A 53,919-nucleotide genomic window follows, 5' to 3' on the forward strand; every position below is an offset into this window, starting at 1 on the left:
TCCCCCCCCTCTTTCCCTCCCCTCCCCCCCCCTTTCCCTCCCCTCCCCCCCCCCTTTCCCTCCCCTCCCCCCCCCCCCTTTCCCTCCCCTCCCCTCCCCTCCCCCCCCTTTCCCGCGGTGCTAACCACTGCGCCACCATGCCGCCCTGATCAAACACCTCCGCATCCGGCACTATCACCACCTTTGGTTCTCCAACTACAGATGGGGAGAGCACCACGTTTAACAAAAGCCACACATTCATGGGCAACTGCCTACCCTTTAAAAATCCCATCTAATCCTCCCCAATCACCTGCAGAAGGCATTCTTCCAACCTCAACGCCAACACCTTGGCAAGTATCCACATTTAGCAGAGATATTGGCTGAAATGGCCCATATTCTGCTGGGTCCTTATCATTTTTTAGCAACAGTGAAATAGATGCCTGTCCCATCGTCTCTGGGAACACCCCCCAGCTACCAAATCCTCAAACATCTCCACCAGCAATCTCTGGGGCTGTTTAGCACAGGGCTAAATCGCTGGCTTTGAAAGCAGGCCAAGCAGGCCAGCAGCACGGTTCGATTCCTGTAACAGCCTCCCTGAACAGGTGCTGGAATGTGGCGACTAGGGGCTTTTCACAGTAACTTCATTTGAAGCGTACTCATGACAATAAGCGATTTTCATTTCAATGGCGTCAACCTATCCAGAAACATTTTATAAAATTCAACCAGGAACCCATTCAGCCCTGGTGCTTTATCTGTTGCACCTATCGCCATCTGAACCTCCTCAATTCTCGTTTACTTTTTAATGCAGATTTTGCAGCATTTTTGTTTGCAGACCAAACCAGTGATGATAATTTGATGACTTTATATGTAGGTACATGGAGAGCGGGTTGATTGCAGACATTGTACCTTTGATCTGATACTGATGCCCTAAATCTGCCACATCAGGGACAAAACTTGAATAAAGCAGGTTTGAGTTTACTATACTTCCTCTTATCCAAATAAATAATTTGGATCAAGCAAATTCCTCTCAGTGATTAAATGAACCAGAAATTACCAATACTAAACTAAATTATCAAGAAAAATCAATAAATTAATTCTGTGACTGTATTATAACCCTCATGTTTTAAAAATCCAAATGTCATATCATTTTTGTTTATAACCAATAACTGTCTTTATATATGAGGTTACCTGGAGACTGGGATAATTGAATTGCAGATGAAATAACTTTGACCTGACACAGATGCCCTAAAACCTATGACATCAGGGAGAATATTATCAGGAATCATTTTAATATAGCTAATTTGAGACTACATTGGTAATAAGGGTAAGTGTCACAGAGTTAGTGTGGGATGTGAATAGATTTGTAGATGAAGACAAAGATTTGTATTGGACATAGGGAGCCAATATAGATCATTGAAGATTGGTGGGATAAGCAAGTGGAAAATGAGAGGTTCACGTGGAAGGAGCTGGAGTAGTCGAGTGCCAAAAGTTCACGTGGTGTCAACCTCGACTTAGAGATCCTTATTTTATTTCTGAATCAGAAGGTTGTGGTTTATGTCCTGCTCCAGGGACTTAAGTAGAAAACCAGAGTAACATCTCAGTACAGTAGTTAGGGAGTGCCACTCTGTTGGATTTATTGTCTTTCAGATCAGATGTTAAACCAAATCTGTCTTTGATCTCAGGCGGGTGTTAAAAAGAGTCTATGACACAATTGGATGAAATATGGAGGGAAGCACTCTTAACATTATGGACCATATTTATCCATCAACTATTATCGTAAAACATACTGGGGGTGAAATTGGTCTTGGTCAGCAGTGTAAAACTGCTCTTTTCATGAACTTGGAAAGTCTTGGCAAGATTTTATTTTCCAACCAAGTAAAAGTGACAGTGTGATGAAGAAATGAGTCTCCAAAAACAGTTTTGCAATGATATCATGGTTGTTTGTAATTCATCGACTGACCACTAGGAGTCTTATTAATATATAAGTGAATGTTAGAGTCAGGTGACCCCTTCAGACTGGCTGGAGGAAGCTGGAGAGAGGTTGCTTGTGCTTGATGTTACTGTTGTTTTGTATATAGTTTATCCATGGTTAATGTTAATAAATCATTTATAGCTTTAGCTATAAGTGTTCTTGTAATATAAATCAGAACATCCGACAAGAACATTACATGGTACCAGAGTTCGATGGTATTAAAACATTGAGGATTTGAAGATTTTACAGACTGCAAGAATGGAGTCCTTGAAGCCACCAATGAGTCTCAGATATCTTATATTGTGGGCAGCAACTGCCATGTGTTTAAACAACAATTTAATACTGCAGTAAATTTAGAAGATCAATCAGATTTGCGTAAGGAAGCAATGTTCCTAACAGCGGCAGGGCTCAAAGCAATTTCTGTGTTTAATACGTTTAAATTTGCAAACAATGACAATAGTAAAAATGTTAACAAAATAATTTGAAGATTTGAGGCACATTGCAGTCCCAAAAAGAATGAAATTTATGAACGCTATGTGTTTAGATCATGTTTACAGAAGACATGGGAGTCTATTGATCATTTCATCACTGAATTAAAGTTAAAAACTAAAACCTGTAATTTGTCTGTGGTGGAATCTTCCATGATTCAGGACCAGACTGTGTTTTTGGCTCAACCATAGAAGAGCACATTACGAGGTTGCTAAAAGTTCTAATGAGCATCAAGAGAAATGGGCTGAAGCTTAACAAGGCAAAGTGCCAATTTGGAGTAACTGAGGTCATATTTTTAGGTGACAAGCTCTCATCGCATGGCATTGAACCTGACAGGAACAAAATCCAAGTCAACATGCCAAAACTACACAACAAGAAAGCCATCTTATGAGTGATAGGTGAGTGATAGGTAGGGAAATTCATTTCAAACCTGTCAGCAAAATCAACACATTTATATGATCTCCTGCACAAGACAACACATTTCACTTGGACTGAGCAACATGAGCAAGATTGGAAGAAGCTCAAAACTTCACTGACCACACCAGTTCCCACATTTTTTGATCCATCTAAACAGATTAAAAGTTCTACAGACAGGTCCAAAGATGGTCTGGGGGCAGTTCTTCTGCAACTCCAGCATGACGATTGGAAACCAGTCATGTGTGCATCATGATGACATCAGAACAGAGGTACGCTAAAATTAAAAAAGAATACCTGGGTTTAGTTGTAGGCTTGGAGAAATTCCATGACTTTCATAGTTGAGACAGATTATTGTCTTTTGGTTAACATCATCAAAAAATATCTCAACCAGATTTAATAATAATAAGCTTTTTATTGTCACAAGTAGGCTTACATTAACACTGCAATGAAGTTACTTTTCTCCTAGTCGCCACATTCTGGCGCCTGTTCGGGTACACAGAGGGAGAACTCAGAATTCCTAGCTGGTACGGGAATTGAACCCATGCTGCTGGCCTTCTCAGCACATTCAGAGGTTGATGATGAAGTTACAATGCTATGACTTCAATCTCATCTATATGCCAGGCAAATATTTGTTCTTAGCAGATACATCATCGAGAGCGCAGATACAAAGTATTAGTAGTAGAAATGCTGAAAATGTAGATCTGCATGTCAATCTTATTTCCACACTACTATCAGTATCAGATACAACACTACTTGAGATCTAAGAAGAGACCAGGAAGGATAAAACTCTTTAAGAGATGATGATGAACATCAACTTACACTAGCCCAGAGGTCAATGTATGGAGTCTATAATATAAGATCTGAATGTGGTATCGTTAACTGAGTGGTACTTCGTTTGAACACTATCGTCATTCCTCAATCTCTTAGCAAGGATGTACTAAAGAGGATACACGAAGGACATCTCGGGATTGAAAAATGCAAATGGAGAGCTCGTGTTTCTGTTTACTGGCCAGGTATAAACCAAGATATTTACAGGATGGTCAGTTGTGTCACATGCCAGATGCATCGTTGCAAGCAAATAAGAGATCTGATGCAAATATCTGATTTACCTACACCACCATGGCAGAAAGTAGCTATTGATCTCTTTCACCTACAAGGGAACAATTATTTAATGATCACAGACTATTTTTCAAACGATCCCGACATGGCTCAACTGTCAAGCATAACGGCAAACAGTATAATTCTGCATACCAGGTCAATTTTTGCGAGACACTGAATTCCACAAGTCATCATGAGTGACAAGGTCCTGGTTTTAGCTGTAAATAGTGGCAACACTTCACAGTACATATGATTTCAATCACGTCATGTTGAGTTTGTTGTATTCTCAAGCCAATGGAAAAGTAAAAAAAGGTGTACATATTGTCAAGCAATTGTTGAAGAAAGCAATGGACAGCCAATCGGATCCATATCTCGTACTATTAAGATACAGAGCATCACCATCGTCACATGGTAGATCACCAGCAGTCACTCATGAATAGAAAGTTACGTACCGCACTTCCATACTTGGCAAAGAAGGAGGAGAATGCAGTGATACTGCAGGAAATGCAAAACATTAAAGTAAAACAAAAGCAGCTATATGATAGTGTCTAGAACTTTACCTCCTCTGAACAGTGATGACATTGTGAAAATAGAAGATTCAGGCAATTGGTCGAAAAAAGCCATTGTACTTGAAGAAGTGGCACCTCATTCCTACAATGAATGTACAGACAGAGGATGGGTTGGTTTTAAGAAGAAATCGTTGCGCACTCTTGAAAACCAGTGAAGACTTTCACAACCACGTAATGGATGATGAAACTACATCATAATCAACGCAAACTGCAGTGTCAGATAGTTCCGCAGTTCCTGAGCATGAGAATGTCATGGAGAACATTGAATTTATAAGTTCTGAGCAGCAAGGTCAAACTTTGAGAAGATCAATCAGAGTCAGAAGAAAACATGACTGACTCAATTTGTAGATTTGGACTATCTGCATATTCTATGCTTGCTGTTCATGTGTATATATTTTTAAAAACTGGTCGAACAAATATATATATGAAACCAGTTAAAAAATTAAAAGAAAATAATACTCTTAGACTCACAGGCTCATGATATCACATGTAAATATACTGATGATAATGTATTAATTTATTCCTTCAAAGGAAAAGGGATGTAGTGATATCATGGTTGTGTTGTAATTCACCAACTGACCACTACCAGTCTCATTCATACATAAGTGTATGTTAGAGTCAGGTGACCCTTCAGACTAGCTGGGGGAAGCTGGAGAGAAGCAGCTTGTGCTTGATCTTACTGTTAATCATCTGTTGTTTTGTATATAGTTTACCCACAGTTAATTTGGGTTTGGATTTGTTTATTGTCACATGTACCGAGGTACAGTGAAATGTATTTTTCTGCGAGCAGCTTAACAGATCATTAAGTACATGAAAAGAAAAGGAAATAAAAGAAAATACATAATAGGGCAACACAGGGTACACAATGTAACTCCATAAACACCGGCCTCGGGTGAAGCATACAGGGGTGTAGTGTTAATGAGGTCAGTCCATAAGAGGGTCGTTTAGGAATCTGGTAACAGCGGGAAGAAGCTGTTTTTGAGTCTGTTTGTGCGTGTTCCCAGACTTTTGTATCTCCTGCCCGATTGAAGATGCTACTAAATTGTTTATAACTTTAGCTACAAGTATTCTTGTAATGTAAATCAAGCCATCCAACTAGAATATTACAAGTTCGAGCTGTGGTCCAGTGAACCCCAGTGGAAAAAAGCCTGGGTTTTTTCAACGCAAACTGCAGTGTCAGATGGTCCAGCTGTTCCTGAGCATGAGAATGTCATGGAGAACATTGAATCTATAAGTTCTGAGAAGCAAGGTCAAACTTTGATACACAACCATGATATCACTACATCCCCTTTCCTTTGAAGGAATAAATTAATACATTGTCATCAGTATATTTACATGTGATATCATGAGCTTGTGAGTCTAAGTATTATTTTCTTTTAATTTCTAAACTGATTTCATATGTATACATATTTGTTCAATCAGTTAAAAAATATATATACACATGAACAGCAAGCATAAAATATGCAGATAGTCCAAATCTACAAATTGAGTCAGTCAAGTTTTCTTCTGACTCTGATTGATCTTCTCAAAGTTTGACCTTGCTGCTCAGAACTTATAGATTCAATGTTCTCCAGGACATTCTCCTGCTCAGGAACTGCTGAACTATCTGACACTGCAGTTTGCCGTGAAAAAACAGTTGCTGATTTACTATGAGGCCATTTTGTGCTGCTGCTGTTAACCAATTTTACCCCCATTGTCTGATCTTTTGGCTCATTTCTGTTTGTTGGACACTGCTACTTTAGTTGTTGTGTTTCCACACATTAGAATAGTGATATTTTAAAAGCAACTAACTGGCTGTGATGTGTTTTGGAACACCATGAAGCTGCTGTAGTTGCAACATAATTCTTTATTTGGTTTTGGCTGTAGTGGGAGTGAGGTGAAGCAGTAGACAATCTGGAGCAATGGCAGGAACATTGTATTAATATGCAGATCAACTGTGATCTAACTGAGCAAGCCTGAGGAATTGAATGGTCTACTCCTCTTCCACCGTTCCTATATTACTGAGATGAAAGTAAGCAGGCATTCATAGTGGTGACCTAGCATCCGAGGGTTGAAACTCACTGAGTTGAGTCCTGGGCTTGAACAGGCCAATGACATTGTAAATTGTTTCTGACAGTCTGTGAGTCGTTAAAAGTGGAATCAATGTTAAAGTTACAGATTTTTTGTAGTGAAGCTAAAAATGATAGCATCTGTTTTTACAGTGTTCAATTTGGGAAAAGTGCCCGATCTATGACTTCCTGTTAGACAGGCAGCCTGGTAATATTGTGGTAGTTGTGAGAGTTGAAGAAATTATGAGACTTATAGCTGGATGCCATCAGCACACATGGCAAGGGGCAACATTCAAATGTGGGAAAGGCAGGCCAAGGATGACAGCTTGCAGTAAACCAGAAATATATGTAATGGGGTAGGATAGGAAGAAGCTATTTCTGAAGGCGTGCTGGATACACTTATATCGCAAGGAGTGAAATCGTGCAAGAGGAGCCTCATGGAAGTAATCCTCGTGGATGGTGTCATTAAGAACGCTGATGTTATTTGTGAGGGTATCCCCACTTGGAACACCGGCTTGTGAGGGTGTATAGTTCTATTTTGTTTTGGTATGAGGAGACATGTGAAACCTCAGTAAGAGTAAATAATCCAGTCGTTGTGTAACAATTATTAAAGACTATTTATTAAAGTAAAGACAAATATACATATAATATACACAGACCAGACTACTCAACTCTCAAGCAGTTAAGATGTATGTATTATTAAACATACTGTTTCTATAGAAGTTATCCCTTGTTACAAAATATATCTACAATACCTGAACTCTAAAACTTCCCCTGTTCTCCAAACACCATCCACATTGAATAACCAGCTATAGTTACCACACAATACAGGGTGATACTCAAATCTGGGAACCGTCTTCCTAATCCCGCAAAGATAAGGGGCGGGATTCTCCGGTGGCATGATTCTTCGTTTTGCCAACACCCGGGGGTTTCCTGGCAGTGTGGGGCTGTCCCACAATGGGAAACACCATTGTCCTGCCAGCGTAAAGGAGAATCCCGCCAGTGGGTCAGGGCTGACATGTGGTGCGGCGGGGCAGAGAATCCAGCCCAAGGTTTTCTGCACTGTCTTGGCTCTAAGATTTAGAAGCTTGTTTGCTGTAAACTTGGCCATCAGACTTGGTGGGTAGAAATGAGCCTGTCCCTTTCCGGGACTGCTCGATGGTAACTGCCTCGCCTTACTTCTCAGGGACTAGTCAATTATACCATTGTTGCTCTTTGATTACGCCTTCTGTGTATTTGACTGTCTGCCCCTAAGGTGACTTCCAGATGACATTGGAAACATCTGCAACTCAGTCGACTGGATTGAGGCGATCATCAAGAATCAGAAAGACTCAAAGACTTAATTTGTAAAACATTTTAACAAATGTTGACTCATTTGTTAACTTTTGGTATACATATCAATGTATCATGTAATATCGTTACTTATATTTTCCTGTTTGTACTGTACAAATGTCTAAAAAATGTGGGATGTAATGATATGTATAATGTAAGGAGTGTAAAGGGTTAACAAGATGATGTTCATGTATCTCAACACTAGATGGCATCACTGAGTAGTTTTATAAAAGGCTGCGTCTCTAAGCGTTCTGGGGGAAGGTTAAGGAGAAGGATAGTGAGAGGTTGAGATAGAGTGTTAGTTGTATTAGAAAGACATTATAGATTACTGTAGCATAGATGTAATACTGTTGTTTTATTAGCTATTACTTAGTATAGTGTGTGAACCATTTAGAGTAGTGTAAAATTGTTTTAACCTGCCTGCTTACCAATGGCTGGGGATGAATGGCAATCCCACAATCCTTTGGGAGTATGAGCTTCCCCAATGAGTGGGACGGAGAAATCATTAGCAGATTCCCTACATGAATAAAGCTGGCCAGTTTGGTACCGGCTAGAGAGAGGAGTGAGCAGCAAGGGAGTTGCTGCTGCTGTTGTACATACATGTTATTGTAAATAAATCTATCCTTCAACTCGTGCTGGATTCTTCGTGGCCCTCACAAAACTGGCGACGAGGGTTAAAGTAGATTGCTGTCTACGCTGCTGAAGCCGCCTCCTTGGATTTTTGTTGGATACAGGTTGGAAGTTGTTTTTCTGTTACACCATGCCTCTGTATGGACGTTTGGATGATTTTGATGCTGCGCTGGAAAGTTGGAACCAGTACGCACAATGGATGCGTTACTATTTCCGGGCAAACAACATCACCGAAAATGAGCGGCAGATGGTCATTTTGCTCACTGCCTGCAGCCTGCATACTTTTGGGGTGATTAGGAGCCTTACATACCCAGATGCGTCGGACACCAAGGCGTTTGATGAACTTGTGAACTTAGTGGGGCAACATTTTAACCCAACCTGGTCCACGATAGTCCAGCATTACCAGTTTAATACCGCTCAGAGGACCCCAGGAGAACCCCTTGCAGAGTTTCTATCCAGGCTATGCAGGATTACGGAGTACTGTGACTATGGTGAGACCTTGACAGAAATGTTACGCGACCGTTTGGTTTGCGGTATTAACAATGCGGCCACCCGTATTGGAGGATCCGGGAATGCAGGAGTTGAAAGAGGCCGGAGTTCTGGCCTTTGCCTCCTTGGTAGCCCGGAGAAGGCTCTTGCTATTGTGGAGAGATGCGAAGCCCCCAAGTGTGGAGGCTTGGATCAATGACATGGCGGGGTTTCTTAGGTTGGAGAAGATAAAGTTTGCCTTGCGAGGGTCCTTGCAGGGGTTCTCCGGCGGTGGCAACCGTTTCTTGACTTTCTCGCGGAACGTTAGGTGGAGGTCAACAGCAGCAGCAACCCGGGGGGGGGGGGGGGGGGAGGCGGGGAGTGCGCTGATTTCTTTTCCTTTTTGAAAGGGGCGTTCGCCCTATTTTGTTTTGAGCTGGGTGTTAATTTGTTAAACTGTTTATCGTTTAGAGGGTTAAGTTGTTCAGTTTGGTTCACATGTTGACCTTTTCTCTTTGTATTATTTTCCTTTTTGGAGTGTTCTATAAAACTTTTTGAAAAACTTTGAATAAATACATTTTTTAAAAAAATGCGGCCACCCAGAGAAAGTTGTTAGTCGAGGCAACATTGACTTTTCAACAGGCCATTCAAATAGTATTGTCCCGAGAGAGCGCAGAACGGGGTGTCCAGGAGCTACAGGGAATGGAGGTGCACGCCTTGGGCGAGGCAACGTCTGGGATCGACGCCAGTGGCCGTCGGACGTTCCTCCCCGAAGGGAGCCTTCTCCAGAACCAATGGATGAGGAGCCATGTCCGTGTCGGACTTGTGGGTGCCGACCCCGTCGTGGACGCCGGTCCTGGGGATGCCAGAGGCACCGTCGTTCCGATCGAAACTGGGGCCAGCCCAGGGGCCGTACCTTCCATTTGGATTAACCTGCGGTGAGTACCACCGAGGACATGGAGATGGAGGACTGCCTGCAGCTGCATTGTGTGGCAGCTCCCCGTGTGGCCCCCATTAAGATGACAGTACGGGTCAATGGTCACCCGCTTGAGATGGAGTTGGACACTGGCGCAGCGGAGTCAGTGATCGCCCAGAGGACATTCGACCGCATCAAGCAGGGTATACAGACCCTTATTAACCAACACACAGGCCAGGTTGGCCACCTACACGGGGAAACCATTGGACATTGCAGGAACTACGATGACCCCTGTAGTTTATGGATGGCAGGAGGGGCGTTTCCCACTTATCGTGGTGCGCGGCCACGGGCCCAGCCTAAGTTGGGTCGGGACTGGGTGCGCCATTTGCGGCTGCAGTGGCAGCACATCCTCCAAACAGGTTCTGGATGGTTGACTGAGGTGCTAGGAACGGTACCCAGATGTATTCCAGCCCAGTTTGGGCAAAATAAAAGGGGCCATAGCCCGTATCCACGTCGAACCAGGAGCCACGCCGCGCTATTTCCGGGCGCGCCCGGTGCCTTGTGCCTTGCTCGAGAAGGTAGAAGGGAAGCTCACTCATTTGGAGACCTTGGGTATTATGAAGCTCATCCGTTTCGCTGACTGGGCAGCACCACCAATTGTACCTGTAATGAAGCCAGATGCCACAGTTCGCTTGTGCGGCAACTATAAACTTACAGTGATTACACCTTCCCTGCTCGACCGATATCCAATGCCTCACATAGAGGATCTGTATGCGAAGCGTGCAGGCGGATACTTGTTCACGAAATTAGATATGAGTCACGCCTACCTACAGTTGGAGCTGGACCCTGCCTCCCGGCCATATGTAACTATTAACATACACCGGGGCCTGTATGAATATACACAGTTGCCATTTGGGGTGTCCTCTGTCTGCGCTATTTTTCATCGCATCATGGAGGGCATCTTGAGAGGTTTACTGCGTGTCGCTTTCTACTTAGACGACATTTTATTACAGGGACGTCGGAGCAGGAACATTTGGAGAATTTGGAGGCTGTCCTTAGATGCTTTCCAGAGGCTGGAGTCCATTTACATCGCACAAAGTGCATCTTTCAGGCGAAGGAAGTAGTCTACCTGGGTTATCGGGTGGACCGTGAAGGTTTTCACCCCGTCGCAGAGAAGGTGCGCGCGATTCAACAGGCCCCCGCCCCGAATGACACTTCGCATCTTCGTTCTTTTCTTGGCCTCATAAACTATTACGGGAAGTTCCTCCCCAATCTGGCAACTACGCTGGCCCCATTGCACCTTCTGCCAAACAAGAATCACACCTGGGTTTGAGGGTCAGCCGCAAGAAACCGCTTTCCGGCGGGTAAAACACAATTGTCGTCGTCTGGGTTACTAACCCACTGTGATCCTGGAAAGCCTTTGCTCATCACGTGTGATGCATTCCCGTATGGTATTGGGGCCGTCTGTCCCACAAGATTGAGAATGGGGCTGAGCGGCCGATAGCTTTCGCCTCCCGCACATTGACTACGGCGGAAAAGAAGTGCGCGCAGATCGAGAAGGAGGGCCTGGCGGTGGCCGCCACTTCACTATTGTGACTGATCATAAGCCTCTGCTGGGACTTTTCCGAGAGGATAAGCCAATACCGCCCATTGCTTCCGCATGGATCCAGCGCTGGCCTTTGTTGCTCGCTGCCTACGAGTATTCTCTGGAGCACAAACCAGGAACCCAGATAGGGAATGCCGACACACTGAGCCGATTGCCTTTATCAACCTGCCCCATGTCGACCCCCACGACCGGTGAGGTGGTTGCAACCCTAAATTTTATGGACTCCTTGCTTGTCACGGCATTACAGATCTGTGAGTGGACCCAGACGGAGCCAGTCCTGTCAAAGGTTCGGCACATAGTCCTGTATGGCGGGCAGCATAAACAGCTCCCAGGCGAGTTGCGGGCATTTTCCTCCAAGCTGTCAGAATTTAGCGTGGAAGACGGTAAATGTGGGGGATGCATGTGATTGTCCCGGAAAAAGGACAGGAGCTGATACTAAGGGACTTGCACAATGGGCATCCGGGTGTGACCAAAATGAAAATGTTGGTCCGGAGTTATGACTGGTGGCCAGGCCTCGACACCAACATTGAGAAGGTGGCCCAAAACTGCTCCATTTGCCAGGAGCATCAGAAGCTTCCGCCGGCCGCACTCCTACATCACTGGGAATGGCCACGGCGACCTTGGGCGCATTTGCATGTGGATTTCGCCGGCCCTTTTCAAGGATCCATGTTCCTTCTATTAATCGATGCCCAGTCTAAATGGTTAGAGGTGCATAAGATGGTAGGCACACGTCCTGCGCAACAATCAAGAAGATGCGTTTGTCTTTCAGTACGCATGGTCTCCCCAAGGTGCTGGTCACAGACAACGGCACTTCGTTCACAAGTGAGGAGTTTGCGAGGTTCATGAAGGTGAACGGCATACGCCATATCTGAACCGCTCCATACCACCCGGCTTCCAATGGGTTGGCCGAGCGCGCAGTGCAGACATTCAAACGAGGCCGAAAGAAGCAGTCTTCCGGGTCTGTGGACACGAGACTGGCTTGTTTTTTCTTTTCATATGGGACCACTCCACATGCGGTGATTGGGGTAGCTCCCGCAGAATTCCTAATGGGCTGGAGACTTTGCACCCGCCTTAGCATGGTTTTCCCGGACATTGGCGCAAAAGTACGCCGCACACAAGAACGGCAGGGACATGTTTTTTCTCGACATTGGCCGATTTGGCAGTTTGCGCCCGGTGACCCAGTGTTCGTTCGAAATTTTGCTGGTGGTGCCCAGTGGGTCCCTGGCGTTATCCTTCGCCGAACGGGCCCTATCTCTTACCAGGTGCAAGCCCAGGGTCTTCTCCAGCGCAAGCATGTAGACCACATTCAGTCCAGAAGACTATCCCTTCCAAAGATTCACCGCCCCCGGAGCTCATTTCTACAGCCACAGAGACCAGACACAGTGGAGAGTATGCCTCACAATCTTCCTCTGGTGCCGCACTCAAAGCCTGCGCAGGTTGTTGCAAAACTGCGTGGAGATAGAAACGCCGAGATGACGGATGCAGTGGACTCCGACTCCGAGATGGAGACACAGGGTGCCTCAGATGGGGAGTCCTCAGGCCCCCGGGCTGTGGATGTACAACCACTACGCCGTTCATCATGGAAGCGCCGTTCTCCGTCTTGTTACACGCCGCCTGATCCAGTGCCTCGTACAAATGATGTCCGGCCTGCGTCAAAACGAGTCCGACGCCCTCCTTCGCCAGGGTCTTCGGTGGATTGCTTGGACTTGGGGGGGGGGGGGGGGGGGGAGGGATGTTATAACCTGCCTGCTTACCATTGGCTGGGGACTACTGTCAATCCCACGATCCTTTGGGAGTATGAGCTTCCCCAATGAGGAGGCGGAGAAATCATTAGCAGATTCCCTGCATAAATAAAGCTGGCCAGTTTGGAACCGGCTAGAGAGGAGTGAGCAGCAAGGGAGTTGCTGCTGCTGCTGTTGTGTGTATATATGTTATTGTAAATAGATGTTATTTCTTTCTGTCCTTCAACTCGTGCTGGATTCTTTGTGGTCCTCACAAAAAAACAAACTAGCTTTGTTTCAAATACATAGCTTGATGTTGTTTGTTAACACTACAACTTTTAGCTATCTTGGAGAACTATACAAGGAACATCACAGTGAAGATTGTAGGGTTGAATCTGGGCCTCTTCCTGGAGAAATTATGAAAAGTGTGGAGAGAAATTATAGAGAAATAAAGGAACAAAATGTAATGAAAGAGGGTGTGGGAGTCTTTTGTGGCTGAGTGAAATGGGAGTACAGATTAAATAGCTGCACAAATAATCTTCATTTGAAGGCAGAACAGTTTGTGCTTTGTCTTACAGGTAAGGATAAGGGATCTGGACAGAGTAGATAGGGAGAAATTGTTCCCACTGGAGGAAAGATCGAGAACTAGAGGGGACAGATTTAAGGTGGGTGGGAAAAGAAGCATTCCAACTCCATCTACAAGTTTGCTGACGATACGACCATAGTGGGCCGGATCTCGAATAATGACGAGTCCGAGTACAGGAGGGAGATAGAGAACCTAGTGGAGTGGTGTAACAACAACAATCTCTCCCTCAATGCCAGCAAAACTAAAGAGCTGGTCATCGACTTCAGGAAGCAAAGTACTGTACACACCCCTGTCAGCATCAACGGGGCCGAGGTGGAGATGGTTAGCAGTTTCAAATTCCTAGGGGTGCACATCACCAAAAATCTGTCCTGGTCCACTCACGTCGACGCCATCACCAAGAAAGCACAACAGCGCCTATACTTCCTCAGGAAACTAAGGAAATTCGGCATGTCCACATTAACCCTTACCAACTTTTACAGATGCACTATAGAAAGCATCCTATCGGGCTGCATCACAGCCTGGTTTGGCAACTGCTCGGCCCAGGACTGCAAGGAACTTCAGAGAGTCGTGAATACCGCCCAGTCCATCACACGAACCTGCCTTCCATCCATGGACTCCATCTACACCTCCCGCTGCTGGGGGAAAGCGGGCAGCATAATCAAGGATCCCTCCCACCCGGCTTACTCACTTTTCCAACTTCTTCCATCGGGCAGGAGATACAGAAGTCTGAGAACACGCACGAACAGACTCAAAAACAGCTTCTTCCCCACTGTCACCAGACTCCTAAATGACCCTCTTATGGACTGACCTCATTAACACTACACCCTGTATGGTTCAACCGATGCCAATGCTTATGTAGTTACATTGTATATCTTGTGTTGCCCTATTATGTATTCTCATGTATTTTCTTGAATTTTGTTTAATTCCCTTTTCTTCCATGTACTGAATGATCTGTTGAGCTGCTTGCAGAAAAATACTTTTCACTGTACCTGGGTACACGTGACAATAAACAAATCCAATCCAATCCATTAATGACATGAGGAAAAACTTTCTTACACAAAGAGTGGTTAGGACCTGGAAGGCACTGCCTGAGATTGTAGTGGAGATTCAATGACGACATTCGTAAGCGAATTGGATCATTAAATAAAAAGGAAAAAATTGCAGGGATTTGGAGCAAAGGTTGGGGAGCTAGGTGAGCTGCTCTTGCAAAGAACCAGTACGGACACAATGGAGTGAATGGCTTTCTTTTGTGTTTTAACAATTCTTATGATTTAATGAGTAGAAAAGTAAGAAGAAGCAGTTTGTCATTGGGAGGAAGGTTTTGGAATTATCCGAAATTTCCAAAATGATCCTGGGATAGTAGAACGTTAGCCTTGGCGAGGGAGTCTTGCTCTTGGAATTTATGATGGGTACTCAGCTTCCCATTTAATTTTCTGTAATAACAATATTCATCATTATTGTTACAAGTAGCCTTACAGTAACACTGCAATGAAGTTACTGTGAAAAGCCTCTGGTCACCACATTCCGGCACCTGTTCAGGTACACTGAGGGAGAATTCAGTATGTCCAATTCACCTAACAAGAACGTCTTTTGGGACTTCTGGGAGGGAACCGGTGCACCTGGAGGAAACCCACGCAGAGACGGGGAGAACGTGAAGACTCTGCACAGACAGCGACCCAAACCGGGAATCGAACCTGGGTCCCCGGCGCTGTGAAGCAACAGTACTAACCACTGTGCTCCTGCCACACTATTTGCTACACTAACCCAAGCAACTTCTAGTAAACATATGACAATGGCATATTCAGCTACGAAGGAAAGCCTGCGATACGGCAGCGATGTGATTACATCACTCTTCCTTTTGCTTCAGTATTCCAGCAATTTTTACCTTGCCTTCAGCTTCTCCTATAGACAGTGTTTCACTGTTGAATGGCTTTTATAGGCTCTGGGAACTCTTTCATACTCTAACAAGAAGCCAAACTTCATGAAAGAGCCCAGAGAGAGTGTATCAGGCTATTTAATCTGTGTCGCATCACAACCAAACTCACTCCACATCTACACACGTGCCGTGCCTATAGTGTAGCTGAGGAGCATAAAACATCATTGATTTCTTTCTCCCTTACCCATAGCTCTGAGAGCAATTTTGTCCACCTTCTATCACCTGGCCAAGATTGGCTAACCATGCACAGAAGAGAGATTCAAATTTGGATCTCTCTGATCTGCAGATCAGTTCAAGATATTGAATAATAATTATAATCACTTATTGTCACAAGTAGGCTTCAATGAAGTTACTGTGAAAGGCCCCTAGTCGGCACATTCCGGCATCTGTTCGGAGAGGCCGGTGCGGGAATTGAACCCGCGCTGCTGGCCTTGTTCTGCATTACAAGCCAGCTGTTTAGCCCACTGCTAAATCTGCCCCTAAACAAGCTGAACCTGGATCGGAACCCTGCATTTTCTGTTTTATTCCATTCCGAGAGGGACTTCGCTTGTGATGGTATGGTAAATTGGAGAATGCTTGGTTTTATAAAGACTGATACATCACATTATATAGCATACAGTATATTATTCTGCTGCTCAGATGGAGTAGGGTAAACTTGGGCCTATTCCTTTAACGTGCAGGGTTGGGCGTGGGTTTCATACATGTAAATAGTCACATAATAAAGTCAATTGGAGGGCAACGTTAGTGGAAGATAAATGGTTATTTGTCGACTGGCCGCTGTGTGTAAAGCCACAGTTGATGCAAAAGTACAGGATGACTGGCACTAAATCATTGGTTTCTTTCTTTTATTCAATGTATTTGACACACTGAAGTGGAATACCTGAAGAGTGATGGATGCACGTTAAATGCAAGACTTTTATATCTACTTGATGATCATCTTTGGCGACAACTAGGGTAGGTCAGATCATTGTAGGATCGTCTATTGCATACAGTACAATATGAGAGCCATTCTTTAAAAAAAAAAAATTTAGATTACCCAATTCATTTTTTCCAATTAAGGGGCAATTTAGCGTGGCCAATCCACCTATCCTGCACATCTTTGGCTTGTGGGGGCGAAACCCACGCAAACACGGAGAGAATGTGCAAACTCCACACGGACAGTGTCCCAGAGCCGGGATCAAACCTGGGACCTCGGCGCCGTGAGGCAGCAGGGCTAACCCAGTGCGCCACCATGCTGCCCTGAGAGCCATTCTTTATGGTAACTGAATAAGTATCATCATTATGTATTGTGAAAATCTGAGTGACAGTTTTAAGGCTTGAATTCCATTATTGTGTTTATACTTATGCATAATATATTGTTTAATGAGAAGATTATATGGGATAATGGAGAATGTTTTTATTATAAAACAGAACAAAGAAGAACAGAGAAGGTACTCTACTACAGGAGCCAGCTTACAGTTCATGGCCCTCCGGTTTTATACAGGATGTAGAAGGGGCAGTGTGTATTCTCCTTTGGGAATATCAATCCCCCAGTCTCATGAGTGTCCCATAACGTACTTAAGGTTTCATTAGTGTCCCATGACCTGCTTAACCCCAAGTTATAACATTCCTCCCCCATGAAGTCTGTGGCAATGCTGTCGCACGCACAACTGGGCCGAGATGGGGAGGCACGAGGCGAGCGTGGACATCAGGGTCTCTTAAGAAACAGTTGGCCTTCAGCAGCAACAGAAGGAGCAGGGTCCGTCCACGCGTAGCAGAGTGGGGTGCGCCTCTTCCGTGCAAGAATGCTGAGAAATCTTGGCTCATGAATGAGGGCCCATTATCAGACAGGAGGACCTGGGTGGTGAAGGAGAGGCAAAGTTTCTCGATCATCATTGCCATGGTGATTGACGGCATTCGGTAGACCTCCACTCACTTGGAGTGCATGTTGATTAACAGAAGACACATTGAGCCCAGAAAGGGACCGGCAAATTCGACATGGACATAGGCCCAAGGATGGCCAGGCCATTCACACGGGTGCAGGGGTACAGACCGACCTCACATCGGCGGGCCACAGTCTCGATGTTTGCATCCATACCAGGCCACCAGACGTAGCTCCAAGCTCACATCTTCATCCGTGAGGTCTCAGGGTGGCCACCATGAAGGTCACTTAAAACTAATGACCATTTCTTCTCAGGGACCACCACCCAGGCTCCCCAAAGTAAGACCCCACCTTCAACACTTAACTCGGTCAACCTTGTGGCGAAGGCCTTCAGCTCCCCAGATAACTGATCTGCATTGCCTCCAATGAGAACAATATTTCGCAGCTTTGCCAAAACTGGATCCTTTTGCATCAATTTGCGAGTATGTGAGGCTGTGACAGAAAGAATATCCATAAAATTGAATATGGTCGACAATCCGTTGGCAGAATGATGGAGAGGCACAGATCCAAGGGCAACGGCAGGTGACTCAGTGCGTCGAGGTTGAAAATCTGGGTCCAAGGCCAGTGGCGAACGTGTATTCACAAGCCAGTGTTAGATTCAGGCCGAGGCTATGGGTGGAATGGCCTTATCTTCTTCAAAAAGGCCCAACGAGGTTTGTGGTCGGTGATCAATAATGAATGCTGTCCGTACACATATTGATGGAATTTCTAGATGGCGTAGATCACTACCAAGCCTTTTGTCTCGATGTGGCAAAGCAGCACTCGGTCACGGACAGGATCCTGGAAGCAAAGCCAATAGGCCGCTTTGTGCCATCTGGCATTTGATGCACCAACACCCTTTGATCCTGTACGGGGAGGCGTCACAGGTGACGATCAGAGGATTTTGAGGGTCATAATGCAACAGCAAACGCAAGGTCGTCAGGCGCCTCTTTATACACTGGAAGGCGGCTTCCTGGTCAGGGCCCTGATACCATTTGGAGTTTTCCTCAAAAGAGAATGTAGAGGGGCCAGAATAACAGCCAGATGTGGAACAAATTTTTTATAATAATTAACGTGGCCTAAGAACGATCTCAGAGTCATGGTATTGGTGGGAGCAGGAGTCATTTGGATGGCCTTCATCTTGTCCGCCAGGGGATGGAGGCCAGCGCTATCCACTCGGTACCCCAGGTAGACCACTTCACGCGCCTGAAAAAATGCATTTCTCTTGAATCAGTCGAATGTCAAAGTCTGAGAACCTGTGGAGCACTGCCTCCAGATTTTTCAGGTGCTCCTCTTCCAAGACATTGGTGACCAAAACATCATCCAGATAAATGGTCACCTGTGGTAATCCACGTATCACGCTTACCATGGTGCGTTGAAAAATGGTGCATGTGGAAGACACCTCAAAAGGCAAACACGTGTCTTCAAATGGGCCCCGTTGGGTGTTGATGGTGATATAACGCCACGAGGACACATCCAATGACAGCTGCAGATACGTGTCGCTCATGTTTAATTTTGTGAATGAAACGCCGCCAGCCAGTTTGCGTAAACATCTTCTATTTGCGGAAGAGGATATTTGTCCAGGCGGGAAGTGGTATTCACAGTTAATTTATATTCCCTCAAATGCAGACGGAGCTGTCTGGCTTGAGGACGGGAACAACCGGAATGGCCCAATCGGCAAAACGAACAAGCTGGATTACGTCCAATGCTTCCAGACGATCTAACTCCGAATTAACTTTGTCAACTAAGGCGTATGGAACAGGGCGGGCCTGGAAAAGTCGAGGTCCAAAGGTAGCAACCCTTGCTACTGGTCCTGGGTGGGATACTTCGGGAAACTTCCCCAAAACAGCACATAAACCCCCCCGAACCGACTTGTAGAATTCGGCTCCAATCTATATGTAAATGGAGGAGCCAATCGCAGCCCAATAAACTAGGCCCGTCCCCATTAACCATTATTAAAGGCAATTGGGCTTCCTGGTGGCTAAACACTGTGGGGACCTTCGTAAGTCTGACAATGCATAGTTGTTCTTCAGTGTAGGTGGCGAGAAGCACCCTAGTCTTAGATAGGTCCAGCACCCGGGTCCCCTTTCGAATATCTTTAAAAGTTTAAAAACCTACCACCAACACAGCCGCTCCGGTGTCAAGTTCCATTTGCAAAATAAGACCATTTACCCGGATGGGAACAATGATGGGGGCTACTCGAGGCGCTTCAGTGTAAAAGGTGCACTTCTTCCTATGGGGGGGAAGGGGCTGGGGATGCATGGAATAGATAGTGGTGGGGGTGTGCAAGGCATGTTACCACTGAGTCAAGGTTGATATGTAGACAATAAGAGTGCAAAATAAAAGGAACAAATAATCTGTGATCACTCTAGTCATTTCTTCTCATCCTCTATCTCTTTCACACAACCATTCCTTAAAAAGCACTGTAAACTTTATCTCAGTGAAGGTTTTCATAATTGTCCTCTTCTCTTTCAAAATTATTCAATGGGAAACAGTGAGCTAAAAATATCAAGAGGCTAAAAAATCCTTATTGGTATAGCTGACTGAATGGTCCCACGTGTCATTGGAAACTGGGTACATTGGATAGATTTAGAATATACAATCAAAAGACAGCTCACAGTTGCACAGTTGGGCAAAAATAGCACGTCCAAGACCAGGCTTTGGTAAGAGGCTGTGGCCTTAAGTAAAAACTTTAATGAGAGTAAGGAAATGCACTTTTTAATCAAGTTGTCGTGAGATCTGTCATTTTTCAATTGGATGTAGGAAGCTTTGGTTAATAAGAAAGAAATAACAGATGAAAGTATTCGGAAAGCGTTTTGATTTTTAAGAACTCGGAAGTTAGGTTGTACAATCTCAAATATGTTCTGACCACAGAATAGCAGCTATTTTGTAACACACAGCATTCCTTTAACATCGGGAATATCTGTTGCAAAACCACAACGGTGTCAACGATAATGAGTTCTGAATAAAATGCACACTCAATTAAATATATAAAATGTACTCATTGGTTGCCTGTGCTGTTGCACATGGGGAATAATATCATAGTCGGGGGCATGTAGCGCAGAAACAGGTAATTCGGTCCAATTAGTCCATTAATACTCAAACCTCTTCATATACTTCCTCAGCTAACTACCAACACAACCCTTTATTATTTTTTCTCCCATACACTTATCTAGCTCCCTCTTAAATGCTTCTGCACAATTGGCTCAACTACTCCCTATGGTACCGAGTTCCATATTCTCACCACTCCCTGAATAAATAAATTGCTCAATTGGCTTCCTTGGTGACTATCTTATATTGATGGCCTCTAATTCTGCTCTTCCCCATATGGGAACACACCCGTTGTGTCTTGTCTAAGAAAACATTTATATAATTTTAAAGACTTCTATTAGGTTACCCCTCAACCTTCTCTTTTCAAGAGAAGAAATCCAGCCTGCTCACCCCTTCCTGAGAGTTTTCTCACAGTTATGGTATCATCCTCGTCATTTATTTTCAGCATTCTGTCCAGTGTCTCTACATCATTTTTTAGAACATGGTGACCAGAACTACAAACAGTACACCAAACTTGTTCCAACCAGGTTTGATACAGTTTTGTTTTTCAAATCTATCTTACTAGAATTAAACCCCAGTCCTTAGTTTGTTTTAGTTATGGTCTTATTGGCCTCTGTCACAACTCGAAGCAATTTATGTACTTTTATTCTCCAAACACTTTGCACCATTTTGAATCTTAATCTTGAGCTAAGATGTGACCTCCTTATTTTTTATTACTGAAGTGTAACGCCTCACACTCATCTATGGTGAAATTTATTCACACCAAGCCTATTCTCAAGGTGAATCTAGCTTAGAAGATGGGCATACAAGTGTAATTCAGGCCCCATTTTAAAGTCACACTTTATTCCATTATTTTTAGGTTGATGTTCAAAATTCTTCTGTCCACGTTTATGATAGAAATTGCCTATGTAAACTTGGCACACTGTAAACACACCTCCCAGCAGCAGCGGTGTTGCAGTTTAATTGCAGTTTGACAAAATTACTCAGGCATCTTTAACATAGGAAATATAATGACATTTTTGCAAGAATATCACGCAATATAACAACTTTTACTGAGCACCTTTTACATAGTAAAAAGTCCCAAAACACTTCACAGGAAAATTATAAAACAATATTTGACGCGAGCCATATAAAGTGATATTAGGCCAGGTAACAGAAAGCTTAATTGCTAAAGAACATAACATGGTCTCACCAATGTACCACGCTTCAGGACATCCTATCCTGCAGCGTATGAGGTAGACAACGTTGGCCGAGTCGCACGAGTATGTACCGCGTACCTGGTGGGTGGTGTTCTCACGTGTAATGGTTGTATCCATGTCGATAATCTGGCACGTCTTGCAGAGATTGCCATGGCAGGGTTGTGTGGTGTCGTGGTCGCTGTTCTGAAGGCTGGGTAGTTTGCTGCAAACAATGGTTTGTTTGAGGTTGCACGGTTGTTTGAAGGCAAGTAGTGGGGGTGTGGGGATGACCTTGGCAAGATGTTCATCTTCATCAATGACGTGTTGAAGGCTGCAAAGAAGATGTCGTAGTTTCTCCGCTCCTGGAAAGTACTGGACGGTGAAGGGTACTCTATCGGTTGTGTCCCGTGTTTGTCTTCTGAGGAGGTCGGTGCGGTTTTTTGCTGTGGCGCGTTGGAACTGTCGATCGATGAGTCGAGAGCCATATCCCGTTCGTACGAGGGCATCTTTCAGCGTCCGTAGATGTCTGTTAGGCTCCTCCTTGTCTGAGCAGATCCATGGAGGGCTTGTCCATAGGGGATGGCTTCTTTAATGTGTTTAGGGTGGAAGCTGGAGAAGTGGAGCATTGTGAGGTTATCTGTGGGCTTGCGGTAAAGCAAAGTGCTGAGGTGACCGTCCTTGATGGAGACAAGTGTGTCCAAGAATGCAACTGATTTTGGAGAGTAGTCCATGGTGAGTCTGATGGTGGGATGGAACTTATTGATGTCATTGTGTAGTCGTTTCAGTGATCCTTCGCCATGGGTCCAAAGGAAAAAAATGTCATCGATGTGTCTGGTGTATAACGTCGGTTGAAGGTCCTGTGTGGTGAGGAGGTCTTGTTCGAATTTGTGCATGAAGATGTTGGCGCATTGAGGTGCGAATCTGGTCCCCATGGCTGTTCTGTGCGACTGGATGAAGAACTTGTTGTCGAAGGTGAAGACGTTGTGATCCAGAATGAAGCGGATGAGTTGCAATATTGCGTCTGGAGATTGGCAGTTGTCGGTGTTGAGTACTGAGGCTGTTGCAGCAATTCTGTCGTCATGGGGAATGCTGGTGTAGAGTGCCGAGGCGTCCATTGTGACGAGGAATGTTCCTGGTTCAACTGGTCCATGGGTGCTGAGTTTTCGCTTTACCACTAATGTTTGAAACAAACATGTTGGACTTTAACCTGGTGTTGTTAAACTTCTTACTGTGCTCACCCCAGTCCAACGCCAGCATCTCCACATCGTTAGAAATTGGGCACTGTATCTTTCAAATTAAGTGCTATCAATTTTGACGGCATTCTGGAATCCTTTAGATAGCACTCCCACTGGAGTATGTAGCTGGTATGTGTCATTAATGTTCCATGAAACACGACTGGGGGCCGCTGCCTGCTGCAATTTAGCAGGTGCCGCTAGGAACCGCTGCCGGTGGAGTCTGCAGCCGGTGTCGCTCAGCTTCAGTCAAGTGCCTCTAGGAGCCGCTGTCGGTGGGGTCTGCACCGGGCGTCTCTCAGGGTCAGTCAGGTGCCACTCAGGTTCAGTCAGGTGCCTCTAAGAGCCGCTGTCGGTGGAGTCGGGAGCTGGCGGCGCTCAGGTTCAGCCAGGTGCCGCTAGGAGTCGCTGCCGCGGGCGTCCGTCAGCCCCTGCCCCTCAGTCTCTTCTCGCTGACAGACCGGGCTTGTGACCGGTTTCTCAGGGTTGGGTCCGCACCCGGCGGAATATTTTCTCCCGCTGCGGGCCTCGCTCCGGGAAGGCTGGCTCGGTTTCCCTGATTTAGGCCCGTTCCGCTGCCTGACCCTCCCTTCCCCAAGTCCCCACCCCTTCGCCCCTCTGGGGTACCTGCTCTTGTTGCCCCGGTTTTGCCCACCCCCTCCCTCCCCGGGGCCCCGGTCTGGTTGCCTGGGCCTTTCCAACCTTCCTCCCTCCTCGGGGGAAGCTCTCGCTGGCTCCACGGGCTCTGTTGCTGAAGTTATCCTTGTTGGTGCTGCGTGGGTTGAGGCCGGGCCTGACTCCTGGTAGTCGGTGTGTCCAGTGGCGGTGCGACCTCTCTGCCCCCTCCGCGGCCTCCCGCTGGGGATTTCGCCCCCTTGTCCCAGTGCTGAGCCCTGGCTCTGCCATGCCGGGTCCGGCTACCGGGAGCAGGGCCCGCGTGTATGCCGAGGTAAACAGCCTGAAACCCCGCGAGTACTGGGACTACGAGTCGCACGTTCCTGAGTGGGGGTAAGGCACAATATGTTGTAGCCATGAAGTTAATATATGACTTGAATGTATAGGCATCTATCTATGTGGAGGCGGGAATAGGTAAATATTTGTTGGATGCATTAATGGCAACGCATAAGGCACAATAATAGAAATGTAGAAACATATTATACATAGAAGCATGTATAGGCTAGATAGGAATGTAAAAATAGGCACTAGAAATAATCCGTGTTTCCTACAGAAATGGGCTGTAACTGGCTTGATTATAAAAAATGTCTAATTGTTCGAGACTCTTGTTAGAGTACTGTTTGTAAGGTAATTTCTTAAACCTGTTGTTATGATTTTTCAATGCTTTTGTTTAGGATGGCACAGTGGTTAGCAGCTGCCTCAGCTCCAGGATTCCATGTTAATTCCGGCATCGGGTGACTGTGGAGTTTGCAGACTGTGGAGTTTGCACTTTCTCCCTGTTGGTTTTCTCCCACAGTCCAAAGATGTGCAGGGTAGGTGGATTGGCCATGATAAATTGCCCCTTATTGTCCAAAAATTAGGTGAATTTGTGGGTTACGGGGATAGGATGGAGGTGTGCTCTTTCCAAGGGCTGCTGCAGACTTGATGGGCCGAATGGCCTCCTGCACCACAAATTCTCTGCCCCACATCCAACTCTTGTTTTTGTAGAAATGAAAATTAGTTGAACCATTAATGCCTTATGAACTTTATCATCTAAAAGGAGACCACACTTTGGGTTGCAAACTTTTGCTGAAGCTATTTGGAATGCTATTTGATTTCTTGGAATATTTTCTTAAATGCTGCCAGTGTAAGATTAGCACCAATCTTGGCTGTCTCACTAATCTGAAACCTGAGCTAGCATTTGACTACTATTGATGATTGACCTGCTAGCTCAGTTCACTGATGAGACCTTGGAGATTAGAATTGTTATTAGGACTGGGATTCTTCCCATTGCTGCCATATGAACCTGTAAGCTAATGATGCAACAAACAGGATATCCCTAACTAGATAAATGGGAGACAGCGTGCTCGTGTCGCGAGTGAGCAAGACCGTAAGTCTCTGCTCAAATACTTGCCCTGAGATAAGCTACTGGGAGATCCCTACTGGGAGAGGTTGTGAACTCCATATTGGGTAAATCAAAATTGCTTTGTGGATTTCTGAAAAACTTGGTTTGGATATTAAGCATGATGATTCGTTTGCATGTATGCTTAGACATTTATTTGAAGAAAAATAAAGAAAATTTCTAATGTCATGGTAAAGTTTTATTTTCATTAACGCCCACTCTTGTGTGAGATCACACTTATTTTTTATTTTTGTGTCGAACATTTGATTTAGTGTCAGAGGTTTTATAAGAACAAGCTGTTCTTGTCATGTGAATGAAAAATGTGTGGTGTTACTTGCTGCTGCAACATAGACAGTGAAGGGAAATAAAAAGCAGGGCTTGGGTGAGAGAGGCGTTCCAAACGAGGTTAAATACATAGCCTGGCCCCACAATCCAAAAGTATCCAAGACATTCCAGTGAGGAGTTAATTATTAGTGACATTTGTTTCCCTCTCGATCTGAGTTTACGATCCAGAGACATTCATTTCCACAGTGAATCAAAAATTGGTAATCCTTCCATGGTCAAAAGGTGTGTCCATTTTCTATGGTGCTCTTCATTCTAGTTAGCCATAACATCATTATGTTGCCTTTGGAATCACAAGCACCTTGGATACAGTAACTAGACATACATAGAATATCCTTCCCTTATTCAGATTGTCTTGTGTCAAGGTATAAGCAAATTATTGCAGACACTGGAATCTGAAACAAAAACAGAAAATGTTGGACAACCACAACAGTTCTGACAGCATCTGTGGAGAAAGAAAGGAGTTAATGTTTTGAGTCAAACTGGAGAGAACGGGAAATAAAGTCAGTTTTATACTGTTTGGGCTGTGTATATATATATATATATATATATATGTGGAGATTGGTTAAGGCTAAGAAGGGTGCAGATAGTGGCACATAGTGAGGCACAAAAATCCTTTCATATGCCACTACCAACATCCTTCGTAGTCTTAATCACCCCCATTTACATTTCCTTTGTCTTTCTGTCCCCCACATTTTAGTCAATCTCCACCTATCGCTGGCCCCCTATCCAGCCCCAGCACTACCCACCTCCTCCCTCCACAACAGTATACATGTTATCCTGTTTCCAGTTCTGTCTAGCTTTGGCAAAGAGTCACCCAGACTTGAAACGTTTAGCTCCCTTGTCGCTCCACAGATGCTGTCAGACCTGCTGTGATTGTCCAGCATTTTCTGTTTTTAATGTCAAGGTATGTTGTGTTATGCAAAAATTCGACTGACGCAGTGACTTGAGGGCTGATTGTATCGGTGAACTTAACCTGTCTGTCCACAAGTATCTTCTCTGTGAGAAGATCGATTAATATTTTGGCAAAATTTGCTCTCTGAATGTAGACAAATGCTGTATGCGTGTAAATGTCTGAAATTTGTGTCCATATTCATTTAAAATGTCCAGAATAGAGAAGGGAATCTAGAGTCTCGGGAAGTGGCAAGTTGGGGTGATAGGAAAGAAAATTGAGAAAATATTTTTTAAAATCTAAAAATGGATACTGTTTGGGGAGAGGAAACATGGATAGAATGAGGTTCCACAAGCTAATGACAGCAGATCTATTTTTCTTTGGTCTGTTGCTCTCTCATCCGCCATGGGTGAGTTGTAGTTTGCTCCAGTTAAACATTTAGTAGACCTAAATCATCATCTCTGACTCCCCACGCAAATACTATATCCTCCCCACTAACTCTTTGTCCCAACCTTGATGCTCTGATTTACACCAAGCTGGTTTTCAGAACCCTTATCCTCCCTCGGTGTACCTACTTTCACCTCCATAATATTGTTCAACTCTGTACCGACATTTGCTTATCTCCTGTTGGGTTCCTATTTATTAGTCAGCTCCTGACTAATATGGTTAACACTGCTGCTTCACAGCGCCAGGCATCCGGGTTTGCTTCTGGCCTTGGGTGACTGTGGAGTTTGTATGTTCTCCCTGTGTCTGTGTGGGTTTCATAGAATTTACTGTGCAGAAGGAGGCCATTTGGCCCATCGAGCCCTACACCGGAAAGAGCATCCTACTTAAACCCACTCCTCCACCCCATCCCAGTAACCCCACCTAACCTTTTGCACACTAAGGGGCAATTTATCATAGCCAGTCCACCTAATCTGCATATCTTTTGACTGGGAGGAAACCCATGCAGACATGCAGAAAGGGCAAACTCCCCACAGTCACCCGAGGCTCCAATTGAACCCGAAACCCTGGGTTTGAGTAGGGTGATCATGGCTCGGCACAACATCGAGGGCCGAAGGGCCTGTTCTGTGCTGTACTGTTCTATGTTCTATGCTGTGAGATAGCAGTGCTAACCACTGTGTCACCATTTCCTCCAGGTGCTCTGGTTTCCTCCCATAGTCCAAAGATATGAAGATTGGGTGAATTAGCTATGATCAGTGCACAGGATTTTGGGGATAGGGTGGGGGAGTGGGTTTAGGTAGAATGCTTTTTCAGATAGTTGCTGCAGACCCGGTGACTTGAGTGGCCTCCTTTTGCACTGTAGGGATTCTATGGACGTGATTGCGTAAATGCCTCTCAACTGCCTGGCCGTCAATCCTCAGTAAACCAAAACTGTACTAGTTCTTATACCTTATCCTGTACCCTGTACCAAGTCCCATTCACCTGTCAGTCCTGACTTTGGTTCCTCATATTTTAAATTTATTTCTTGATCCTCATGGTTAAATTTCTCCGCGATCCTTGTTTATTCTAGCCGTGCTTCCTCCCTTTCCCTCTACATTCTTTTGGCCTCCAATGTTCATCCACTTTCTTTTCACTCATAGCTGACCATGCTTTCAACCATCTAGACCCTATGCTCTGAAATTCCCTTCCTCAATCTCTGTTTCTCCAGATGCCTCTCAACTGTTGACAATCCTTAAAACGTAAGAAAGCGTCTGGTAATTTTTTTCTTGCACCTTCTGTGAAGCACCACAGATTATTTTTCTGAATTGAAGGTTTTGTGTAAATTCAAATTTTAAAAACTTTAAAAAATTTCCTCCCCCAATTAAGGAGCAATTTAGTGTGGCCAATCCACCTACCCTGTGCATCTTTGGGTTGTGTGAGGTGAGACCCATGCAGAGACGGGGAGAATGTGCATACTCCAAACGCACAGTGACCCAGGGCCAGGATCGAACCCGGTCCTCAGCACTGTGAGGCAGCAGTGCTAACGATTGCATCACCGTGTCGCCCCTGTGTAAATTCAAATTGTTTTAGGTTAGGACTGTTTGTGATCAAGCAACATAATGTGTGTGTGATATTCTTCACTTCTCACCCTTACTACCATGCAGGGGCAGTTATTTCTCCACTGGTGACCATTTGGTAACCAGATAGCAAACAATGCAGGTGTAGGTCCGTGTTTTATCAATTTGTACCATGTGGGTATGTCCAAGGTTTATTGTATTCCACCCTGGTGGGAGAAAAATATAATAGGAGACAAATTTACTGAATGAACGCTGTTGAACGTGCTAAGGGTGAATCTTAAAGAGACCTTGGAGTAGTAGAAGACTCAACACCATATTTAGTCATGCGGAATAGCAAGCAGAATCCTCTGCTGTATGTATGACCTGATCAGAATAGAAATCTTTGATCTACCTAATTATACAATAAAGTGATTGGGCCAGTCTGCAAATGGCTTAGTCATCAGTTCTGTCCATTAACCACAAGGATGTAAACCAAGGCCTGAAATCCGTGTAAAACAGGGGAGCATGAGGCTGATACCTAATGTCAAGAGACTCTTTTTATAAAGAACATTTTGAAAAGCTTTTACTGCTAAGGCTTGAGATGATTGGGTGGGTTCTTTTAAAGGAGATCCAAGGCAGGGTGGCATAAAAGTGTTAATCTAGAGCACAAATTAACCAACTATAGGGCAATGAGGTAAAGAGTAAACATAAAAAAAGACAATTTCTGAGCTGTCAGGAAGCACTTTCACAAAACGTGAAGACAAAAACTCTGAAATCATTTAACAGTCATGTGGGTGCTTACTGTAGATATGTGAATGCCTGCATGATATGGGTGGACCAAATGTCATCTCTTTTTGCACTTAGCTTTGTGATCAGATTGTTGGTAGGTTGTTTAGGAACTAAAGGCAGCATTTCATTTAAAGTAATCAAATTAAAGGCTTTCAACTTTGCATAAAGATTGTAGGTGTACTCATGAAGAAACAATGTTCATGAGTATCATAAGGTTAAGGCTCGCCAAGGAAAAGGGCAAAGAACAATCTGAAGTAAAAAATATTAAGTTGGGGGAGGACCAATTTAAGTGGGGTTAAAATGGATGTGACCCAGGTAAAGTGGAGTAAACATTGAAAAGGCAAAGCTTTAATGGAACAATCCTCTGCCTTGAAAGGTGAGATGGTCTGGGTGCAGTTGAGATGCGGTTGCACAAGAGGGATAAAACCAAAGCCAGTGCTCTATGGATGATGAGCAGAGAGCGAGCCAAAGCAGAAAATAGGGGGTGTAGCAGATGTCAGGTTGATCGTACAAATGCGAGCTAGATTGAATATAGAAAGTTAAGATGGGAATTGAAAAAACAAATCAGAGGCAGAGTAAGTGAGAAGAGACTGGCAGCTAACGTAAAAATGAATCCAAAAGTCTTCCGTAAGAGAATAAATGGTAAAAGGATAGTAAGAGGAGGCATGGGGCATTTTAGGGATGAAAAAAAGATCTACACATGGAGACAGAGGCATGGTAGAGGTGACTAAATGAGCACTTTGCATCTATGCATCTTTTTTTAATCAAGGAAGGAGATGCTTCTAAAGCCATAGTCAAAGAGATGGTTATGGAGCCATTTGACCTAGCGTGGCATCAAGGAACCATAACAAAACTGAAACCAATGGGAATTCGGGAAATGTCCACTGGTTGGAATTGAACCTAGCAGAAAGGGAGATAATTGTGGTTGTTGGATGTATCAGGACATCACTATGGGAGTTCCTCAGGGTAGTGTCCTTGGCCCAACCATCTTCAGCTGCTTCATCAATGACCTTCCTTCCTACATAAGGTCAGAAGTGTGGATGTTTGCTAATGACTGCATGATATTCAGTACCTTTCATGATTCCTCAGATAGGAACTGCCCAAGTCCATAAGCAGCAAGACCTGAACAATATGCAGAATTACACTGATGGTTTCACTGGCAAGTAACGTTCATGCCACAAAAGAACCTGGCAATGACAATCCAGCAAGAGAGAATATAAACAACAAAACTATCTCTCTGTGACATCCAACAACACTAAAAAGGTTCAACATCATCCAGAGCACAGCGGCTTGCTTGATTGACACCCCATTCAACACCTTAAACATTCACCCCCTCCATCATCAATGCACAGTGACAGAAGTGTATACCATACCATCCACAATATTCATTGCCAAGCTTTTTTGACAGAATCTTTCAAACCCAAGACCTCTATCACCTAGATGGGTGTGGGCAGCAGGTTCTTGGGCTCACCAGCATCTGCAAGTTCTCCTCAAGCCAACACCATCCTGACTTGGAACTATATCGCTGTCCTTTCACTATTACTGGGTCAAAATTCTGGAAACTTCCTCCCTGACAGCACTGTGGGTGTACCTGCAGCACACCTGGACTGCAACAGTTCAAGGGCAGCTCAGTGCAACCTTCTCAAGGGCAGTTGGGGGTGGGCAATAAACACTGGCTTAGCCGGAGACGCCCAGATCATGTGAACAAATCTTTTAAAAAGTTGGAACATTGCGTGGGCTAAAATCTGATAAAGGAAGATTTTAGGATGGTTGTATTCAAAGCTGGTAAGTCACCAGTACTGGATCAGATGCATTCAATAATACTAGAGGAATTGCAGAGGTTCTGACCATAAACATCCTGTCCTCTTCGGATACAGGATGGTTATAAAGGACGGGGGAATTTCAAATCTCATACCCTTGTTCACAAATTGTGCCAGGATAAACCAGCCACTACAGACCAGTCAGTTTAACCTTGGTGGTGGGAAAGCTTTTGCAGATTATAATTCAGGACAAAGTTCACAGTCACTTAGGCAACAGAGATAATTAGAGAAAAACAGAGAAAAATCTTTAAAATGTCACCTGTAAGTATGTTGGAGTTTCTTGATGAGATAACAGAGATGGTTGATGAGTGTTCCGTGCATAATGGTTTCCAAAGATGTTTGATTAGGTGCCACATATTAGATTTTTCAGCAAAGGGAAACTGGTTGTGTTATTCCTTGTGTCTGAATAAAGCTCGTAGTCCTACAGTTGAAGTAGATGCTTTATTGTGAGTTTGTTCTCTCTTCAGCCTTATACTATGTTACATCTGAACTGCCTGTCTCTCCTGCTCACCAGCTGCCGTTCCTGTGAAGAGTCCCTAACTTCCTGTTTGACTGTATTTATACATCTCCTGTGCTGCCTCTAGTGATTGCTTAGTTGTTTTGCATTTACATTGACCCCTTGTGTGTATATTGTTGTTGAAAACTCACCACTATTCTTAGAAGTCCCCCTATACCAAAAAGGGCCGACATTCTAAATGGTGAACAGGGATTATCACTCCCTGACTCCTATGCAGGCTTCGGTGGGTGCTATTCAGGTCAAACTATATTTTCAAGTTATCCCGTGGTATAACCCATACCTTCACAGAAGATTTCATCTACTTACCACGTAGTAGCATCGATCCTGGGTCCTGCATTGCTAAGTAAGTAAAGTAGACTTTGGAATAACCACTGTTTCAGGTTAAAACTTTTAAGTTATTTTATTATTATGTATTTTTTTCTTTTAAAAGATGCAATCACTGTCTTTACAGAAAAGTTAAAAAAGATCTTGCTTCTGGATCCTTCTGATTGGTTGAAGGGACCTTCAGGCCCAACTTGACAATCAGTCTTCTTTTTAAAATCTGGTCTTCTTTAGATGTATTCACTATTCTGCTCGGTTGCTATGTCCTATCTTTCCCATGTACCGAGCTGTGAGAGCTGGCTTTGCTGGCTGTTTCTGAGCTGACTCTGCCTCCTCTTTAAATTCTGGTCTTCCTTGGATGTATTAGCTGTTTTAGCTCGGCTGCTTTGCTCTGTCCCTTTCCAATGACCGAGCTGACTGTAAGCTGACTCTGCTTGCTTCTTTTGTTCCTTCTCTGCCATGTTGTACAGGTCGTTTCATTGTTGTTGTTTCTGTCATTTCTGTCTTTGTTGTCGTGCTTGTTGCCGTTGTTCTTGTCATGCTTGTTGTTGTCTTTGTTATGCTTCTTGTTCTTGTAGTTGTGCTTGTAGTTTTTGTTCTTGTAGTTGTGCTTCTTGTTGTTTTTGTTGTTCTTGTAGTTGTGCTTATTGTTGCGCTCAATGATTGCTCCATGTGGATAATTTGAGTCATTCTCCAAATTATTGGTGTCAGTGCCCTTTGTGATATCTGCTGTTTCATTGAACGTTTCTTCTTGAGGATTGTGAGAATGATCAGATGTTGCATTGGTCTTTGTGACATCAGTCATTTGTGGTGGATTTGATTCCTCTACTTTGCTTACTTGGTGCTCCACTTCTGGAGTCATTTCTGGTTCATTTGCTTCATCTGTGATCTCTTTGTGCTCCTCTTCTGGAGTTATTTCTGGTTCATTTGAATCACCTTTGGTTTCTTGGTGCTCCTCTTCTGGAGTCAAAATCTTCAAGATTTCATTTTCTTGTGGATAGTTTAGAGTGGATGAGGTTTCAATTGACGTGGTCTCTCTGGACTCTGATTGTTGAGTGCTTCTGCACAGACGAGCTGAGATCTGTCAGTCTCACTGTGATCCTGCACATCGTCTATGTCGATTGTGATCACATTTTCACTGTTTTCGCATACAGTGGTAGCCTTTCATGGTCTTGATCATGCATGGCGTTCGCTATAGAGTGTTTAATTGCTTCCATTTTGGAATCTGTGAACAAGCTCTCTGGAGGCTTGCGTCGCTCGCTCTGTGGAGTCTTTCATCGCTCTCTCTCTGTAGAGTCGTGCAGTGTTCTCTCAATGCAGTCGGTCAGTACTCTGTGTGGTGTTGTGTTCCTCTGGGGTATCTGACAGGTTGTTGTCATCCAATGTATCGACGATCTGCCATTGCATCATGGTATTGGATTCATCTGCCATAAGTAGAGTCGTGTTGAGCTTTGCAACCGTGTTGCTGATGCTATGATTAGCATATCCCAGGGGTGGGCAAACTTTTCCGTGCAAGGGCCACATTCAGAAATTCACAATTTTAAAGGGCCGCATAGTATATTAATTAATAGTCCTGGTTGTAACCAATTAGCGTGCGGCCTATACCTCAGCGCTTCCCCCAGCGGCATCCTGCCTTTAGCCCTCTTTTTCTCTACTTTTCAAAAATGGCGCTTCACCCGGTTATGATTCTGGGCGCCTCATATAGAACATAGAACAGTACAGCACAGAACAGGCCCTTCGGCCCTTGATGTTGTGCCGAGCAATGATCACCCTACTCAAGTCAACGTATCCACCCTATACCAGTAACCCAACAACCCCCCATTAACCTTATATAAAAAAAAGAATTTTTTTTTTAATGACTTGATCTTGGTGGGCCGCATAAAGACCTTTGGCGGGCCGTAGTTTGCCCACCCCTGGCATATCCGAATAACTCAGCCACATCTGAGTAGTATTTTTCGATAAACAAATCATCTCTTTTTGTTTCGGAGTTCTCCATGTTCAATGAACAAATTATCTTCTTTGGCTTCGGATTTGTCATTGTGCTCTTCACTTTGGGTGGTGCAAACTCCTTGTTCCAGGGTGCTGCGAAAGTTATTTTCAACTGCTGGTAGAAGTTCAGGCAAAGTTGTGCCCTTTGAGGTTGAATTTGGTGGTTTTGTGCCTTTAAAGGTCTTGTTTGTGATTTTTGGGCATTTCCCCTTTAAGTGGGCATGGTCTGCATCTGATGACGCCATGACGCTCGTGACGTAAAGCATAGGAATCGATTGTGCATGGGCAGCACGGTGCATAGTGATTAGCGCAATTGCTTCACAGCTCCAGGGTCCCAGGTTCGATTCCCGGCTTGGGTCACTGTCTGTGTGGAGTCTGCACGTTCTCCCCCTGTGTGCGTGGGTTTCCTCCGGGTGCTCCGGTTTCCTCCCACAGTCCAAAAATGTGCAGATTAGGTGGATTGGCCATGATAAATTGCCCTTACTGTCCAAAATTGCCCTTAGTGTTGGGTGGGGTTACTGAGTTATGGGGATAGGGTGGAAGTGTGGGGTTGGGTAGGGTGCTCTTTCCAAGAGCCGGTGCAGACTAGATGGGCCAAATGGCCTCCTTCTGCACTGTAAATTCTATGAAAATCGATATTCCTTTACTGTGCGCTTTTTTTTATAAACTGCGCATGCGCAGGGCGAACGGTGTTCGATGTTCTGCTGACTGCGCATGCGCAGGTCAATCTGCGCCCCAAACTTTTTTTAACTGCACATGCGCGGCTTGTGCATGTGCAGAACGGTCTTGGCGCAAAACGGCTGATTTCAACTGCGCGTGCGGGCTGCCAGCGCATGCACAGACCCAAATTTGTGTCTTTTGTTCCCCGGGCAGTTTAAAATGTGCTCTCACGCTATTTTAACTGCTTTAGACCCATGGAAAAGAACTTTATCGTCATTTTTTCTAGGTAAGCACTTAAAGTTATCTTTTTCTTGCAATCTGCACTTATCACTCGCGATTTCCAGCGTTAAACCTTTCTGTTCTGGTAATGATTGGTTGAGTTTCGCATCACTAATTCCTCGTGCAATTTGGCCTCCAAGCATTGAATGTCTTAAAGATGAATTGTTACTGGTGTTACAGTACTCATCAAATTATTTCAGTATTACTTCTAATTTGGTGTTGTCTTCACCTTTCAAGTTTTTAATGCTGTTATATATTTCTCTAGCTTCATGTCCTGCGAGGAGCAGTGGTATTTTCATTTCTTCTGAGGCTGCTTTCAAATCAGAAGCTATGATATATATGTCGAACATTTGTTTAAAACTTTTCCAACTATGACTTATATTACTGGTTGTGTTCAGCTGCGGTGGAGTTCAAACACATTCCATTAAATCAGCAAAGTCTTCCCACGTCGAATGTCTGGTATGGATTTTGTTGTCATTTCGATCTTTCTTTGTCTGCATCTTGTGTAATCTTATAGTGAGTGTTCTGAAGTCTCCTGGTATCATGTGTTATTCCTTGTGTCTGAATAAAGCTTGTAGTCTTCCAGTTGAAGTAGATGCTTTATTGTGAGTTTGTTCTCTCTCCAGCATTTATACTATGTTACATTTGAGCTGCCTGCCTGTGTCCTGCTTACCAGCTGCAGTTCCTGTGAAGTGTCCCTGACTTCCTGTTTGTCTGTATTTATACATCTCCTGTGGTCTATCTAGTGATTGCTTAGTTGTATTGCATTTACATGGACCCCTTGTGTATATATACACAGATATGCAGATCACTACACTGGTAGCATGGATATGCACTTTGACAAAGAGTCATCCAGACTTGAAACATTAGCTCCCTAATGCTGTCAGACCTGTTGAGATCATCCAGTATTTTTTGTTTTTGTTGTATTATGGATATGAAGTTGTCTCAGTAACACAAAACAGCTTGGTGGCGAATGGTTGTTGGCATTTTAGGCTGGAGGAAATATGCAGTGGGGGTTCCGCAGTGATCAAAACCAAGACCACTTACTTTCTCGATGCATATATTAATGACCTAGACTTGGGTGTGTAAGACCCGATTTTTCCAAATTTTCAGTTGACGAAGCATGAAAGTACTGTGAACTGAAAGGAAAATAGAGATAGATGAGGATAAAGATAGACATCAAGAGGAAATAGGCTTGCGGAATGGGCAGAAGCTTGATAGATAAAATTTAATTTTAATGCACATAAATGTGAAGTAATCCTTGGTAGGATGACTTGAGGAGAGGCAATATAAACTCAAGGTTACAATTCTAATGGAGGAAACAGACAGCAAAACCTGGGGATATACATGCACCAATGGTTGAAAGTGGCAGGGCAGGTTGAGAAACTGGTTTAAAAGGCCAATGGAATCTTGGCTTTTATAATTTGAAATGTAAAGAACAAACTATACTGAACCTTTTATAAAGCAGTAGTTTCGCTGTACTGGAGTATTGTGTCCAATTCTGGGCTTTATAGGAAGAGGGTGTGAAGGGTTTTTTGAGAGAGTCCAGAAAAGATTTGCAAGAATGATTCCAGGGATGAGGAGCTTCAACTTCAGAGACAGATTGGAGAAGGATAAGTGGTGATTTGGTTGAGAAGGTTGAGGGGTGATTTTGTGAAGGTGTTTAAAATCATGAGGGCTCTGGACAGAGTGGATAAAGAGAGAAACTGTCCCCATTTGGTGGAAGGTTCAGTAGCTAGGGGGCAAAAGAACCAGTTTACAATGAAAACGTTTTCTATGCATTGTATGGTTAGATCTAAAACTGAATTGGATAAACAACTGAAGCCGGTCATTTTCAGGGGTACGAGATGCTGTGTAGGATTGTCTCTGCAGAGAACCGGTGCACATTTTGGAACCTATGGCCATCTCCTGTGCTGTATCCATTCTATGATATAGCGAAATATAATTTTGAGAGAAATTGGAATGTAAATATAATTTGCCAAGTTTATTACAGTCTTACATTTATACAGCATTTTTCCTGTCGAACTATCTCAAAGCACTTTACCTGATCAATTGTTTTTTGGTATGAAGTTCATATTATAAAGCTATGTACTATTGTGTCAGTAGCATGCTGAATAGAACCAAATGATGAATGGGATTTTTTTCCAAGGAGACCAGGGAGGAATGCTGGTCAGGATATTGCTGTCCATATAGTTGCATGGAAATCTTTAACATCTGCCATTAGTTTAACATTTTATCCAATGGATGACTCAACACCATGACGTTATTTGTCTCGGCTCTGTAGTCATGCTCCTACAATCTGCAGTATATGAATGATGCTGGCTAATAGTCAAAGACATCAGGAACATTCGCCCTGAATCCTAAAATGAAAGCTGAACTAACTGAAGGAATGAGGCACAAGGACAGATTCTTGGGTATTTTTAATGTTGAGAGAATTCTTGAGTGTTGCAGTGCAAAAAGCCCCTTTCCACACCATGAACTGTTTAAATAAAGGTAGTTAAAACCAGGAAGTAGCACAAGTACTCTACTATGACAGCAGTGTTCAAAATATATGGGCTGCGTGAATTTTCTCAACATTTTTCATGTAATCTATGAAAAACTGAAAGACTGGAGAGTAAAATTCAAGGAAGTATGCCCCCAGACATATTACAGTAGATTATGGTCCCTGTAATCCAACCTTTTTTGAACACTATAACTAAGTAAACAAAATCAAATTAATGGAGGGACAGATTATTAATTTTTTTAATATTAAGTACCAAATTCTTCTTTTTTTGCAATGAAGGGGCAATTTAGCGTGGCCAATCCACCTGCACTGCACATCTTTGGGTTGTGGGCGTGAGACCCACGCAGACACGTGGAGAATGTGCAAATTCCACACGGGCAGTGTCTTGGGGCCGGGATCGAACCCGGGTTCTTGGTGCCGCCCCTCCTGAGGGACACATTAAAAGGACAGTTCCTTAAAGGGAAACTGCCTTAAATAAAAAGTGAATTGCAAATGAGACTTAAAACATTGAACCAAAATGTGATTAACAGGGTCAATAAGGCACCCTACCCTTCAGTACACAACTGGCATGGAAGGTCTCGAGGATGTGAGAATGTCTGTTAACACTGTATGCTCCCTCTCCAGGGACACTTTAATTTAAAGTACCCAATTTTTTTTTCCCAATTAAGGGCTATTTAGCGTGGCCAATCCTACCCTGCACATCTTTGGATTTTGGGGTGAGACCCACGCAGACAGGGGAAGAATGTGCAAATTCCACACGGACAGTGACTCGGGATCGAACCCGGATCCTCGGTGTCGTGAGGCAGCAGTACTAACTACTGCACCGCTGTAGGACAAATGTCCGTGAACATCGTATGCTCCCTCTCCAGGGATACCTGGCCACAAACATAGCCACGGAAATGGGCAAACAGTCGGGGCGGACAACCCTCTTGACCGCCTGCTGTCTGGACCTGTTGATGGCAAATTTGCCAGCCCAGAAACAGGTTCATGAGAATGTCCTCCTTCACTTCCCCACTCTGCACCAGGCGCCTGTACATCAGGAGCGTGGGGCTGATGTGCAAACAAAACTGCACGAAAAGATTTTAAAAAATAACTGAACAGGGCGTATAGCCTACAGCAACCTGTATAAACACAGTCCACGGACTCTACAAGGCTGCAAAAATGATAGGTACCTTGGGAGTCCATGAACCGGTGTAACCTAAGGTTGTATGGTACTGCTGCATAAGAACTAGGAGCAGGAGTATCCATCTGGCCCTTTGAGCCTGCTCCGCCATTCGGTGAGATCATGGCTGATCTTTTGTGGACTCAGCTTCAATTTCTTGCCTGAACACTATAACCCTTTATTGCTTATTCTTGAAAAAACTATCTATCTTTATCTTGAAAACATTTAATGAAGGAGCCTCAACTGCTTCACTGGGCAGGGAATTCCATAGATTCACAACCTTTTGGGTGAAGAACTTCTTCCTAAGGTCAGTCCTAAATCTACTTCCCCTTATTTTGAGGATACGCCCCCTAGTTCTGCTTTCACCCACTAGTGGAAACAACTTGCCCACATCTATCCTATCCGTTCCCTTCATAATTTTATATGTTTCTGTAAGATCCCCCAGCATCTTTCTAAATTCCAACGAGTACAGTTCCAGTCTACTCAACCTCTGCACATAATCCATCCAACCCCCTCAACTCTGGGATTAATCTAGTGAATCTCCTCTGCACACCCTCAAGCACCAGTATGTCCTTTCTCAGGTAAGGAGACTAACACTGAACACAATTATCCAGGTGTGGCTTCACTAACATCTTATACAGTTGCAGCATAACCTCCTAAGTCTTAAACTTCATCCCTCTGGCGATGAAGGACAAAACTCCATTCGCTTTCTTAATTACCTGTTGCACCTGTAAACCAACATTTTGCGACTCGTGCACGAGGACATCCAGGTCCCTCCGCACAGCAGCATGTTTTAATATTTTATCATTTAAATAATAATCCTTTTTGCTGTTATTCCTACCAAAATGGATAACCTAATTTGTCAACATTGTATTCCATCTGCCAGACCCTAGCCCATTCACTTAAACTATCCAAATCCCTCTGCAGACTTCCAGTATCCTCTGCACTTTTTGCTTTACCACTCATCTTAGTATCGTCTGCAAACTTGGGCACATTGCACTTGGTCCCCAACTCCAAATCATCTACGTAAATTGTGAGCCCAACACTGATCCCTGAGGGACACCACTAGCTACTGATTGCCAACCAGAGAAATACCCATTAAACCCCACTCTTTGCTTTTTTATAAATTAACCAATCCTCTATCTATGCTACTGCTTTACCCGTAATGCCATGCATCTTTATCTTATGCAACAACCTTTTGTGTGGCACCTTGTCAAAAGCTTTCTGGAAATCCAGATATACCACATCCATTGCTCCCCGTTGCCTACCGCACTGGTAATGTCCTCAAAGAATTCCACTAAATTAGTTAGGCATGACCTGCCCTTTATGAACCCTTGCTGCGTCTGTCCAGTGGGCCAATTTCCATCCAGATGCCTCGCTATTTCTTCCTTGCTGATAGATTGCAGCATCTTCCCTACTACTGAAGTTACGCTAACTGACCTATAATTACCTGCTTTCTGCCTACCTCCTTTTTTAAACCGTGGTGTCACGTATGCTGATTTCCAATCCGCCAGGGCCACTCTAGAATCTAATGAATTTTGGTAAATTGTCACTAGTGCATTTGCAATTGCCCTAGCCATCTCTTTGAGCATGCTGGAATCATTCCATCAGGGCCAGGAGACTTGCCCATTAGCTTGCCCATTACTACCTCCTTAGTGATAACAATCATCTCAAGGTGTTATAGCCTCATTTCCATCAGTCACTGGCATGTCATTTGTGTCTTCCACTGTGAAGACCGACCCAAAAAACCTGTTCAGTTCCTCAGCCATTTCCTCATCTCCCATTATTGGATCCCCCTCTCATCATCTAAACAACCAATCTTTACCGTAGCCACTCTTTTTTTTGTTTTATTTATTTGTTGAAAGTTTTAATATCTGTTTTTGTATTCTAAGCAAGTTTACACTCATAATCTATCTTACTCTTCTTTATGCATGCAGCACCCTCCCCAATGTTAAGAGTGACCTTTGCTGTCGGATGGTAACAAGGCGCACCAAGGTGGGCAATGGGCGAGGGCAAGAAAGTGAATGGTGTGCAGCAGCTGCCCATATTGGAAATCCTCCATTGCAACCGCAGCCCATCCCTCTGCCAGGCACCAGAAGTGGTATTGGTGGAGGTGTGGATTCCTGAGCAGTAGCTAAAAGCAAATTACTGCGAATGCTGGAATCGGAAACAAAAGAGAAAATGCTGGAAAATCTCAGCAGGTCTGGCAGCATCTGTAGGGAGAGAAAAGAGCTAACGTTTCGAGTCCGATGACTCATTGTCAAAGCCTTTGACAAAGAGTCATCGGACTGAGATTTTCCAGCATTTTCTCTTTCGTTCCTGAGCAGTGGCTCCCTGATGACAGATGCCATTGATGACGGGGGAGAGCTGCGGCGCAAGGCAACCATGCTCCAGACTTTGAGTAGGTCCTGGTAAAGACAGGCAACACTAGTAAAGAGTTTTGAAGATCTGTCAGGGTGATTTCATATTCTCCCCAACTAGCTCAATTGAAGAATAAAATGTGTCCATTATTGTTAGTGTAAGTACAAAGGACTACAATTAATTTATTTTGGTGTATACAATCTGTCTCATTAAAGCTTGGAATATAATTGAAATGTCAAATTTATACAAATTAAACCATTTGTTCTCTGCTGGTTAGCTTGGTGATGCAGTATTCATTTGTGTGTTCCCCTTATTGCAGAGGTGAACCCTTTGTAGCCAGTGTCTTGGCATCAACTTAAAATTGGACAATCATGAGTTGCTATGCACTATCAGCAGCAGCAGAATTGTATACAATCACAATCTGTTAGCTCGTGGCCTGGCATATCCCTCACTACTGTTAACATTAAACTTAAAAGGGGGAGGAGCCTCCACAAATATCCCCATCCAGATGGGGGAGCCCAGCACTTCAAATCAAAAGGTTAGGCTGAAGCATTGGTAGCCATCTTCAGCCATAAGTGTTGCGTGGATGATTATCTCAGCCTCCTCCTGGGGTCTCCTCCACTGACATATACTAGTCTTCAGCCAATTTGATTTACTGCATATGATATCAAGATACTGTTGAAGGCACTGGATTCTGCAAAACCTCTGTCAATAATTTGGCAATAGTATTGAAGATTTGTGCTCCAGAACTAACTGTGCGCCTAACCAAGCTGTTCTAGTACAGCTACAACACTGGCATCTACCCGGCAATGTGAAAAATTGCCCAGGTATGCCCTGTCCGCAAAAAGGACAAATCAAACCAGGCCAATTATTGTCCTATTAATCTGGACAATAATAGGTGTTATTGGCAGTGCTATTAAGTGGCACTAACTCAGAGATAACCTGTGTACTTGACAATCCTGATTCTTTTTGCCGTCAGTCTGGTCTCAATAAAATTTGAGACAGATTTGCAGGTATCAATTATTGTTTATTTTAACCAGCTAGCTGGGTGACTCACTCTATTGGGAGAGCAGGACACAACCATGTCTCCTGGATCTTCCACAGCCAGAGTGCAGACAAAAGGACAAAACATCTCATTTCATATACATTCAAGTTGCATCAAGTTTCACATACATACGACCAAATAAGGCAACGGTGAAAATGCAAAGCTCCCATAGGCTTTCCCCACATTCCTTAACCTGGCCTGAGGCCCCTTTTCCCAGTATCCCTTGCAACAAAGAAATGGTCCTAGTGGCTGCCCATCCCCCTCATCCTGCCTTGAATCCCAGTTGATGTTTAAAAGTCCACTAACCTAACTCCTTATTCCACTGCAGTAAAATTTTATTCCTAACTTGGCCTAACTACCCATTATGCCTTTCTGTTCATTTCCTCATACTAAGGCTTACTTTGGTTTCTACCAAAGCCACTTTGTTCCTGAAACCAAAGAGAAAATGCTGGAAAATCTCAGCAGGTCTGGCAGCATTTGTAGTGAGAGAAAATGGCTAATGTTTAGAGTCCAGATGACCCTTTGTCAAAGCTTTGATAAAGGCTTCTCTGGACTCAACGTTAGCTCTTTGCTCTCCCGACAGATGTTGCCAGACTTGCTGAGATTTTCCAGCATTTCCTCTTTGGTTTCAGATTCCAGCATCCGCAGTAATTTGCTTTTATCACTTTGTTCCTGACCTCGTTGCAGCTTTGGTCCAAACATGGACATGAGAGTTAGTGCCTTGGACATGAAGGTAGTGATTGACCAAGTGTGGCATTTACTATTGACCAGAAACTTAACTAGATCAGCCCTGAAAATACTGTGTTACACGAATAAGTTAGAGCCTGGGATTCTGCAGTAAGTTACTCACCTCCTGACTCCCCAATGTCTGTCCACAATCTACAGGTCACAAGTCAAAGTATGATGGAATAGTCTCGACTTGTCTGGATGAGAGTAGTTCCAACAATATTCAAGAAGCTTGACACCATCCAGTGCCAAGGTGCCTGCTTGATTGACACACCACCCAGCACTGTAAACATTCACTCTCCACCCACTGGCGCACAGTGGCAACAGTGTACCATCTCCAAGATGTATTGCAGCAACTAATCAAGCCTACTTCGACAGTACCTTCTAAACCCATGATGTCTTAACACCTAGAAGGATGTGGACCGAAGATGTATGGAATGTCCCTATCTGAAAATTCCTGTCCAAGTCACACCATCCTGACCTGGAACTATATTGCCATTACTTCACTGTTGCGAGGTCATAACCTTGAATCTCCATTAACAGCATTGTAGGTGAGGGTGGCAAGTGGCGCAGTGGATAGCACTGGGACTACGGCGCCGAGGACCCGGGTTTGAATCCCGACCCTGGGTCACTGTCCGTGTGGAGTTTGCACATTCTCCCCATGTCTGCATGAGTTTCACCCAAAGATGTGCAGGTTAGGGCATTTGGCCACACTAAATTGTCCCTTAATTGGAAAAAAAACAGCGTTGTAGGTGTACTTCCAACACATGGACAGCACTTCTCGAGAGTGGTTAGAGATTGGCAGCCCATGGAAGTATAAGAAATATATAAAGCAGGCAACCCTAAAAAACTAATACAACTACAGGAGTTAATGTTCTCCATTACTAACTCTTTTTGGGTGATACAGTGATAATGAAAAAAGAGTGCCTGAAAACCAAACGTAGCCCTGTTGAAAATCTGAGTCCTTGATGGGGGGGAAAAACATTTTGACTCCTGTCAGGCACTATCTATGGAGAGAGAAAAGCGAGAGTTGATTTTTCAGGGCAGTGACCTTTCACCAACTTAAAGGCAGCGAACATTGCAATTCTAGCTTGCAAGAGAATATGAAGACACCTAACTGAATAACAGGGATGTCCCCAGAGTTTGTGTCTCCAAAAGTAAATCTATGGAGGATTTTGCTAAGCAGCTGTACCAATAATGAGTGGGATGCAATCTCCTGCTCCAATGACATTAATTATCAAAATAAATATGAAGAAAAACGATAGATACTTGAAGATAGAATGTCTGTGATTGGGTTTACTGTGTGATTAATATGGAAAGTCTTTGAGAGGGACATCAGATCGTCAAGCTAGCGGCAGAAGTTCTTGAACATTTCAATGTGAGAGACTGCTGTAAATGTTGGCGCATTCCAGTCTGATTTTCTGAAATCGTATCCGTTGCCCAAAGGAAAATGACATTATCAATGCAAAACTTATAAAATACAGAGCATAAGCTAGCAAGTTCAAAAGACCATGCGATGCAGCATTCTCAAGACACTGTGCTTTTACAACATTTGGTATGTCCTATCCAACGGAAATTTGAAGGCCTCACAGATGCCCCAGGCTCCAGAAAATCTACTTTAAACACTTCTATGTTTGCTATCCTCATTTACTGGATTTCTGTACTTCAGCTAGGCTGTCATGGAAAAGCAAGAGGACTGAGCTGGACACACTCTAGTTTGCATTATTGTGAGAGAGGCAAAAAATTGGGATTCAATTGTTTGCAATCTCATCAGAAAACAATAGATTGTTTATGATAGATAAGTTGAGTGAGTGGGCAGATGCAGTATAATGTGAGAATAGCAGTATAATTTGGATAACTGTGAGGTTATCCACTTTGTAGCAGAAATGGGAAGGCAGATTGTTATCTGAATGACCAGAAGTTAGGAGAGGGGAAATGCAAAAAGACCTGGCTGTTCCCGTACACCAGTCGCTGAATGTAACTATGCAGGTAGTAAAGAAGGCAAATGATATGTTACCTTTAATAGTGAGAGGATTCAAGTGCAGGAGGAGGGATGTCTTGCTGCAGTTATCCAGGGCCTTGGTGAGGCCACAACTGGAATATTCTGTCATTTGTGGGTGGTGTTTTGGCTCCTTATCTGAGGAAAGATGCTCTTGATCTAGAGTGCAGAGAAGGTTTAACAGACTGATTCCCAGGATGATTCTCAGGCTGATGTATGAGGAGAAATTTAGTCGGTTAGGATTGTATGCGCTAGAATTCGGAAGCAAGCATGAGGGAGGGGATCTCGTTGAAGACGAGATCTCTTTTTAACGGAATTGGACAAGGCAGATGCCAGAAGGATGTTTCTGATGGTGGGGGTGTCCAGAACCAAGGATCACAGTCTGCGGCTATTGGATAGACTGTTTAGGACAGAGATGAGGAGAAATTTCTTCACTGAGACAGTGGTCAACCTGTGGAACCCGTTACCACAAAGTAGTTGAGGTCAAAACACAGTTTTCAAGAAGCAGTTAGATGTAGCTCTTAGAGCGAAGGGGATCAAAGGATATTGGGGGGGAAGGTGGGATCATGCTATTGTTGGATGGTCAGCCATGATCATGATGAATGGCGGAGCGGGCTAGAATGGCCAAATGGCTTCCTCCTATTTTCTGTGTATCAAAACAATCATGGGGCATTTTTGGGTAATTCAGAATGGGTTTTATTCTGCAACTAACCCCTGTGCCATCTAGTAACTGATCAAGGACTGGAAGCATGTGACTTTCTCTGTGCCATCGTGATGCAGCTTTATTGATGCTTGCTGAGAAGTACAGGGTATTTGCTTTTCACAAGCTGACTTTGTGCCATTTGCAGTCCCCAAGGCAGACTAGGAAGTTTATTAAAAAGAACATTATTGTATTTTTCAAAATGAGGGGCGTTGGTGCTGATGAATGAAATACCAGTGACATTGTAATGCCTGCAGGGTGAATTGACCTCTGCTGCCCCCTGTGCAATGTTTCAGATTTTCATATCAACAATTTCACAGCTACAGTTAGACAGAAATTTAATATGTCTTTCCTTTCTAGTTCTCCCATTTTCACTTTCTGATAGCCTGGCATTTTTGCATCTTTCCACTGGTACCATCAGTCCTCTGTTAAGTGTGATTCTTGGCTAAGTGTTAGGTCATTCTACCTCTCCTTCCATCTTCCACCCTCCATAAACTTGAGCTCTGCTGCCTTAATTCTAAGCTTTCACCAAACTCGCTGACGTACATTGATCCCTGATCTGCCAACACCTGAATTATAAAATTCTCATCCATGTGTTGAAATACTTCCTTAGCCTCTCATTTCTCTATACGCAATTTTCTCCAGCTCAACAATCTGAAGATCGTACATTCCTTTTAACTTTTTATTTGTTCATGGGCTGTGGGTGTCACTGGCAAGGCCAGCATTTATTGACCATGCCTAATTGTTCTTGTGCTGTGGTGAGCTGCCTTATTGAACTGCCATAGTCCATGTGCTGTAAGGAAAACCTACAGTGCGGTTAGGAAGGGAGTTCCAAGATTTTGACTCACTGACATGAAGAAAACTTGACCTTGTGTATCTCCTTCCATTGGTAGCCAATCATCAAGACTGTAAGCTCTGGAATTCCCCATCTAAATGTCTCACCTCTCCAATAAGATCCTTCTTAAAGTTACATTCTTGTCCAAGCTATTAGTTGGCTTTCCTAAGATCTCTTTTGGACTGATGTTGATTTTTATCTAATTCTTTTGTAAAGTAGCTCATAATCTTTTGTTACCTTAAGGATGCTATATAAGTGCAAGTTTTATTTATCTTCATATACAAAGTGGTCCAATAGAAGTCGTTGGTTAACCGAAGATTTCATTTTATGCCAAATTAGACCACAGATGTCATTGATCAAGATAAAAATATCTTTGTCAAAGGTGCAGTAAGATGCATTTTGCTAGCAAACCAATATGGGAGCATTGAGCTTTCAAAACTATTCCAACTGAGTATAATCCTGTCTTTTAAAAAAATATATATTTACGGGATGTGGGCATCACTGACTGGTTAGGCCAGAATTTATTGCCCAAGCTAGTTGCTCTACAGAAGATGGTGGTGAGCTGCCTCCTTGAACCACTGCAGTTCCTGAGGTGTAGGTGCACTTAGTGCTGTTGGGGAAGGATTCTGACCCAGCGACAGTGAAGGAATGGTGATCTATTTGCAAGTCAGGGTGGTGACTGACTTGGAGGGGAACCTCCAAGTGGTAGGGTTCCCACGTATTTCCTGCTCTTTTTCTTCTAGATGGTAATGGCCGTGGGTTTGGAAGATGCTGCCTAAGGAACCTTGGCGAGTTCCTGCAGTGTAGATGGTACACACAGTTGCCACTGTTCGTTGGTGGTGGAGGAATTGAATGTTTGTGGAAGGGGTAGCAATCAAGCTGGCTGCTTTGTCCTGGATGGTGTCGAGATTCTTGTGTTGTTGGAGCTGCAGTCATCCAGACAAGTGTAGAGTATTCTGCTGTAAGTAACTGAGTTGAGATTGATCTAAATTCACTTTATGTACTGTAGCTGTAATGCCTATTAATCCCAAAGTCAATAGATTGGGCACTAATTTACAGTACCATCCAACCTCCTGAAGGCAGACTTTGTGCTGTATGTGTACCTTGATGGTTGGTGTCGATTGTGTGCTTCAAGGACTTTGAGATGAGCAAGCCTATGTGGAGCAGAACAACTTCCTGGTGTCGAGTCTGAGAGGGAATATACATGGTCAGTTTCAGGATTTTGCTCCCTAATCTTCTGAGCAGTAGATTTTTTTTTCTCTAAACAAAATATAGACATTCTAAACACTCTGTCCCCAGTGGAAATTAAAGAATGGCTAGTATTGTAACAGCACTAACAACAGTCTGTACACAGCTAGAGCTTTTTGTTCTGCTCAATTCTCTTTCCTCCTGAAAGTCCTCCCTGATATGGGATTGTGATGACTGGGTGCCAGCAGTTTTCGTATTGCCCCTCAGGGGCCCTTCTTGCGTCAGCCTTGACTGTGTGTGTTTAAGGGCATTTCAAAAGTAAATAAAATCTAAGTACGATCCACTTGTGCAACCTTGAGCAGGGCTCTTGAACAACAGTCAGAAATAAATTTCTGGCTGATATTTTTTCTCTATGTAATCCAAAGACAAGGTGATAATTGTGGTGCTCCAACTCCTGTTTGTGTTCACCTCTGAAATGTATGCCATTAGTCTTATACAAGGCATTGAGGTTGAATGGAATGTTTGCAATCTACTCGTAAGATTCTCCCTGAACAGATGGAGAAGCTCAGTTTTAAGTTGAACTTTAATGTCGTGGTAAGACTAATACTTAGTTCAAACTTACAGGCTTTAAATGGGAAAATTGAAATGTGCAGTAAGGTGCTATGTTTAGCTAGCAAGCTCCACCTACTTCATTTTAGACTTATGCAGTACTGTAGACTGGTACAGAGCCACAGCATTACTTGTCGGACTGAAAATAGCAGGGTTGTACTGCCATCCTGTGCTATATACCACACCCCCTCTTGTTCAGGCTTGTCAGTCTGTCTATTCAGTGTTCAATTATCCCTGCTGTTGCTTTCTCCTTTGCATTCGTTTTAAGCAACAAAATCCCCAAGTCATTATCCTTGCTAGCTGAATTGAGGGGTAGAATTTGTTTGCCTAGAAAATGATGCAGATTCTTGATTATGAAAGGTTCTAAGGAACCTATGTGGGTGGCGCAATGATTAGCACTGATGCTTCACAGTGCCAAGGACCCAGGTTTTGTTCCCGACCCCGGGTCACTGCCCGTGTGGAGTTCACACATTCTCCCCTTGTCTGCGTGGATCTCATCCCCACAACCCAAAGATGTGCAGGGTAGGTAGATTGGCCACGCTGGAAAGAAAATCAAATGATGAACCTATGTTTAATAAATAATTAATTTTGAATTTGTTAACTTTTTAAATTAAAAACTCATTAATGGGATGTGAGTAAGCATTTATTGTCCTTGAACTGAGGTTTGCTAGGCCAGTTCAGAGGGCACTTAAGAGTCAACCAAATTGCTGCGTGTCTGGAGTCACATGTAGACCAGGCCAGGTAAGAATGGCAGATTTCCTTCCGTAAAGGACATTAGTGAACCAGACGGATATTTTTTAAAAAACATTTGACAATGGTTTACTGGTTGTTATTAGTTTATTTTTTGCTGAATACAAATTTCACCATCTGCTTCGGTGTGATTTGAACCTGGGTCCCCAGAGCATTATCTGGGTCTCAGGACTACCGGGCTCATTACAATACCCTGCCTTTGTTCGTACACATTGTCATTGGCCCAAATGTTGCTGGAATAGGGATCTGGCATATGGGCTGCTCGTTAGACTTTTTCCCGTGCCCTTCCGTTTGATAAGACTTTACCTTGTAAGTTATTGGGGCATGCTGGCCGGCATTGACACAGCAAGTTCAAAAGTGTCTGGAGGTATCCGTAACAAATGAAATTTAAGCATCGAGAAAGAAGTGAGTGGGCAACATGAGTTAAACCAAATATAGAAATATAAATGAGTGAAAGAGAGATTGAATTGAGAGAGAAAAAGGAGACCAAAAAGGAAAATAATTTAAAAAAAATCTCCAGGATTTACAACGTTTAGGAGAGAGAGTCAGCAGTTTAAATTAGAGATTTGTGAAATATTTTCCGATGTAATCCTGTTGTGTTATGTACTCTGGAATAACACAGGCTGCAACTTAATGCAGCTTTGAGTAAAAGATGCTCCAGACTTTGAAGTAAGTTGAATGTGTTTTATTGAACCTTTAGCACAATTCTGAATGAGTTCGACTCTCTGCTAATCTAAACTTAGTAACTCCGTCGAACTGAACCAGCCTTGCTCTAAGCCACATGCTGTGATGCTGCGGATACACCCTGTCTCACTCTAGATGTTGGTCAGTGGAAAGACGCGGGGTGTGAGTGCCTCATCCCTTTTATAGTTAGATACCACCTCTGAGTGTCTTGACTGCTCATTGGTCATGTCCTATTCAATGTTCATTATCTGCATGTCTGCATATCATGACATCTCCCCTTTGTTTATGTTTTGGCGTATGTGAATGTATTTACATGTGAATGAGTCTGTCTAACATGACTGACGGAGGACAACAGAACAGAGCAAACAAAACAAATGTTCATTAGTCCAGTCTCTGAGGCTTGCGTCTGATCCTGGTCGACCACCAGAGAGGTGGTGGAGGGGACAATGGCGCCTTGACAGGCGGGGCAGAAGCCTGACTGGTGGCCTCGTGGTTCGGGGTGTCAGGACGTGGCAATTCAACATGTGGAAATGGAGTGGTTGCGGGCAGGCAACTTAGCGCAGTGCCCATCGATTCCTTTGCACGACGGAGCCATCAGCCATACGTACAACATAAGAGCGGAGAGCAGCCTGTCCAACAACGACAGCTGGGGCAGACCACCCACCATCCAGTATCTGGATCCTGACAATGTCTGCCGGGGATAGCACGGCCAGATCAGTGGCATGGGCATCATAGCCCGGCTTTTGATGGTCTCTGAGCTGCTGGATCTTCTGCAGCACCGGGAGGTGATCCAGGTTGGGCAGGTGTATGGCTGGAAGCGTCGTCCGCAGGTCCCTGTTCATCAGGAGTTGTGCCGGTGACATGCCAGTGGACAGTGGAGTCACCCTGTACACGAACAGTGCAAGGTGTATGTCGGAAGCAAGTCTGCCGTCTTGCAGATGAGCTGCTTCACAATGTGCACCCCTTTTTCAACTTTTCCATTGGACTGCGGATAGTGCGAACTGGAGGTGACATGCCTGAAATTGTAGGACCGAGTAAATGAGGACCACTCTTGACTCTTAAAGCATGGGCCATTGTCACTCATGACAGTGAGCGGGATACCATGCCTGGAGAACGTCTCCTTATGGGCCCAGATGACGTACGAGAGGTGAGGTCCGAGAGCTTCAACACCTCGGGGTAATTTGAGAAATAGTCTAAGATCAATACGTAGTCGCGACCATTCGCATGAAAGAGGTCGATGCCAACCTTGGACCACGGAGAGGTCTCTGTCATGCTGTTGGAGCGTTTCCTTGCTCTGCGCTGGCTGGAACCTCTGACGGGTCGCACAGTTCAGGACCATGTCTGTGATGTCCTGGCTGATTCCGGGCCAGTAGGCAGCTTGTCGGGCTCTGCGTCTGCACTTCTCGAAGCTCGGGTGTCCCTCATGAATCTGGCGCAGCATCAAGCTCTGGAGACTGAGCGGAATGACAATCCGGTCTAGCTTGAGGAGGATACCATCAATCACCGTCAGGTCGTCCTTCACATTGTAAAATTGTGGGCACTGTCCTTTCTGCCAGCCATTGGTGAGGTTGTGGATGACGTGCTGCAAGAGGGGGTCTTTGGCTCTCTCATTGCGGATGAGAACTACCTTCTCATCTGACGCCAGGAGAGTGCTAGCACATAGCTGCACCTGTGATTCGATGTGCTGGATGATTTCCAGCGGCTCACTGGGCGAGGTGATGGAGCGGGACAATGCATCAGTGATGATGAGCTCCTTGCCAGGTGTGTACACCAAGTTGAAGTCATACCTCCTAAGTTTAAGCAGGATTCTCTGCAGCCGAGGTGTCATTTCGTTCAGGTCCTTGTGGATAATGTGGACCAGAGCCCTATGATCCATTTGACAGTGAATGTCGGCAGGCCGTTGACATAATCATGAAACTTGAGGATGCAGGTGAGAAGACCCAGGCACTCCTTCTCAATCTGTGCCATCGATGCATAGGCTACGGGTGCCCAGGATGATGTGTCGTCTCGTTGAAGCAACACCGCACCGATGCCATCCTGACTTGCATCTGTGGATATCTTTGTGTCCGGGTCGAAGAATGCCAGGACTGGTGCAGTGGTGAGCTTGGCTTTCAGCTCCAACCACTGTCTGGTGTACCGCATTCCACTCAAAGGCAGTTCTCTTTTTTACCAGGTTGTGTAAGGCCATGGTGTGTGTGGCCATGTTTGGAATGAACTTGCCCAGAAAATTGACCATGCCCAAGAAGGGCAGCACTGCCTTCTTGTCCTCGGGGATCTTCATGGCCCTGATGGCCTTGATTTTGTCTGTGTCCGGGCGCATGCCATGCTGTGAGATCTGGTCGCCTAGGAGCTTGAGCGTCGATGTGCCAAAACAACATTTGGACCTGTTTAACTTGATGCCATTTGCATGAACATGGCAGAATACCTTCTGGAGACGGCAAACATGCTCTTCAGGGGTCGTGGACCATATAATGATGTTGTCCACATACACGGGAACCCCTTCAATTCCTTCCATCATCTGCTGCATGATGCGATGAAATATCTCCGATGCCGAGATGATGTCAAATGGCATGTGATTGTGGCAGTGTCTGCCAAAAGGCATGTTGAAGGTGCAGAGCCTTCTGCTGGACTCTTCCAGCTGGATTTGCCAAAATCCCTGTGATGCATCCAATTTGGTGAAGAAGCACACGTGTGCCAACTCACTCGTGAGTTCCTCCCGCTTCGGGATGGGGTAGTGTTCCCGCATGATATTCTTATTGAGATCCTTGGGATCAATGCAAATGCGCAGGCTTCTTCACACATACTATCGAGCTGACCCAGTCAGTTCGGTTACCTTGGATATGATGCCTTGTTGCTGAAGATCCTTGCGTTGTGCCTTCAGGCGCTCCCTCAGTGGAGCAGGGACTTGCCGTGCTGCGTGGACCACTGGCTTGGCATCAGGTTATAGCAGAATCTTGTATCAATGTGGCAGCGTGCCCATCCCGCTGAACACATCCAGATACTGGGCGAGGATGTCGTCGATGCCGCTCTGAAGAGCCACATGCTCTGGGTTATGGGGATAGGGTGGAAGTGAGGGCTTAAGTGGGTCCGTGCAGACTCGATCGGCCAAATGGCCTCCTTCTGCACTGCATGTTCTTTAAAAAAAAAAGTATCAGAGTAAACTCCAAAAACGATTTTGTCTCTGATCATGGAGTCAGTGATATCACCGAAGTTGCAGCATTGCGCTAGAAGTCTAAGGTTAGTTGGGTAGGAGGTGAAGGATTCGTCTTTACCTTGTAATCGCTGTTTGAAAATGTAGCGCTCAAAGATTTCATTGGTGTCCACATCACAGTGGCTGTCAGACTTGTCCAGGATGGTCTGAAACTTTGTCTTGTCCTGGCCTTCAGCGAAGTGAAGGAGTTGAGGATTTTGATGGCGTGATCACCCGCTGTTGAGAGGAGAAGAGCTATCTTCCGTGCCTCAGACCCACCATTGAGGTCTGATGTTCGTGTAAAGCTGCAATTTCGGCTTGAATGTCCGCCAGTTGGCATTGAGATTGCCGGATGTCCTTAGCTGGTGAGGAGCCTGAATCCTTTCCATTGTGCTGATGTACATTCGCTGGTCGTCACGAATCTCGCTGTGTTGAACTAACTAGATTGAACAGACTCCTGGTAGCATGTTGTGTTATGTACTCTGGACTAACACAGGCTGCAACTTGATGCAGCTTTGAGTAAAAGATGCTCCAGACTTTGAAGTAAGTTCAATCTGTTTTATTGAACCTTTAGCACAGTGCTGAATGAGTTCGACTCTCTGCTAATCTAAACTTAGTAAATCAGTTTAACTGAACCAGCCTTGCTCTAAGCCACGTGCTGGGGTATGATGCTGAGGATACACCCTGTCTCACTCTGTAGATGTTGGTCAATGGAAAGAGGCAGGGTGTGAGTGCCTCATCCCTTTTATAGTGAGGTACCACCCCTGAGTGTCCTGACTGCTCATTGGTCATGTCCTACTCTGTGTTCATTAGCTGCATGTCTGCATATCATTATCTGCATGTTTGCATATCATGACAAATCCCATTTGAGAATTGCTGTTAGCCAGATACTAGTAAAATGAAACAGCAGTAAAGCACCATTTAGGAATTGTATTTTTATGTACTCTAATAGGTTAGCCGATGACTAAATGCATGGTGTGCTCTCCCTCTCCCTCTCTCTCTAGCGCCCTCTCTCTCTAGCGCTCTCTCTCTCTCTCGCGCTCTCTCTCTCTCTCTCTCTCTCTCTCGCTCTCTCGCTCTCTCGCTCTCTCGCTCTCTCGCTCTCTCGCTCTCTCGCTCTCTCTCTCCTCTCTCGCGCTCTCTCCTCTCTCGCGCTCTCTCTCTGCGCGCTCTCTCTCTCACCGCTCTACTCTCCTCAGACGCTCTCTCTCTCTCTCTCGCGCGCTCTCTCCTCTCGCGCCTCTCTCTCTCGGCCAGCTCTCCCCTCTCTCGCGCTCTCTCTCTCTCGCGCTTTCTCTCTCTCGTGCTCTCTCTCTCTTGCGCTCTCTCTCGCGCCTCTCTCCTCGCGAGCCTCTCCTTCTCTCGCTCGAGTTCATCCTCTCTCTACTCGCACTC

General features: G+C 44.4%; 1 long non-coding RNA gene across 1 annotated transcript; it reads right to left on the reverse strand.

Annotated features, from left to right (window-relative positions):
• Positions 1–2,873: 2,873 nt before the first annotated feature.
• Positions 2,874–22,048, reverse strand: LOC119971460. Its single transcript, XR_005461839.1, has 2 exons — positions 21,996–22,048; positions 2,874–3,131 (listed from the first exon to the last, which is right to left on the reverse strand). It is a non-coding gene; the product is annotated as an uncharacterized LOC119971460 (long non-coding RNA).
• Between the last annotated feature and the right edge of the window lie 31,871 nt (positions 22,049–53,919).

The sequence above is a fragment of the Scyliorhinus canicula genome, chromosome 9 (genome assembly GCF_902713615.1).
Source record: "Scyliorhinus canicula chromosome 9, sScyCan1.1, whole genome shotgun sequence".
Classification (NCBI taxonomy): domain Eukaryota; kingdom Metazoa; phylum Chordata; class Chondrichthyes; order Carcharhiniformes; family Scyliorhinidae; genus Scyliorhinus; species Scyliorhinus canicula.